At 37.8% G+C, this 60,948-nt stretch overlaps 4 protein-coding genes across 6 annotated transcripts; all 4 read right to left on the bottom strand.

Moving 5' to 3' along the window:
* Nucleotides 1-18,606: 18,606 nt before the first annotated feature.
* LOC140535342 (sodium/potassium-transporting ATPase subunit alpha-1-like) lies at nt 18,607-30,606 on the bottom strand. The gene is made up of 22 exons (XM_072656637.1): nt 30,406-30,606; nt 26,639-26,758; nt 26,473-26,532; nt 26,093-26,296; nt 25,888-26,001; nt 25,661-25,795; nt 25,401-25,518; nt 25,044-25,312; nt 24,630-24,938; nt 23,989-24,123; nt 23,708-23,900; nt 23,411-23,586; nt 23,187-23,323; nt 22,915-23,065; nt 22,657-22,825; nt 22,417-22,571; nt 22,194-22,317; nt 21,463-21,608; nt 21,255-21,385; nt 21,050-21,151; nt 20,864-20,955; nt 18,607-20,724 (listed from the first exon to the last, which is right to left on the bottom strand). Exons 1-22 carry the CDS (start codon nt 30,415-30,417, stop codon nt 20,696-20,698), a joined length of 3,081 nt encoding a protein of 1,026 aa, XP_072512738.1. The 5' UTR covers nt 30,418-30,606; the 3' UTR covers nt 18,607-20,695.
* Nucleotides 30,607-32,474: 1,868 nt separating this feature from the next.
* LOC140535844 (sodium/potassium-transporting ATPase subunit alpha-1-like) lies at nt 32,475-39,187 on the bottom strand. 2 transcript variants are annotated; one of them, XM_072657372.1, is made up of 22 exons: nt 39,176-39,187; nt 38,967-39,080; nt 38,674-38,733; nt 38,270-38,473; nt 37,849-37,962; nt 37,638-37,772; nt 37,435-37,552; nt 36,798-37,066; nt 36,226-36,534; nt 35,860-35,994; nt 35,570-35,762; nt 35,283-35,458; nt 35,049-35,185; nt 34,825-34,975; nt 34,572-34,740; nt 34,341-34,495; nt 34,120-34,243; nt 33,662-33,807; nt 33,409-33,539; nt 33,185-33,286; nt 32,736-32,827; nt 32,475-32,578 (listed from the first exon to the last, which is right to left on the bottom strand). In XM_072657372.1, the coding sequence occupies exons 1-22, from the start codon at nt 39,185-39,187 to the stop codon at nt 32,550-32,552; spliced, it is 3,075 nt and encodes a 1,024-aa protein (XP_072513473.1). In that variant the 3' UTR covers nt 32,475-32,549. The 2 variants fall into 2 exon arrangements, with proteins under 2 accessions (XP_072513473.1, XP_072513472.1); XM_072657371.1 differs by having other exon boundaries at nt 38,967-39,076; nt 39,172-39,187.
* A 2,931-nt stretch (nt 39,188-42,118) lies between these two features.
* Nucleotides 42,119-48,593, bottom strand: LOC140535635 (sodium/potassium-transporting ATPase subunit alpha-1-like). 2 transcript variants are annotated; one of them, XM_072657039.1, is made up of 22 exons: nt 48,582-48,593; nt 48,327-48,428; nt 48,091-48,150; nt 47,781-47,984; nt 47,544-47,657; nt 47,320-47,454; nt 46,985-47,102; nt 46,486-46,754; nt 46,054-46,362; nt 45,408-45,542; nt 45,128-45,320; nt 44,789-44,964; nt 44,571-44,707; nt 44,316-44,466; nt 44,029-44,197; nt 43,794-43,948; nt 43,580-43,703; nt 43,161-43,306; nt 42,947-43,077; nt 42,742-42,843; nt 42,376-42,467; nt 42,119-42,252 (listed from the first exon to the last, which is right to left on the bottom strand). In XM_072657039.1, the coding sequence occupies exons 1-22, from the start codon at nt 48,591-48,593 to the stop codon at nt 42,224-42,226; spliced, it is 3,063 nt and encodes a 1,020-aa protein (XP_072513140.1). In that variant the 3' UTR covers nt 42,119-42,223. The 2 variants fall into 2 exon arrangements, with proteins under 2 accessions (XP_072513140.1, XP_072513139.1); XM_072657038.1 differs by having other exon boundaries at nt 42,742-42,846.
* A 5,472-nt stretch (nt 48,594-54,065) lies between these two features.
* LOC140535641 (sodium/potassium-transporting ATPase subunit alpha-1-like) lies at nt 54,066-60,306 on the bottom strand. The gene is made up of 22 exons (XM_072657046.1): nt 60,295-60,306; nt 60,048-60,149; nt 59,808-59,867; nt 59,274-59,477; nt 59,073-59,186; nt 58,860-58,994; nt 58,614-58,731; nt 58,202-58,470; nt 57,470-57,778; nt 57,169-57,303; nt 56,872-57,064; nt 56,615-56,790; nt 56,400-56,536; nt 56,133-56,283; nt 55,866-56,034; nt 55,634-55,788; nt 55,422-55,545; nt 55,099-55,244; nt 54,872-55,002; nt 54,658-54,759; nt 54,366-54,457; nt 54,066-54,094 (listed from the first exon to the last, which is right to left on the bottom strand). Exons 1-22 carry the CDS (start codon nt 60,304-60,306, stop codon nt 54,066-54,068), a joined length of 3,063 nt encoding a protein of 1,020 aa, XP_072513147.1.
* Nucleotides 60,307-60,948: the final 642 nt, after the last annotated feature.

Consider the following 60,948-nt stretch of genomic DNA (forward strand, 5'->3'; position numbering starts at 1 on the left):
ATGCACTCTAAGATCTGGTGTAGTGATGCAGCAGGGAAAAATAACTCAAATTGATGTGTACTGCTGTAACTTTGGGCTGCTGTGCTGTGCCCTTTTGAACTGGTTTGTATCAAACTTATGAATACTTCTGAAACATGGTGAGAAACACCAGCACAAGTGCTCTAAACAATTATCAAAATAGTAACCAGCTGTAGATGATCCTAATTTTAATCTGAATTTATAACTCACACTATCAGCCCTTTGAGCAAGAAAAAATTGTGTGTATTTTCCCCTTACTTTCATTAATTTTTCTGATGTGTGTGCATCACTACTTGCGGAGTCTGATATGATAACCGTTCATTTTCACAGCATGGTGTACCAGTTACCGCTGTAACCCTGTATCACCCCACTAGCAGTAGAGCTGGACGGCAGCGAGTTAACATGCTATCACCACAGACTTTGACGCATTAAAGGTAAAGGTGCACGTATTTGTCACTGTACAGCGAAATGTGTCCTCCGCATTTAACCCATCTGTGGTAGTGAACACACACACATTAGTGCACTAGGGGCAGTGAGTACACACCCGCGGAGCGGTGGGCAACCAACTCCAGCGCCCAGGGAGCAGAGAGGGTAAAGGGCCTTGCTCAAGGGCCCAACAGTGGCAGCTTGCCAAGCCCGGGAATCGAACCCACAACCCTGTTATCGATAGCCCAGCTCTAACCACAGTCTTTGCATCACTCCTCTTTATAATAGTATTTCAAACAAGGAGACACTACTTCAACTATTCTAAGGTTATCTCCTCTTTGCAGCAGATTTCCTTGTTACTTTGTGGCGAGGTGCACTCCGTGTGCACGCAAGGATACCTTGCGTCTCTGCAGCGGGTAGCTAGGTGCAAGGTGCACTCCTTGTGCAGACGCCATGCATGCGTGTTTCAACAAATTGGCCAAGTAAGAGAAAATGCCTTTTCTAGGCCATCAATGAATTACATATTGCAATTATAACAATAACTACTCTGACAAATCTAATTACATAAATAATACAGATTAAGGTTTAATCTGTATAAAACACCAGTAAATGCTTGGTATTGATTAAATGAAGAAAAAGAAAGTGCAGTGAAGAGCAGAGAACATGTTGATGTGCACACTGCCACCTTGAGGTAACAGCACTACCTTTCAGTTCAGAGGATGTCCATGGCCAGTACATCAAGTGGGCCAGTATGCACCGGTACATTTGTATGCACTTTTACATTTTACTCTTTACTTAAAACAACAACAACAACAACAAAAATAAAAGGTCAGAGATTTCACGGGATTAAACACATCTGGTTAATTTCCGACTTCTCGCTGCTAGAGAGTCAAACTCAGGCAGAACCTGAGAATCTTCATCAGAATCTTCATTTTGGGAAGGGGCGGAATTTCTTCCAAGCCATGAAATGCCGTAGCTCGTTAATCTGGTAAATGTTTTAACGATGCACTAATATTAATACAATCTCAGTCACAGTTTTTTTATACCCCATTTACACCTGGTATTAATATGCGTCATTCCATTTCCACTGGAGGGGGCACGGTTCACAATAATACCATTATTGTTTTTATCTAAATCGTGCGTAGGGTGGATGATTTAGTCTCGCCGTTATTTTCCATTGAGACACTCAAAAATACAAAGACACTCAACACAACAAAAAGAATGTGGTCGTATGCGTTTTATACGAGTCTAACTAACATGGTTGTGATCTCAGATGTGTGTGGCATGCCACCATCACTGACTACAAAGGAGAAAGTAACTGTGATAGGGTTGTCTTGAACATGGGCATTACCACATGCTTTAGGAGAACCATAAACAGAGAATGGTGTCAGGACATCTTGTTGCTTGTTGAGAAAAATCCTCAAAATCAGTAGTCATGAAGCACACAATCGGTTATATTGTGGTCATCTGGCAGGCGCTACCACAATATTTAGTTTCTACCCACAGACTGTCAAATATGTCCTGGCATATTGTGCAATTGATTAATACAACCTTGCCTTCACTTGAGACAGAACTATAGGACCACATTCGCATTCTAATGGCAGCTTTGGAAGGCAAATGCTGGGGTCTGGTAGGATGATTTATGAACTCTTCATTTTGACAAAAAATAGTCTGTCTCCATCTAGTGGCAACATTTTGCACTAGCATTGTCAATCCATTATGGTTTCACAAATGCATGAAGGCAGAAAGAGCAGCTAATAAATGAAAATATAAAATAATGCAGTCAATGTACCTACCAGTAAGTAGTCTGGAGAATTTATAACTAAATTGCATAATAGAAAAAAAGCCATCTTCTTGTGCCTACAATCTATTTTTAAGGTAGTCTGGTTTACTCCAGTTATTTTGCATTGTGCTTTTGAACAAATTCAATGCTTTATTCAGTGTAGGTATTCCTCAAATAAATGTCAATAAAACTATAGATTAACACAAGCTGTAATAGCATGTGGTTAAAATCACATGTCTTAAATGTCCAGTCTTAGATTACGGTGGAGCAAAATTTAAACAGGAAGCACCTGAAACGCCCTGTAGGTGTACATTACTAAAGACGTTCAGTCCCATGCACCTGACCTAAAATCTTTTTTTTTTTTTTGCTTAATGTCTCCAGTCCCCAATAAAATATGATCTGAGGTAGGGGATGTTTATGTTTAATTTTTCTAAAACAATATTTGGCTTGATATTTGTTTTAGCCCTTTTGTTTCTTTTCTTTGTTCTGTGCTCTTTCCCTAGCAAAGTTTGCAATATTTGGTACATTCTGTCATGTTCATTTTAATTGTGTTTTTAGACTATTCTTGACTACTCCTACATGAAGAAGTTTCCAATGCTGAAAACCATCAGAAGGCCACCACCTCATCAGTGACATTTGTATACAGCAGAAGCCGCATCTCACCCACAAGAACATCACTTATCTTAACCACATCACCAGCTAACAGCAGTAAACTATAGTGAAAAAGAATATTTGCACTGCAACTTGCAAGCACATTTAGAAATGCACAACCTAAACAATACAAAAATAGATTCAAAAGAAACTCCATCTACTGATTTTGAGGATTTTTCTCAACAAGCAACAAGATGTCCTGACACCACTCTCTGAAGGCCTTGCGAACACATACTCTGTGTGCACTAGATCAATATAGTATTAATGCAGAGTCGCTTACAAAAGTAGCAACTCCATATCAACCACTTAGCAACATCTTATCCTCTATTTTCTTTAATAATATTATTTCAGAAATTGTAACAGTAATCCAAATTCTATAATCAACACATCAAAACATAAAAAGACAGGTCTTCTGTACCAAAGCTGTACTCTTCACAACAACAAAATACTGATAATTCCTAGTGCCAATCTGGCAGTGTTGCTAAGTAAATAGCATTTATCCTATTGTAATAATGTACAAAAAAAAAATTGGTTTAGTGTCCCTTGCCATTACCAAGCTTAATTCTGGTTGGATATATGACTTGGCCGAATTGGTTAAATTTATTTTGTTGGTTTCCTGACCTGGAGCCTGATGAATGATACTGACAAAACAGGGCAAACAACCAATTACTACCTGGTCTGTTAGTTATACCATAAGTATTAGAAGCATTGGATGGAGTAGTGTCATTCCAGAGAACAGCTCTACTGCTCCACATCTTAGCAAACTATGCTAACCTGCAAACCTTCCAGAACCAGATGTCCCCTGTCAGTGCCAGAATCTGACTCCTTCAAAGACCAGGGTTTGTTTCGGGGGTTTTACACACATATGCTAGGTGGTTCCATCACCCCAAATCCTCCAACTGCAGTCAGCGCTGAACTGGAAACTAAATTCAGCCCTGAACTTTTGTTTGGACGAGTCCACCACAGTCACAGGCTGTGTCAAGACAGCCTGTGTTTTTGCTACCTTCTTTTACAAGGAACGCAAAGGAGATGGAATGAAGTTATGGAGACCTGCTGTATTTACTTATTAAAGTTTGATGTCAAATTCTTCAGGAAGAGACTTCGAGAAATGTCGGAAGAGAAAAACTATAAATATACACTATAGGACCAAAAGTATTTGCTCGCCTGCCTTTGCACGCATATGACAGATGTGACATCCCATTCTTAATCCATAGGGTTTAATATGATGTCGGGACACCCTTTGCAGCTATCAGTTTCAAATCTTCTGGGAAGGCTTGCCACAAGATTTTTGATCATTCTCACTCACAGTCTCCTTCTATCAGGTTGGAGTCAGGTTCCCGCAAAGTTGGGAGCATGAAATTGAAAGAGTTCCTTTCACTGGAACTAAGGGAACTAACCCAACTCCTGAAAAACAACCCCACACCATAAATCCCCCTTCACCAAACTTTACACTTGGCACAATGCAGTATCGTTCTCCTGGAAACCACCAAACCCAGACTCATCCATCGGATTGCCAGACCGAGCCGCATGCCTAAGTACTTGGCTTTATACACCTGTGGCCATGGTATTGATTATAACACCTGAATTCAATGATTTGGATGGGTGAGTGAATACTTTTGAATGAGTTCAGCATCATCCAAAAACAAGGCAAAAGAGACTAACAAAAGTACATGTTTACAGAATTCTTTCTTTGGCAAACAAAACCCTCTTTACCATGGCGGTGTGGGGGGTTAGGTTTTTTGTCCCTAATGCTTGTAGCAGCAAAGGCCTGAATCGTTTTCATGTTTAGTTCATCATCGCATTATAACACATGCAAATTCTTAAGCTGCTTCTCACTTCTCACTGCAGTTCACATATTAGCGTTTGCTTGCTTATGTTCAAATTACACCCTACGCTCTGCGGTTGTCCTCAAGGTCCACTCTTCAGTGACATCAAGACGTGCAGCACTATAGGACAAAAGACCTACAAGTCTCATAGTTTTGAACACACATGAGCTGCTTTCTGCAGGGCCCTTGTATTCTGTACACACTAATCACATGATATTGGCTAAGGGAAGTTCAGTTGGTTAAATCCTTTCAGGCATAAATTGCTTGCACTAATAAGTGTTTAAGATAAATAAGAGAGTTTGTGTCTATCAAACATTGCTTACTGCATTATTTAGGGTTTACTTTAAGATGCAAAGCACACACGATTCATGCATTATTTTTGTTAAACAACTTGAATTAAAGCTGAAAGTCGTTTCTTATATTAGATTCAACTTTAATGTTGCTCAGTAAAACTGCAACAAAATGCAGTTAGCATTTCTTTCCAAAATACATATAATTGCACTGTGCAAAAAGTGTAATAAAGATGAATGCTCTACATATATATTACTCATATGTCAGGTGGTATGCACTCTACGATCTGGTGTAGTGATGCAGCAGGGAAAAATAACTCAAATTAATGTGTACTGCTGTAACTTTGGGCTGCTGTGCTGCTGCTCTGATTATGAGCTGTGCTGCTGCTGCAATGCTTCTGCTGTGGCTCTGGGCTGTGCAGCTTTTGCTTTTAGGTTTACTGCTGTTGTTTGTACACACAATATATCAGCAGATGTTACATAGGCTATCATAGCTGTCTTCCAACCCCTGGCCATAGTACAAAATTGGAATTGATACTAAAGATCATTGAATTAACACATAATGCGCCACAAGAGTTAGCTGAAGATGGGGCTATGACCAATAATGTGATCTTGCACAGCTGGTTTATTAGGCTACCTTTTTACACCCTATCACACTAAAATACAGAATTATCAAATAGTATACAATCAATGTGGTCTGGGAAACCCATTGCCAAAATAGGTTTTCTTGTAACAGGCCTTGTAATAATGCAAAATAGACTCACTGGTAATGTTTATTATTTGAAAGAAAAGATGCATGAGAATTGTTCAAGTTTAACTTCACTATTCTTTGAATTCATTTTCAATTGATAGCACAGTAAGTGCATTTAACCTCTGTTGCCCTGTGGTGTTATGTGGGAAGTACTGCCCAAGTTCAGTACTGGAAAGTGATTTAGTAAACTTGCTGAAGAGTATACAGTCAACAAGCTGTACTGCAATAAGGCTTTGGCAATGCTTTGGCAAAATATCTCTCCTACTTACACTATCACAGCGCTACAAGCTTCTTTCATGATAGTAGCAGTATTTTTTTCCTCTATTGTGTGTCTCTCCTGGGCTGTTACATCAGCTTCCTACTTCTATTGACCAGTGCTGTTTTTGCAAAGCTTTTCTTTGCAGTATGTTATACAGATTTGTAGATTTAGTCTGCATTAACTGCATTCGCAATATATCAACAGATGTTACATAGGCTACCATCCTAATGTAGCTGTCTTCCAGCCCCTTGTCATAAGATAACATTGGAATTTGGCAAGTGATAGTAAAGAGCATCATCAGCTTGAATTGACACTAATGACTGCTTGACCTAACCTAACCTTGACCATAAAAACCAGCACCAGCACCAGCACCAGCCCTGGATCAGGCCAAATTTCTCCATTACTCTAAACGTTACTACAATACTGAAGTCTAACCAGTTTCATAGCCTGCACTTGTTTAACCTGTCCAGTATTCCAACACAGCATTCAAATCACACAGAATTCTTTTTATTATTTTTTTGATTAATTTCTTAGTATAATTTAACGTATTAAGACATTTCACACAATAAATTAACCAGATATGTTCAACATCACATCATGTACATATCCACTGTCTGTCACCTGTCATCTTTCTTTTTTGTTCTCTCTTTCTTTTTCATCTTATAATGCCTAATGATGCCAGAAGTTGACATTCTAATGGTAATTCCCCAATGCATGGAGAGGCTGTAGGCTTCACATAAGGTAACACTGTCCCATTCGGGTTCTGATGTCATCTAGACAGTCTTTGATATCAACACGGTTCTCTCAAACAACGTACACTGTTAGGTGTGGAGGGTAGAGGGAGATATTTTGAATGTACAGGGAAGTACTTTGTCTTGTCTGAAATTGTTGTAGAATTCTGTTTCCTAGAGTGCTCTATATAGTGATCTGGATTTTCACACGTAGAAGATTTAAACACAGTTTTAAACACAGCTCATGTTAAACAGAATTACTGATTATGTTGTGCACTGCTCCACATCGACATCTGGTGGTGCCATTTATATATCAATATATATGTAGGTGTATGTGTGTGGACAAAAGTACAATCAGGCTAGAGTGGCTCAATCAAGCCCACCAGCGCTGAGCTGTGTAGCATAATTTCAATGTTTTCTGTAATTCCAGTTTTCACAGAGAATTTGCATGGCAGCTCATCCCAAAACACCCCAACTCATCCCAAAAGTTTTGGATGGAGCATAATCTATACACCATCTATACACACACCATCTATAATCTATCGGTTTCTTGGCATGCTTTGTTACTCCCCTTTCACCCTGTTATTCAGTGGTCTGGACCCTCCAAGACCACCACAGAACAGGTATAATTTGGGTGGTGGGTCATTCTCAGCACTGCAGTGACACCGACATGGTGGTGGCTTGTTAGTGTGTATTGTTGTGCTGGTACAAGATTTTACTAAAATCATTAGAGGTGCTGGGACTTAATTTGGGGGTGCCCCTGTCAGGCAGCTAGTCACACGCTGCTGTGTAGTGAATCTGTGAAAGCTTCAGTTCATGTGAAACTTAAACAGCTGAGCTTCGGTTCAGTAATCTGATGGAAATGTAAATTGTTTTCAGTTTAATATTCATGCAACTATTTAATTATTTAATTGGATGATTTAATGTTACAGATAACCCAGCTAACATGTCTATGTGTTACAAAATGTAATATGAAGTTTTTTTATTATTATTTTTCTTGTGCTTAAAAAAGGCTACATTATACAATCTGATGTCATTACAATACATATAATCATATGTATTATAAAGCTCCCTTCTATTAATGATCACATGTACTGAACTGTTTACAAACCTGATTTCATGGGGTAAACAAGTGTAAACATTTAAGTAACCTGCCATAATATGACACAAAGGCAGTTTTACACAATCAGTAATTAGTAAAAAGATAAGAAATCAACAACATAGACATAAAAACCTAAGACCACCAGTGAGGAAGCCAAAGGTGACAGTGGCAAGGAAAAACTGGCAGACGAAACCTTGGGAGGAAAATCATCATGGTGTAGTATAACTTAATATAGTCATGGCAGTGATGGTAAGAGTAATGAGAGTAATGATAGTTAATAGTGGTATTCTTAATAGTGGCAGATAGTTAAGGCTCCATTCTGGCATGGGTGGTGGGGGTGCCTGGTGGTCAGACTGGTGGGCGGTAGCTGGTCTGACGCAGGTAGAGGGGACCCCAGCGGTCAGTCTTCTAGCAGGTCGGGCTAGATGAGTGGGCAACCATTAACTCGGAGAAGGTAAAGAGAGAGAGTTAGGTCTGAATGGATTTAAAGAGAGCAAAGAATGTTAAGCAGTATCAGAGTGTGGCTGACGACTCCGGCAGGTCTGACTATAACAGCCTAATTAAAAGGAGAGAGCCAGAAGATAACACAGATGCGGTAGCACCCTGAAACGCTAGCGTCCATCTGCTCCATCATACACAAACCTGAGTGATCGCATGCATGCAGCGAGATGACCACTCCATCATCTCAGTATACTACAATTACCTGTGTCAATGAACCGCTGGACCTACAACCTTTATCCAAGGGGAGACATTAATTACCAGAAGCTAGAGAGTTTTCTAAACTAAACAGATGACTTTTCAGCCTAGATTAGAAGATCATCATCATGTCTGCTTATAACTGTGCCCAGTGGTAACGTATAATGTAAATAATAGCGATCCTAAAATGCGGTCCTTGAGGAACTCCATATCTTACTTTTGAACCACAGCAACAGAGAAACAGAGAAGATAAAGGATGAGTTGTGGGTCATAGTAAGATATGTGAATGGGTGAACCCAGTGTCAGTATAGAAAATGAACCTTTCGGCTGTTGTGTCTGCTTAATAGGCTGGTCGCTTTTTAGTTAAAATTATATCAATCCTATGGTGTGTTGGCCTGACGGACAAATTACTGGTGTGCTAGATGCTTGTAGACTACTTTTTTAATTGTACTAAAGGTTTCCCATAAGGCAGGCTTAATACTTAACAGTAGTTTACTAAATAGAATGGTAGATAGCTAGATGTCATTGTCCCCGTGCTTATGTAAGCACTAAATATGCTATAGTCAAAAACAAGGATTGGCTGCTCAAAGCAGCAATAGCACCATTCATTTTCAAATTGACAGGCCATGTCTAACTTTATAAGCTTGAAAATCATGGTAGCCTGCAGTGTGCTACTCTGTATGACTCCCAGGATATGGTGAGATCTTTTTTACTGCAGCAGACCAATCGACAAACCTTAACACCCTTCTCTGAGATGCTGTTGCAGTGCTGCACTGTTTGAGGAGCTATATGAGGATACCAGTTGGAAAACCAGTTTTTCTGTGAAATACATATTTTCTTTTCTTTAGATGTAGTACGCAATGCACATAAGCATTGCATTTAATATAGCTCCTTGTTTCTTAATAAAGTACTTTATTATTTTATGGCATGTGTATTGTTTCGAATTCAGGCACCACAACCATATGGACTGCCTAGGAAGAAGGGTAAAGTGTACTGCAGTGTTGACTAGAGATGAGTGAGGAGTGCAGTTCCTATCGAAGATCATGTCTTTACATATACTCCGATCAGCCATAACATGCCTAATATGGAGTGGATCCCCTTTGTTCTAACAAAATAGATTTGACCATCTGAGTCATGCACTTCACAAAACCTCTGAAAGCATCAAGATGTACATTTTAAACAGTGCAATAGTGTACACAGAGAATGTGCATAGTGTATGAATAGTGTACGTTAATGTGTATATATTCTGTCTTTACTACCGTTTTTCACTCATCTTTACACTTGTGTGATGTTATGTAAAATGATTTGTTGTGATTTGATGTTAACAGCAGTCCTCCTTTAAGTCCTCCAAGCTACAGTGAGCCTTAGGCACCCGTGACCCTGTTGGCAGTTCACCAGTTGTCCTTTCTTGGACCTTTCTTAAACCTTTCTATTTGTGTAAAAACTGTGTAATATTACTCTACTACTTCAGTCCACATGGTTCTTTCACTTTATATAGCAGTTCTGTACCTTTCAGCCCATGAACAACATGTTCTATAGGCTGACTGTAGGGAAGCCCAGGAGCAAGAAATGCCATCATTCTGCTTTAATTTAGTACCAGTCCTGTTTCCACTGCCTGGCACTACATCACAAATCCAGTACAGTAAGCTTTGTCTGCAGGCTGAAGCAACCAGCATTTTATTTTGCTTTAAGCAAATCCAACAGCTTACTGGAGAAGTTTGTGCGCTTGTGAAATGATTGTGTGCTTGTGAAATTGAAGATAGTCTTTCTTGTGCTTTAATGAGAGAGACAGAGAGTGCTAAACCTAATCCCTAGACTACCTGTATCTGTAATGATAGCCCAAACAGTGACATTTTTACTGTGTTGTCAAAACACCATTATAACAGTGTGTGCTTTCAGTAAACAGGTTATGACTGAGACTTTTTAGAATGTTAAACAACGCTTAGTATATAAACAATGCTTGATTAAACAGACATAATGTGGAGATCGGTTCTGTGTGAAAATGAATGTTCTGTAGATAGATAGATAGATAGATAGATCACTTTATTTATCCCACAGGGAAAGTCAGTTTTTACAGCAGCAAAATCAAACAAGAGAGCAGCATGATAGAGGCATAAAAGCGTAAAAAGTGATTGTAGTGCAATCTGTAGATTCTGCATGTGAAAATAAATTAGCAACATCCAAACAATTGATACACAGTCTGTATTTATGACAATAAATACAGACTGATCTGTTGTTGATGTTAATGCAAAGCTGCTTCATCTGAATCTTTTCACAGTGGGTATAGACAAGATTAAATAGATTGAACAGTTCAATAAAAGCACATTTGCTGGATGTGTTTATACTAGGTAGACAATAAGTATAATTGCCTCCTAATGATTACTGCTGAAGATGGTATGAGAGTAAAAGAGGGGAGAAAAAAGCATGAAATTTCAATTTTGCATACTAGGCTTCTGTGAAATGCAGGGGTGTGGGGGAGGGGGCTATTTATTAATTAGATGATTTTCCAAGCTCTTGTTATGAATACATTATTTAAAAAAAATGGCAAACATACACCACACATCATAGATGTATGGCAGTTAGTGCTGGGAAGCCCACTGTATGCTGCAATCAGCCTGTCCTGCTCCTGTTGTGATGCCAGATGTCATACTAATGTCTTCAGCCAAATGCTTACATGCAGCTTCAGTGCAAAGAACACCACCAGTGTCACATATGCTCTAGTCTGGCATACACCCAACTTATTTTTATCTAATGCTTCTCATTTCACCCTGCAGTGTGTGCAGCAAGTTAATATGTGTATATTTAATAACTGTCATTTTGTGTAAATATGGATTGAGTCTTTATGTTCAATACATGTTCCTTATGTGCCATACATCTCAGTACATGTGCACTAATTATTATTATTATTATTATTATCATCATTAATAATACTACTACTAATAATAAACATCAACACATTTCAGATGTACTGTATATGTATAAAGGAAAACATGATAGACAATGTTGTATTGATGTAAGTATTTTTAGAGGTCTTTTCAGGGAATTAGACTCCCCTGTTTGCATCATGTATAAGCATAAGCATGAGCCCATCAAGACTGTGGGGCAGTCTAAAAATAAACCAGCTCTGGAATGTGGAACTGTTTCTACACTACAGTCTCTTAGTCTGGCGTAGATGGTCCTGGCACCTTACTATAGCTTAGACAGCAGATGGTGTTGTAATAATTACTAAATACAAAGCCCAAGAAACCCAAGAAAGTGCCAGAATTTAAAATGGAAACCTCTTCTGGGTGGCAACATGAGTGGGTGAATGTATGTGTGTGTTTTATTAATAGAGTTCCATAGTAGTGCTAATTAAAGGGAGGTGTGCTGGCTGTTTAGCAGCCTGATGGCCTGGAAGACGTCTTTAAATCAGCTGGTTTTGGCCTTTATGATTCTGTACCTCCTGCCACTGGGTAGCTGTAAGAACAGGATTGGTTGGGTGAAGTCCTTTAGAATACTTCTGGTCTTCTTTAGACAGAGGCTGATGAAGAAGTCCAAAAAACTTGGGAGCTGAACCCTGCTTATGTGCTGGACTGGAATACAGCATATCTTGTATATTGCTGTTTACAATGAAAGTTGTCTCAAAGCTGCTTTATCCAGGTCTAAGCTTCTTTTAAGCAAGCCAGGGGGCACTGTGGCAAGGAAAAACTCCCTCAGAAGAAACCTGGAGAGGAACCAAGACTCAAAAGGGGAACACATCCTCTTGGTTGATATTGGATAATGGAACAAATAACAGAGAGAAGAATAACTGGGCAAACATAATAGGAAGGAGCTGTTGTGCCATTTGTGTGGTGTGTTCAGACCATGTAAGTTCCTCTGTGATGTGAACACAACGAAACTTGAAGCTGCTGACTCTCTCTCCCCCAGTTGAGATGTACACTCTCTCCTGGTTCCACTATCAGCTCTGTGGTCCTATTGATGTTTAGCCTCTTCTCTGTAGGCTGTCTCGGAGATCAGGCCCACGATTGTGTCCTCAGCTAATTTACATTTACATTTATGGTATTTAGCTGAATTTTGCAGGTGTTTGGCTGTGCAGTCATGGGTGTACATGAAGTGCAAAAGTGGACTGAGCACATGACCCTGAGAGACACCTGTGTTGAGGGTCAGTAAAGAGGCTGTGAAGCTGACCATCCTCACCGCCTGCCATCAGCCCATCAGGAAGTTCATGATCCAGCTGAGGGAAATAATGGTGTTAAGTGTAAGGGCTATTCCATTTACAGTTATATGATTCCTTATACTGTTTTTAATTACTTAACATAGAATTGGACACATTGACGTGTCTGAAATGGTCCACAAGTTTCACCCTTTACTAATCACAACATAAAACACTACGGGGGTAGTGTAGTATAGGGAGACAAATAAATAGCATTACAGAAATCGTACGTTTTTGATATTGCGTTCAGGTTTACAGTGGGGAAAAAAGTATTTAGTCAGTCACCAATTGTGCAAGTTCTCCCACTTAAAAAATGAGAGAGGCCTGTAATTGACATCATAGGTAGACCTCGACTATGAGAGACAAAATGAGAAAAACAATTGCAAAAATCACATTGTCTGATTTTTAAATAATTTATTTGCAAATAATGGTGGAAAATAAGTATTTGGTCACCTACAAACAAGCAAGATTTCTGGCTGTCACAGACCTGTAACAAGTTCAAGAGGCTTCTCTGTCCTCCACTCATTACCTGTATTAATGGCACCTGTTTGAACTTGTTAACAGTATAAAAGACACCTGCCCACAACCTCAAACAGTCACACTCCAAACTCCACTATGGTGAAGACCAAAGAGCTGTCGAAGGACACCAGAAGCACAATTGTAGACCTGCACCAGGCTGGGAAGACTGAATCTGCAATAGGCAAGCAGCTTGGTGTGAAGAAACCTACTGTGGGAGCAAAAATCAGAAAATGGGAGATCTACAAGACCACTGCTAATCTCCCTCGATCAGGGGCTCCACGCAAGATCTCAGCCCGTGAGGTCAAAATGATCACAAGAATGGTGAGCAAAAATCCCAGAACCACACGGGGGGACCTATAGAATGACCTGCAGAAAGCTGGGACCAACGTTACAAAGGCTACCGTCAGTGGGGCTGTTTCTCTGCAAAAGGACTAGGACGACTGGTCCGTGTACATGAAAGAATGAATGGGGCCATGTATTGTGAGATTTTGAGTACAAACCTCCTTCCATCAGCAAGGGCATTGAAGATGAAACGTGGCTGGGTCTTTCAGCATGACAATGATCCCAAGCACACTGCCAGGGCAACAAAGGAGTGGCTTCGTAAGAAGCAATTCAAGGTCCTGGAGTGGCCTTGCCAGTCTCCAGATCTCAACCCCATAGAAAACCTTTGGAGGAAATTGAAAGTCTGTGTTGCCCCGACAGCCCCAAAACATCCCTGCTCTAGAGGAGATCTGCATGGAGGAATGGGCCAACATACCAGCAACGGTGTGTGCCAACCTTGTGAAGACTTACAGAAAACGTTTGACCTCTGTCATTGCCAACAAAGGATATATAACAAAGTATTGAGATGAACTTTTGTTATTGACCAAATACTTATTTTCCACCATTATTTGCAAATAAATTCTTTAAAAATCAGACAATGTGTTTTTCTCATTTTGTCTCTCATAGTTGAGGTCTACCTATGATGTCAATTACAGGCCTCTCATCTTTTTAAGTGGGAGAACTTGCACAATTGGTGACTGACTAAATACTTTTTTCCCCACTGTATATTACTGGTGGCATTTTAGGCTACAATGACTTGCTGCAGTTTTCTTAAAGTGGAGCAGAGATTGGCGGAACACACAACAGCAGGCAGAAGAGAAATAGTAAAATTAACACTCTGAGGACTGTATGGAGCTCAGAAACTTGGAGAATGAAGCCAGTAGTTGGGTGGGTTATCTGAAACTGCCAGAATAGCATCACAGAGAACTCTTGAGAATATGTAGTGGTTTTTCGTCTGGCTACTATAACTGGCCAAAAGCAGGGATTTAACAATGAGCTTCCATATAGATTTACATTATATTTACATTTAAGATGTTCAGCAAACACTCCTTATACACTGTGTGCAGAATTATTTGGCAAATAAGTATTTTGATCACATCATCCTTTTTATACATGTTGTCCTACTCCAAGCTCTATAGGCTTGAAAGCCAACTACCAATCAAGTAAATCAGGTAATGTGCATCTCTGTAATGAGAAGGTGTGTGGTCTAATGACATCAACACCCTATATAAGGTGTGCTTAATTATTAGGCAACTTCCTTTCCTTTGGCAAAATGAGTCAGAAGAGAGATTTGACGGACTCTGAAAAGTCAAAAATTGTGAGATGTCTTGCAGAGGGATGCAGCAGTCTTAAAACTGCCAAACTTTTGAAGCGTGATCACCGAACAATCAAGCGTTTCATGGCAAATAGCCGACAGGGTCGCAACATGTTGGAAAAAAAGGCGCAAAATAACTGCCCATGAATTGAGGAAAATCAAGCGTGAAGCTGCCAAGATGCCATTTGCCACCAGTTTTGCCATATTTCAGAGCTGCAACGTTACTGGACTATCAAAAAGCACAAGGTGTGCGATACTCAGGGACATGGCCAAGGTAAGGAAGGCTGAAAAACGACCACCTTTGAACAAGAAACATAACATAAAACGTCAAGACTGGGCCATATCTTAAGACTGATTAAGACTGAAGGTTTTATGGACTGATGAAATGCGAGTGACTCTTGATGGGCCAGATGGATGGGCCCGAGGCTGGATCAGTAAAGGGCAGAGAGCTCCACTCCGACTCAGACGCTAGCAAGGTGGAGGTGGGGTACTGGGATGGGCTGGTATCATCAAAGATGAACTTGTGGGACCTTTTCGGGTTGGGAATGGAGTGAAGCTCAACTCCCAGACCTACTGCCAGTTTCTGGAAGACACCTTCAAGCAGTGGTACAGAAAGAAGTCGGTATTGTTCAAGAAAAACATGATTTTCATGCAGGACAATGCTCCATCACATGCATCCAAATACTCCACAGCGTGGCTGGCCAGTAAGGGTGATGACATGGCCCCCTTGTTTACCTGATCTGAACCCCATAGTGAACCTGTGGTCCCTCATGAAATGTGATATCTACAGGGAGGGAAAACAGTAGACCTCTCTGAACAGTGTCTGGGAAACTGTGGTGTCTGCTGCACGCAATGTTGATAAGATCAAGTAAACAGATCAAGCAACTGACAGAATCTATGGATGGAAGGCTTTTGAGTGTCATCGTAAAGAAAGGTGGCTATATTGGTCACTGATTTGTTTTTGGTTTTGTTTTTGAATGTCAGAAATGTTTATTTCTAAATTTTGTGTTATATTGGTTTACCTGGTGAAAATAAACAAGTGAGATGGGTATATATTTGTTTTTTATTAAGTTGCCTAATAATTCTGCACAGTAATAGTTACCTGCACAAACAGATATCCTCCTAAGATAGCCAAATCTAATTAAGTAATTGCTAAAGAGGCTGGCTGTTCACAGAGCTATGTGTCCAAGCACATTAATAGAGAGGCGAAGGCAAGGAAAAGATGTGGTAGAACAAAGTGCACAAGCAATAGGGATAACTGCACCCTGGAAAGGATTGTGAAACAAAATGTGGGGGAAATTTAGAAAGAGTGGACTGCAGCTGGAGTCAATGCTTCAAGAACCACCACACACAGACGTATGCAAGATGTGGGTTTCAGCTGTCGCATTCCTTGCATCAAGCCACTCTTAAACAAGAGACAGCATCAGACACGTCTCGCCTGGGCTAAAGACAAAAAGAACTGGACTGCTGCTGAGTGGTCCAAAGTTATATTCTCTGATGAAAGTTAATTTTGCATTTCCTTTGGAAATCAAGGTCCCAGAGTCTGGAGTAAAAGAGGAGATGCACAGAATCCACATTGCTTGAGGTCCAGTGTAAAGTTTCCACAGTCAGTGATAGTTTGGGGTGCCAAATAGTGATAGTTTGGTGTTTTCTGAGGTCCAAGGTCAACGCAGCCGTCTATCAGGAAGTTTTAGAGCACTTCATGCTTCCAGCTGCTGACCAACTTTATGGAGATGAAGATTTCATTTTCCAACAGGACTTGGCAGTACCTGATTTAAGGACCATGTTCTTAATTGGCCAGCAAACTCGCCTGACCATAACCCCATAGAAAATCTATGGGGTATTGTGAAGAGGAAGATGCGATACGCCAGACCCAACAATGCAGAAGAGCTGAGGGCCACTATCAGAGCAACCTGGGCTCTCATAACACCTGAGCAGTGCCACAGACTGATCGACTCCATGCCACTCCACATTGCTGCAGCAATCCAGGCTAAAGGAGCCCCAACTAAGTATAAAGTGCTGTACATGCTTATACTTTTCATGTTCATACTTTATTTGGCCAACATTTGGCAGGCATGTGAAATAATGGAAAGCAATTAAGAGCAAACTACAGTGGGGCAAAAAAATATTTAGTAAGCCACTGATTGTGCTCCTTCTTAGAAAGATGAGAGAGGTCTGTAATTTTCATCATAGGTACACTTCAACTATGAGAGACAAAATGAGAAAAAAGATCCAGGAAAATCACATTGTAGGATTTTTTAAGAATTTGTTTGTGAATTATGGTGAAAAAGAAGTATTTGGTCAATAACAAAAGTTCAACTCAATACTTAGAGGTCAAACGTTTCCTGTAGGTCTTTACCAGGTTTGCTAGTATTTTGGCCCAGACTTTCAACTCCCTCCACAAAACAAATTTTCTATTGGGTTGAGATCTGGAGACTGGCTAGGCCACTCCATGACCTTGAAATGCTTTTTACAGAGCCACTTCTTCGTTGCCTGAGCGGTGTGTTTGGAATTATTGTCATGCTGGAAGACCCACCCACGTTCCATCTTCAATGCTCTCACTGATGGACGAAAGTTCAGGCTTAAAATCTCACGATACATGGCCCCGTTCATTCTTCCCCTAACATGGATCAGTCGTCCTGTCCCCTTTGCAGAAAAACAGCCCCAAAGCATAATGTTTCCACCCCCATACTTCACAGTAGGTATGGTGTTCTTGGGATGCAACTCAGCATTCTTCTTCCTCCAAACACAAGTTGAGTTTTTACCAAAAAGTTATATTTTGGTTTCATCTGACCACGTGATACTCTCTCAATCCTCTTCTAGATCATCCGTATGCTCTCTGGCAAACTTCAGATGGGCCTGGACATATACTGGCTTAAGCAGGGGGACACACCTGGCACTGCAGGATTTGAGTCCCTCTCGGTGTAGTGTGTTACTGATGGTAGCCTTTGTTACTTTGGTCCCAGCTCTCTGCAGGTCATTCATTAGGTCCCATCGTGTAGTTCTGGGACTTTTGTTCACCATTCTCATGATCATTTTGACTCCACGGGATGAGATCTTGCGTGGGGCCCCAGATCGAGGAAGATTATTAAAGATCTTGTATGTCTTCCATTTTCTTACAATTGTTCTCACAGTTGATTTATTCACACCAACCTGCTTGCCTATTGTAGATTCCCTCTTCCCAGCCTGGTGCAGGTCTACAATTTTCTATCTGGTGTCCTTCAACAAGTTTGGAGTCTGACTGTTTGAGGCTGTGGACAGGTGTCTTTTATACAGATAACAAGGTCAAACAGGTGCCATTAATACAGGTGACGAGTGGAGGAAGAAGAGCTTCTTAAAGAAGTTACAGGTCTGTGAGAGACAGAAAACTTGCTTATTTGTGACTAAATACTTTTGGCCCCACTGTATATGCCTGAGGTTTAAATTAGACAGGCTCTTCCAAAATCCTAACATTTTAGAATAGTAATAAATGTGAGAGTGTCTCATGTGTCGTGTTTAAGTATACTACCTCCATCTCTCAATTTTGTGAAATGAAGATCTATTGTCCACACATTTTCAAATATGCTAAAAGCCAGAATCTCAGGAAAAGTTTATAGATTTGACCCTTTCTTGTGTCAATTCTTAGTTAGCAACATCAGTGTTGCACATTAATCACAAATTAAAAAGGGTTTACAAAACATGGGAAAACAAAAAAACGATCAACAGAACTTTCAAGAGCAAAAAAACTGTCTGTTTTGTTTTTTATTATTTTCATTAACAGTCTTCATTCACATAGGGAATGCATTTACGTGGTTTACATATCCAGTAGGTCAAACAGACAACAACAACTGGCAAGCTCATTATTCCTGCATTTTATGAAGGCTTCAAAAAGTGTTTTATTCCAAATCAGGCAGAGGTGATCACTGTACACATTTCTGGTTTTAGCGATCTCTCTGTTGACTATTGAGCTCTCCTAACATTGGAGCTGGTTTCTGTATCAAGGATAAAGTCTATTTGTAAATAAATGGTTCTGCATTCTCTCTCCACAATTTGAGTGCTGAGTCACCAGACCCCCATCAAAGGACCATGTCATACAGTAACAGCATCACTCAGCATTCAGCTGTATAGTTCTCTGAAAGTCATGCAAAATCATGCACACAAAATACATGGTTTTGTATACAAATTACACATATTTTCTTTTTCTTTGTCATACATCAGGCAAAAAGCTTACTCCAACTTCATGCACCATCTGCCAAATAACCAATTGTGAGCTGTAGTCTTCTTCCCAACCCCTTTAAATATTCAGGTGAAATAAATAAATAAATAAATATTACTTAATTGATGTCACCTTTTCCATTTGTGAGAATAGGTTTATAGTTCATTAACATACAGCATAGCTGAAACTTGTAATGGTACCCAATCCACAGTGTAACTCAATATTTCTTGATTTCCATGCACGGTTGTTATAAATTCTGGTATTAATGCATAATGCAATTATAGTTTTCATAATGGCTAAAGAGCCAGTTTGGCTATTTAAATCACTGGGCTATTTTGAAACGCTAGAAAAAAACGGCAGTTTTTTTTTGCCACAGATATTTAAAAAGGCAAATGGAAAATGATTCTCCTATAACGGTGCTTTAATGGCATGTCTTGCATAATTACATGAACCAAAACATTTTTTCAGAGTCATTTATTCAGACTCCAGGTTATTCTTATGGTGTAGAAATATGTAAAACTTTGGTACACAAAAATCATGTGACCTTTCAACAGCCTCAGCTTCAAAAATTATGAAGCAGTTTTGCTGGCAATGTAAACAAAAGTAACTCCTGGGGAGTTGATCCAGGCTTGAACTAACTGATTTCTCTCACCATTCCCTCATGGTTGGAGCTGGGCCTTTTGGCAGAACAGGAGGCATATAATCAGGTTTCCAGCTCCTCTGCCTCCAAAGAAGAAACCAAGTGAAATCTTGAGAGAGAAAAACAGAACTCAACCAAGAGGCAATCTACCTCTGATACAGGATGCGGTCAAGAAAGACAAAAAGGTTCAGACTAGACATTCTGCCATTTTTACTGTTGCTCTTCAAACATTCTCACATATTTGAATTTAAGTGTATTTATTTTTACCAAGGGCTTTCCTCCCCTTACCAATACATGTTTTTGAAATACTGATGTCTTGTTAGTTTTCCAGGCTTAATTAAAATGTTGCATAACTTGTGGAAGAGAAAGAAGCCCTGAGCTCTGCTCTCCTCCTTCAGGTATTATATTTTGCATACCAGAACTGCATAAAATGGAATGCAGTAACTACTGAAGAGCTGTAAGCCACTTCTTATTTTATAAATAACATTACCCTTCTTATGAAACTGAGGCTGTAGAAATGGAGACTCTAAAAAGGTCATTACAGTGTACCATGTGGGTGCAGTTAAAATAATTGATTTCCAAATGCAGTGGGCAGTAATCCTTATTTCCTGATTAACACAAAGTGGTCAGTGTACAGAACAATGGCAGCATTAAGATCAAAGTATGTCCAAAAAATAAAATAAAAATAAAACATTAAAAATCACTACAACTGTGGGACCTGACTGAGAGTTTATTAATAGTTCACTTTAAAAACATGTATAAAATTGGTCCGGCTTCAGAAACAAGGCACGCAATGTCTTGGTTCACGATCGCAGTTTTTGTGTCAATCATTCCCTAGAGAGATATGTGTTTGGGGAGGGAAAAAAAAAAAAAAAAAAAAAAAAAAAAAAAGACAAAACCAAAACTTTCAAATTACTGAGGTTAAATTTCCAAGCAGCAAGACAGCCATGCAAAGAGACTTGTGATGTTGACTGGATGCTTTAGTAGTAGGTCTCTCTCTCCACCCAACCTACAACAATACAAACACAACCCTTTAGTAAATCACATATCTAATATAATGAACAATACACATTACAAAGTAAAATGTAAAACAGCCATATTCTGTCCAAAGACAGAGCTTTTTAATTCAAAGACACCCCCCTCCTTACCTCCTGGACTACGTCGGATGATAAGCTTTCGGATTTCATCATAAATAAAGATGAGAAGGGAGTACGGAAATGCACAGAACCACCAATTCGGTCTGGAGAGCAAAGTAGTAAAAAAAAAAATGCATTTGATTAAAAATCCAAAACTTTTCTGAAAGGGAAAAAAAAGATGATTATGAAATAACTTACTTGAGCGGGTACATTCTGAGAGCAACATCCATTCCTGGGCAGTAGGACAAAAAGGCAGCAAGGGCAGTCTCTTCAAACAGGCCAAAGATGAGGATTTTGTTTCTGCATTGGCAAGAAATTACCATCTTAAAACTCCATACATTGTAACCAATAAATCCAGACAAGAATGGCATTTAACAGGAGTAATTATGGACCTCCTACTTACTTCATCCCTTGTTGGAAAACTGAATTCCTTCTGGTTTTACAGATGATCAAGTCAGCCCATTGCACAATTACAATACTGATGAAGAATGCAGTGTGACAAGTGAACTCCACAATCTTCCTCTGTTCATATGTCTGAAGAAACAATTACAGGTATAAGAAGTCATATGACATTCAGGGGTAATGTGAAAACATTGAAATTATATACATACCCACTGCTGGCCATAGCTGTCTTCCAGATCATTCATATACTTGTCATCCCAAAACACACGTATACCCAGCAACGTAGATGGCAGAAATCCATTCTCAGCCAGAATTACAAAGTAAGTAAAGAAGCCGGCAAGAGCCTGAATCATACCTGTGAATTGAAACAAAGACATGCTTATTGTGTCATGATCTGATGAGGTTTAATAGGAACTTTTGAAACAATTTATGGATATTATGGACCATTATAGCCAAAAGGTCCCTTGGTATCTTTTGAGAGTCTTATTCAATAATCCAAACTAGGTATCGGGACACAAACTTGGCCTTTATCTAGTCACTTATACATTTCTCTGACCTGATCTAACAAGCCAGGACTCCTCTATAACTGTTTCAAACCATCAAAACCTCTGCTACTACTTAGTGATGTGTTTTGATTGAACCAATCCTCTAGTTTCTTTTTATCGCCAATGTTTTTGGATCAATATCACTTCGACATTGGCATGTATATTTTTGTGCTAAAGCTATTCACTGGAATGCAATAAAGAATTCTGGATACTCATACACAGCATAATCCCCTGGTCTGCACTAGGCCAAGCTAAGATAAAGGTTTAGGAGCTGACCGGAAACAAAATAAACATATACGCATTCAACAGCACTGTAACCCCACACCCAAATTGTTTGCCCTGGTCCATTAAATCTTGCAAGGAAATGCTTCTCCACTGATCTTTCGATTTCTTACCAATCTGACCATAGGCCATGCTAATGAGCCTTTCATTCACCAACTTGTCTGTTTTGGGGTTTCTTGGCTGCCTCTTCATGATGTCACTTTCAGCTGCCTCATAAGCTAAGGAGATAGCAGGGACCTGTTGGTTTTAAAGAGCATGTTAGCAAAGTCTATTTGAATTTGAATTGAATTTACACTGTACCGTTAAAAAGAGAGTTCTAATTAAAATTATGCTTACCATGTCAGTACCAAGATCAATACAGAGGATAGTGACAGTGCCCAGAGGAAGAGGGATGTTTGCAATTATAAACAGGAGAAAAGGAGTAATCTCAGGAATGTTGCTTGTCAAAGTGTAAGCAATGGATTTCTTCAAGTTGTCAAAGATCAAGCGGCCTGGTAAGAAAAAACATTTTTATTAAAACTCACAACCAATGTTTGTAGCTGAATTTAGGATTATTTTTTGTTTAGTGCCATTTACCTTCCTCCACTCCTGTAACAATTGAGGCAAAGTTGTCATCTAGGAGGATCATGTCAGCAGCCTGTTTAGAGACATCTGATCCAGCAATACCCATAGCTACTCCAATGTCAGCTTTCTTCAGAGCAGGAGAATCATTGACACCATCCCCAGTTACAGCCACAATAGCACCCTGTTATAACAAAAAAAATGTTTTTCCTTCTAATGTCACTAATCAATTGTTGCACATTCGTTTACTGCATTTAAGATTACAGGTGGTACCTGGCGCTGACAGCCTTCGACAATAATCAATTTCTGTTGAGGAGATGTTCTGGCAAACACAATTTCAGTGTGATGTTTCAAGACATCATCCAATTGTTCAGGGGTCAGGTCTTTTAAATCTCCACCATGGACCACACAAGCCTTGGCATCTCTGGAAATAAAACAAAACAAGCATTAGTGCACGTGCACAAATTCTCAGATTCTAGGTCATATAAAAGCATTGTAAATAATGTACTGCATACCAATGACCAAATACCAGAGCAATATATTACCTGGGGTTGACTTCATTAATAGGTATGTTTAAACGAGCAGCAATGTCTTCCACAGTCTCATTGCCCTCGGAGATAATACCCACACCCTTGGCAATGGCTTTTGCTGTGATTGGATGATCACCAGTGACCATGATAACCTAGACGATTAAAAAGGATGTGAATTCTGTAGCCCTTATTAGGTTGCAAACACCACCCAAGAACAAACTTTTATCTAATGGTTATACCTTGATTCCAGCACTCCTGCACTTGCCAACAGCATCAGGCACAGCAGCACGTGGTGGATCAATCATAGACATAAGGCCAACAAAGCACAAGTTTTCTGTTGGAAAGTTCACATCTTCTGTGTCAAACTGAAAATCCTCAGGAAACTGGTCATCAGGAAGGTTGAAGTGGCAAAAACCTAAAAAGAAACAAGACAGATACACTTTAATGCAGCAAAGTTCACAGTTGGCCTCAAAGAACTCAACTTGAAGCTTTACATTATTAAATCAATATACAGCAGCATTTAGTAACAATCTCACCCAGCACTCGTTCTCCCAGACCACCCAATTCTAAATAAGCATTCTGGAAAGCATCCTTCATCTCATCATCCAGAGACTGTTCTTTTCCCTGAAGCATAATGGTTGAGCATCGGTCCAGGATCCTCTCGGGGGCTCCCTTCATTACTAGTAGGTGCTTACTCTCTCCCTCATTAGTGTTCTTGTGGATGGACAACTAACAGAGAGAAGTCATTGACAAGACCTCAGCAGAATTCACAAGAAGAGTAACATATATAGGGTATAAAACAAGTGCCATGTATTACCTGGTATTTGTTGGTGGAGTTAAAAGGGATCTCAGCAATTTTTGTATATTTGTCTCTCATTTCCTTCACTGAACCACAGCACAGTTCAATACACTTCAACAGGGCAGACTCTGAGGCATCACCAGCTGTATCCCTCTATGGAAAAGTTAACATATTTTGTAACACCAAAACTCTGGTTTTACATTAAAATGTACTTTGATATGTTTGTTAAAATACTACAAAGCACACTCCTCAGGAAAACACTTCATTAGTTAATTAGTTTTATGTTCCAGTTGTCAAAGAACAAATGTTTCTAATTCAGTTCAGTTGCACAAGTAAAACCTGGAGGGTTACCAACTACTACTTAAATGTGAATTTGACTATTAGTTAATCCACGGCAAGTAATTCACAAAACAACCAATGTTGGAAGGCAGAAAGGTTGTTTACTGGAAGACTAAGTACTACTAATAAGCTCTTGGGAGCAAGGGGCACAAATATTCCCTACAGGCAAAGAGCAAAATACTGGAACACAAGCAGAAAAACAAATCTCAAGTAAACAACTTGCAAAAGGTGCATGACTGGTAGATATGCCCAAAAAGCACATTAAAGAGATTTGATTTATCATGTTCGAAAGAGGCTGAGTGAATATTTATAATGTGAACCTTGAGGATTGCAACATTGTCTTGATCAGCAAGGAAGACAGCACGGTTGCACAAGCCAGCAATTCGAGCCAGGCCAGCCCAAGTAGCAGAGCTTCTATCAAAAGAGGTTCCACTCTGGTTCTCAGTGGTATCAGCTTCATGAATCTGGTTATCAAACCACATATGAGCCACAGTCATACGGTTCTGGGTCAGAGTTCCTGTTTTGTCTGAGCAGATTGTGGAGGTAGAGCCAAGGGTCTCCACAGCTTCAAGGTTCTTGACTAGACAGTTCTTCTTTGCCATACGTTTGGCAGTTAAAGTCAGACACACCTAAATACAGAAACAAGGATTAGTGATTATGCAAAAGTGGGCTTATACTTGTATACTGTATATTAACTGCAATATATCAGTATCACTCGTTATTGTGGCACTTACAGTTACAGTAGCCAAGAGACCTTCTGGCACATTAGCGACAATGATACCAATGAGGAAGATGACTGCCTCTAGCCAGCTGTATCCAAGAATCAGAGAAAGAATAAAGAAGGACACACCAAGGAAAACAGCCACTCCAGTGATAATGTGGATAAAGTGCTCAATCTCAATAGAAATGGGGGTTCTGCCAACTTCAAGACCAGAGGCAAGAGTAGCAATACGACCCATTACAGTGCGATCACCAGTGTTGATTACAATACCTCTAGCAGTACCTACAAAGAAAACCACAGAACAGAAGCATTGAGGAATGAACTGAGATTCCCTGAAAGATACTTGAACAGATCTATATAGAAATCATACCTTCAACACAATTGGTGGAAAAAAAAGCAATGTTTCTTGTCTCCAAGGGATTTTCATTGGAGAAGTCAGGAGTTCGTGTCTGAGGCTCAGATTCGCCAGTCAGGGAGGAGTTGTCCACCTGAATAAAAAAAAAAAAAAAAAAAAAAAAAAAAAAAAAACAAACAAACAAACAAACAAACAAACAAACAAACAACAACCTTTAGACAATGACATTTTGGTACCCACAGTGCTATCAAGGAAAATAATTAATACATGTTCACCTTGCACCCATGAGCAGAAATGATCCGCAGATCAGCTGGAATTCTGTCTCCTCCTTTAACCTCCACAAGATCTCCAACAACCACATCTTCAGCATTTATGCTCATCTTCTCACCATCACGGACAACCAGGGCTTGCTAAACAACAAATAATATAGATAAGTCACAGCAGGTTTAATTTGTAACATAAATAAAGAGTCTTATTATACAAATAGCATGTTTTCTACTACCTGAGGAACAAGATTCTTGAAGGAGTCCATGATCTTGGAGCTCTTAGCCTCTTGATAGTATGAGAAGCAACCAGTAATCATCACCACCGCAGACAGCACAATACCCAAGTACAACTGTATGACAAGGAGACAGCAGTTTGAAGGATCCCACTACTGAGGAGTGAAAGTTTAACAGGCCTCCAATCTATTGAAAACATTTTATTACATTATCATTTGCTGGTTCATCTTCTGAGGCTGCAAGAATTCCATAAGCCAGGAAGCAAAGTAAAGCGCCAATCCATAGTAGAGTGGAAAACCCCCCAAAGAGTTGTTTGCAGAACTTGACCCATTCTGGGGTCGTGGGAGGGGGCGTCAGGGCATTGGGTCCATCGCGTGCAAGGATCTCCTTTGCACGAGCAGCAGTCAGTCCCTAGTGGTAGAAAGTAAAAATGTTAATACAGAACACAAATCTATATTCTTGTAGTGATCTCACATATGTGTACAGGAACAAAGTTTAATAGAGAAGGCATGTTTGCTGGATTTTTAAAATGTTCAAAACAGTGAAAAAGATTTGGATTTAACATATTTGGAATTAGTAAGACTCACCCTTGTTAGGTCTGTGCCATATTTCCTGTTGAGTTCTTCCAGGCCCAGCTTGTGGTCATCCTAGAAGAATTTAAATGTTTGAAAACGAAATCTCTCTGAAACTAAATCTAGGATTTTTTCAGCTGCCGATCAGTAGTTTCACTTCATTTCTAAGAGGCTGACTCACCAAGTCCACTTCCTTTTTGAGTTCATCCATATCTTTGTCCTTGTCCTTCTTGCCCTTAGACTTAGATTTCTTGCCCCCCTGTTCTGAGGTGGCCGCCAGCTCATACTGTTCCCGACCTTCCTGTGATACACCAAACAAGCACGCTTAACTTTCCCATGATTAATTGTACCTTTTTCAAAACATGTACCACCCAAGATGATTCAAAAGATTTGTAATAAAACAACTGGAAATACTGAGGTAAATGTTATTGGTTTACCTTGCAAAATGTAGCATTTTTAATGTACACCACAAGCATATGGTTTTATAAGTGATATGTACAACAAACAAAAAAGTGGGTGGACTAGGAGGACCACTAAAAGAACATTAAACTCCTTGCCATGTTAATGTTTGCCATGTTTGAGATGCTTACTATTCCAGGATTACAATTTGAAGATGAGCAAACTCTGTGGCATTCAAGTGATGACTGGTAGGTACCAACGGGTCCAAAATGTGCAAAGAAAACATTTCCCATACCAATACACCACCTCCACCAGGCTGAAGTGTCGGTAGCTGAAGGTAGCTGGGCACATGATTTCAAGCTGTGGAAACCAAATTCTGACCAAATTCTGCATGCCTCACCAGAAAGATTTATCAGACCGGGCTGTCTTCAGCCTGCTTGGCAGACAGAAAGGGATCCCAACAGGCTCTTCTGCTGTTGTAGCCCAATGTTTGACACACACAAATACTGCCAATGGGCTTTACGCATGTGTGAGTGCGATATTATATATATGAACTGATATATATTTTCTTCCATTCTGTTAAAACTACCCAGACCATGTTAAATATCCAAAACTATTACAAATGGATAATTAGCATTTTGAAATCAAGCTCTTCATACACATCTTTAAGACACTTTAGACATACATTTCAGTTTGGGTTATTCGGAGTTGTCACAACTTTGATTTGTTTGTGTCGACATAATAATGAGCAATTAGGCCAGAATTACAGATAAAAAAAAGAAGTCATCAATTATTAGCAGAATAGCATGAATTATTAATAAACATTGTGCTCGGTGCACAAGAAGAATAGCCCATGGTGCATAAGAGTCACTATACAGTTACAACACAACAACAAATCATCTGCAAAGACACCTAAAAGACTAGATGAAGGTTTAAACCATGGAACTGATCGGACTACTGCTTCCCATCAGGGTTGTCACAAGTATCATCTAAAAATTCCTGACTGATATTACTATCTTTAGTTACTTCTGACATTATGGCATTCATGTTTGAGCGGATAGTAAAAGCTATTTGACCCATATATTCTCTTGTTCCAAAAGGGAAGGGGTGGTACCAGCTATGCAGTTAAACATTTAAGGCCTTATATGGTTTCTGTAGGGGACCAAATTATTTATATGTTGGAATGAGGACCAGGAAAGAACCAGAAAACATAAAAATATCCCATTTTCCCTATACTACTTTTGCAGTGCAATAGATTTGAACTGCACCACAATATCTTGTGTTACCCTCTCCCTTGAGACCTAAACATGGCATAAATAAGCATTGGAATTAAGGCATTTGAAAGAACAAATCGTGGGACAAATACTCAGAAGTAATCCAGAGGTGTTGTGTGATTTTTTTTTTGGCCCTTTTAAATCTTCTGTATGTCAAACTTACATTGTGCATGCAAGCAAATCACTTCTCTACACTGGGACTTTGCCCTGTTACCATGGGTGCTAGGGCCACACCTCTAGGTATTTGAAAAAGAGCAGTCACATGCAAAGTGTAACACCCTTTATTTTAATAGCTAGCCAGTCAGAAAGGGGGAAAACATGAATCTATGGGAGTTTTTTAGAATAATGTATTACTTTTATACAGCAAAATGCTACAGTCAAAACTGTTGCTAATAAATGTGAAGCATTTTGGAACGACTTAGTTTAGTCTCAAGCACTATGAATGGGGACATGCAAGATATGCCTCATATCTACTCCTTTAAACTGCGTACCAAAAAAGGAAAGGCATACTAAGTAGGGCCCTGCATAGAAAGGGGTGGGGGGCTGTCCTCTGCTCTAGGTTGAAGATGGAATCGCCAGTGACAAAAGGGCCTACTAACAAGTAGTGACCGCTGAATGGAAAGAATGTTAAATCCTTTGGAGGGGACATGATGGCCTTTACTTTGCATACACATTCAGGATGGGGGTGGGGGCACGGGCACAGCTGTGACCAACACCTGTTATCAACACTGAACTGTGTAGAATCATAAAATAAAAAGAACAATTAAGTGAATTACAACAAAGTACTATGCCATGGACAAGGAACAAAAAATCTTTAAATGAGCTTAAATTTCCGAGCTCCAGTTTATGTTTAATCATATTTCACTGTTCTTGCAGTAATCGAGCATTATTGCAGCCAAGCATTATCGTTGCTCCCCCTGCCGCAATAGCCCCCTCCCCAACAGATGCTTAAAACACCACATTATGTTCGCTGGTGAGGAACGGCATCTGTCTTATGGCAGTGGGGGTTGTAGCGGCAGGGTGGGGTGGGGCGTTGTTCAGTGCACCAAACCAGATGCAATCTCGGAATGCAAGGCTGATCCACATCACAAAGATAGCTTAAACTGGGAATGCATATTACATGCATGTGCTAAAGCCGCTCTCTTATAAGCAGCCGCTACTCCCTGCTGAGATTAGATGCTATGACACACAGGGACATAGTGTACATTAGTGTGGACCCACCCGCCTTTTACCAGCGGGTCAGCATAAAGTCCAGGACCCCAAAACCAAACACAAAAAACACAAATCCTACGCGAGAAAATAGTGGCTCACTTTCATCGTATAACGGCACAACAGTCATCAGAGCAATCCTACTACAGTAATACGATTTCTTAAGGATTTTACGACGCCAACCCGCTGGCAAATGATGTGTTAATGAAAGGGGGAGGGGTGGAATAGGGCGGCAGAAAGAGGAGGAGACAAGAAGGCCCCACATCTCCCACGCGAGTGTTCAAATATTGCAACAGACATGAGAAAATGACGTTCTTTCACGGTCTGCTTAAAATGGTAGGTTATGTTGACCAGCTCTACTAAGTGGCTTGTGTACAACGTTGCACAATCAGTCTATCACAATAGGGCGCCACTGGCTCTTAATTACACCGAGAAAACACAATGGCGCGATGACAGACTGAGGGCTGAAAAAAAGCCATCGTCTTTAGGAAATTTCCGCCCCCCTCGCCCTAAAACGTGCATGCTGCGGTGTACGAATGATTTAAACAAATTATATCGGGGGAATAGGATCAACATTCGTCAGCTTAGTGTTAATGGTGGACACATTTATCTGCCAAAAAAGATTTAGATCTCGAAAACAGGTCACGAATGTAGTCACAAGACTTTTTTTTCTTCCAACACACGACGAAATGGGCCATCATACATTGCGGCCATCTCAGAGGAAGTTTCACTGACTCCGACATTACTGCAATCTTCAGTAAACTCTTTTCGGACAAAATAACAATCGAATTTACCCACTTTTAGAAGACCAAACACTAGAACCTGTTGCTCCTAACCTCGAAATCTTGAAGTTTTATTTCCAAACGAGTAAAAGAACACGTCTAAACGATTCCACTGAAAGTACACATTTGCGGAAGTCATGTGCGTTGAAGGGATCTGGAGATGATCTGTTCCTACATTAATTTGACAAACAATGTAGCTAACATGTGCTCTCTTATTTTCGCGAGGTTAAGGAGTTAATCTGTATTTTAACAAGCCAAAGTAAAAATAGTAAGAGCACACTTACTCCTCGTCCCATTTTGCCTATTTTTATGTTGTAAAAGGAGAGATCTTGAGTGTCCAAATCCCAGTTTGTCTTAAAATAAATTAAAAGGCACAAAATAAAAATTCCCGCTGCTTCTTGAGTTCCCTCTGAATGTGTCCTGCCCACACGTGTCACTCCACCCGGACAACCATACAGGCTTCGTCGCTGTTTGAGGGTTCAACACTTATATACAGTGAAGATTTTTTTCTAGTGACGTCTACTCCTTTCGCCATGGTAACATGAAGGGGTGGAGTCAGCAGCATGGCGAGCTTTTGGTTATGATGTAGCACAGTTTATGAGCCCTTTGCTTTACTGACTTAATTTAGGCCAATACATTTCAGCTATGAACTGGACACGTTGACTATTTTAAATGGTCTACAGCTCTTCTAATCATTCGAATACATTACTTTTATGTGTCTTTTCAGGGCAGTACTTTTTTGTGAATTCTGCAATATGACTTAATTTTAGGAAAACGTACTTTAAAATGCATTGTAGCAATACAATGCAGTTAAAATCATAGTTGTAAAAAAATGATAAAATCACTCTTCAGACTGAAATCCATGTGATTTTAGTTAGTTTAGCTCTGTGATAAAAGCAAGATTCTGTGAATAGGGTGCTTAGTGTTTGCTGGATACAGAATTATTAAAACCCTCAATTAGATTCAGATCCTTGTGCGTTTGCAGAATTCATTCAGGAAATGGACCAGCTCAATACAATTTGCGTGTGTAGGAATGAACATCTTCAGAGTAAAAGCTAAAAATATCAAATGTTATTTACACACTGCAGGTTCTACCCTATACATGTGTTGCCATGGAAACTATCATGCCCCCCCCCCCATAAGAGCAGAATGATACCCCTTGTGGGAGGTACTAGGCTAATGTAATATTAAATAGGTCTTAAAGGCACATCACCTTTTTTGGGGCTGTTGGGATGATGGTCAATATGTTTGAGGATGACCCTTCTAATAACTGCATTTACTATTATAAGTTGCTATTTTGTTATCATGATACACATTATGCTTATCTAAGCATATTGAGGATATTGTTAGTGCTTAAAGTACATTGATCAGCTGCATGTTTCATTACCAACAGTGTAATTTGACTGGTTTAATTGAATGAAGTGCAGCCGATGTTGAATAAAAATCACTGTATTCACTGTACATCTGAATAGTAGTTTTTAAGAATCTGTCGCTACTGACATATTTAACCTGTGATTGCATGCATTGTGATACATATTGTGTATTGTGAAAATGTCTTTAAGTATCATGATGTAGTATTTTTACCCTATCGCTACCCAGTCCTATTGCTGACACAGATGTTCAAATGTACACCTACACAGCTTGTCTAGTCCCTGTAGAGCAGTACTGTGTTCTGAAGAAGCAATAAATGAGCAGGTGACCCAATACTTTTTTCTGTATAATGTATGTTAATGTTATGTCACAGCACATATTTACAGGTCCTTTTTGAACAAACTAGTAGCCAATGTACGCACTGCAGTGGCAGCAGGTACTGTGCTAGTATGTTAGTTACAATGCTAGAAGCCAAAATATAATCATTTTGTAGTTAAAGCTACTTTAATTGAGTTGGATCAGTCACAGCATTTTCTTATCTAGGAGTTGCTGAACTAGGTAGTCAAATCTTTACTTAATAGTAGTCAGTGCACTATACAGATATGATTGTAAGACCTGCTTCAGCTGGGTCTATTGCTTAGCCTATTACGCCTGTTAGTTTTTATTTGTTAACATCTGTTAACACTGACATCTTCTTTGTTCCTGATTTAGGCTTCAATGCATTATTCTTGTTTGGGGAGCATTCATTCTCACACATTCTGAGTTTAGCAAGCTTCAGAGTTTAGAGTTTTAAAGGCGTGCTTGTTTCTGTTGCTATTAAGATTAAGAAAATAGGTCTTTTGATATTTTGCTGTACTTTGCATGTTACCCTTTTAAAGCCAGTGAGTCAAGCTACCAGAGATTCATCCTAAAATCATGATTAGGTCCCCGCTGTCCACAAGAATGAACATAATACACACAAAATAGTTGCATTACACACATTTTTATTTTCAGCATTCAACATTAGCAATTAGGGATGTGACTGTGGACATATTTGGAGAAAAGAGATCACAGAAGTTTAATAATATGTCTCTTTTTCTATCCAACCTAAAAAGGGATTGGAAAAATATATTAGAGAATGTTTCTTTATGGTGCTTGTTCATAATCACACACTTGCATATAATTAATTTCACTATACTTATATGAAAACACAGAATTTTTAACATGCATAGCATATTGAAAAGCACAAAGCATCTGTTTTTACCTCCTGGGTTTCGCCGAAGGAGGTACTTTCTAACCTCATCATAGATGAAAATGAGAAGTGAATATGGTACAGGACACAACCACCACCAAGGTCTGGAGGGGATAAACAATAATTAAGGTTTTAATAACATGTAAATCTCACTGTATTATAATGTTAACACACAGGGATAAAACTAATTTCCCCATGTTTGGTCAGCATAGAGACAGTATTGTTTTGTAGTTCTACTACAAAAGTGTATGGGCCTTTGTCTTAAGACAGATTAGAGGCTAATAGGTGAATAACTACTATATATTAAATGTTCTGTGCTTCATACATCGTCATCACAATAATCAAATGACAAGACACTGTTAAACTACTTTTACACTTGCATTTGTTTAAAAAAAACAATTTGATCTTACTCTTTAGGGCATTGCACAAACAAGTGACTTTTTTTGGAAAACTGTACTTACTTCAGTGGATACATTCTTACAGCAACATCCGTGCCTGGACAGTAGGACAGGAAGGCCGCCAGTGCTGTCTCCTCTATTAGACCAAAGTTGAGGACTTTGTTTCTGTAAATAAAAAATACAGATGAAGTGTGCCTCTCAAGGCATTTTCTATTTATAACCAGTTCATTGCAGTTATACCCTTAGGTTACAGATAACTTTATATAGTTTGTCTTTGGTTTACGTACTTCATTCCCTGGTGTATGAGTGAATTTGTCCTTGTCTTACAGATGATCAAATCAGTCCACTGCACAATCACAATACTGACAAAGAATGCAGTATGACATGTGTACTCCACAATTTTTCTTCGTTCATAAGTCTGCAAAAAGAAAAATAGAGTCATATGGAATCATCTCAGCATTTAAATATCAATTTCTATCAGTGTTTTCATGTGAATGCATTTCAGTCAGTCTTGGTAGCCCTTGATTATGCATTACGTACCCACTGCTGGCCATAGCTGTCCTCCAAGTCATTACAATACTGATCATCCCAGTTTACACGCAGTCCAATCAGAAATAAGGGCAGGAATCCATTCTCAGCAAGGATTACAAAGTAGGTAAAGAAGCCTCCTACTGCCTGCATCATACCTATAATAAAAAAGCTAAATAAATTCCCTTTCTGTCTCATGCTATAATGTAGGATTTTAGTAATGCAATTCAATTCTGATGGCGATCTCAGCAGGTTTTGTAGGTTTATCCTTAATGTTCTGAACCACAGCAGAACACTTTGGAACAAAAATAATACCACTTGTTACTCTATTCTTTTCAAAATTCAGATACATCTCTATTGTATTGCACAAAAGAGCTTATTATCCTGGAAGTTAACAAAACTCGTTATTTGTTGTTCACCTCAGCACCCTTAAAAGAAAGAGAAAAAATCTTTGCAATCTGTTTGCTTACCAATTTGACCATAAGCCATACTGATGAGCCTTTCATTTACCAATTTGTCAGTTTTGGCATCTCTGGGCTGCCTCTTCATGATATCACTCTCAGGACCTTCATAGGCCAAAGAAATTGCAGGTACCTGTAAGATAAACAGAGCCACAGATTACATACTTACTTACCGATAGTTATCTATAGTGGTAGAATATATTGGTGAATATATAGGTTTTATTTCTTACCATGTCAGTTCCCAGATCAATACATAAGATGGTGACAGTTCCAAGAGCAAGAGGAATGCCAGCAATGACAAAGAAAAGGAAGGGTGACATCTCAGGGATTTTACTGGTCAGAGTGTAAGCGATGGATTTCTTCAAGTTGTCAAATATAAGACGGCCTGGTAAAAGAATTCCATTTTTAGACAAACAGTTACAAAAAAAAACGAAGGACATTTCACCTTTAGTATTTTCTACCTTCTTCCACTCCAGTAACAATGGACGCAAAGTTGTCATCTAGAAGAATCATGTCAGCAGCCTGTTTGGAGACATCTGATCCAGCAATACCCATAGCTACTCCAATGTCAGCTTTCTTTAAAGCAGGAGAATCATTTACACCGTCACCAGTCACAGCCACAATGGCACCCTGTTTATGAGAAGAGTAAAGTACAAATAAATACTACTACTACTAGTAAATAATATAATATTTTGGCTTCATTATGACAATTACCTGTCTCTGGCAACCCTCCACAATGATCAGTTTCTGCTGAGGAGATGTTCTTGCAAACACAATCTCAGTGTGGTGCTTCAGAATGTCATCCAACTGCTCAGGGGTAAAATTTTTTAGCTCTCCTCCATGGACAACACAAGCCTTTGCATCCCTGCAAAACATTCATTATTAGTCTGACTGACCCAATGAAATGTGGAAAAATCCTTAGAAAATGTCCAGTTTACCTGGGGTTCACTTCTTCAACAGTAATGTTTCGACGAGCAGCAATGTCTTCCACAGTCTCACTGCCCTCAGAGATAATGCCCACACCTTTTGCAATGGCTTTAGCTGTGATTGGGTGATCACCTGTGACCATGATAACCTAGAAAATTTCAAGAAGATTAAATAGACAATTATATAAAATTTGAGTGTATTGCACTACGTGGCATATGGTACTGAGTATGTGCTAAATAGTTTACCTTTATTCCAGCACTTCTGCACTTGGCTACTGCATCTGGTACAGCAGCACGCGGAGGATCAATCATGGACATGAGGCCAACAAAGCACAGGTTTTCAGTGGGGAAGTTCACCTCTTCAATTTCAAATGCATATCCCTCAGCGAACTGATCATCAGGCAAATTAAATTGGCAGAAACCTACAAAGAATGATTCCACTTTTACATTTGTGAACTTACAGCATGCACTGTCAAAAAAGTATAACATTTAAAGTGTGTATTAAACTACATTATCCTAACAGTTTTGCTTGCCTAGTACTCTTTCGCCAAGGCCACCTAGTTTTAGATACACGTTCTGGAAAGCATCCTTCATTTCATCATCCAAGGGCTGCTCTTTTCCCTGAATCATAATGGTTGAGCATCTGTCCAGGATTCTTTCAGGGGCTCCTTTCATTACCAGCAGGTGCTTGTTCTCTGAGGAGTTTGGGTTCTTGTGAATTGAGAGCTGGAGGGTAACAGATCAGCTGATGTTAGGGTACAGGTAAATTGGATTTTGCTTAGTCTTAGTTTTAGGGATATAAAAGTAAATAAAAAGAAAATACCTGGTATTTGTTGGTAGAGTTGAAGGGGATCTCAGCAAGTTTTGCATACTGTTCTCTCATGGTCTTCACTGAACCACAGCAGAGCTCAATGCACTTAAGCAGTGCAGATTCTGAAGCATCGCCAGTGGTGTCCCTCTGTAAAAGATGAAAACGTTTTTATATCTATATCTTAAATTCAAGATCCTAATCTATTTAATCTATTTTACCAGACTGTTTTAGAATATAACAATAGTTGGATTTTCATGTGATATAATATCAGAGATATATTTAATTTATTTATTCAATAACTGAAACAATTAAAATTTGCTTATAAAGGTTTGTTGTCTAAAATGGACCTTCAAGGGTTTCCTTTCTATGCAGACACACCTTAAGAACAGGGACATTGGCCTGATCAGCAAGAAAAACAGCACGGTTGCATAGACCAGCCACACGAGCAAGGGCCGCCCAAGTAGGAGAGCTTCTGTCAAAGGACGTTCCACTCTGGTTTTCTGTGGTGTCAGCTTCATGGATCTGGTTGTCAAACCACATGTGGGCCACAGTCATGCGATTCTGAGTCAAGGTTCCAGTTTTGTCTGAGCAAATGGTGGTGGTAGAGCCCAGAGTTTCCACAGCCTCAAGATTCTTCACAAGGCAGTTCTTCTTGGCCATTCGCTTGGCAGTTAGAGTTAGACATACCTAAGGGTTACAGATTTAAACCAAACATTATTCTTTGTGTGTTTTAGTTTTTTAAATAGAAGTGCCAAAGGTTTTTTTATCAATGCCATGGAAGAATAACTTTCCTAAAAATGTTTCAGTAGATAGTTCTGCAAAGAACTACTATCAGAGTTTCATTCTAAAATGATAAAATAGTTAAAATTGGTCTTTTAAACACTTTGTTTGTATACATACAAAGATTTAAAAGGGCTTCTAGATTGCAAATGTAGAAGAACTGTACTTACGGTGACTGTGGCAAGTAAACCTTCAGGCACATTGGCAACAATAAGTCCGATAAGGAAGATGACGGCTTCCAACCAGCCATATCCGAGAATAAGAGAAAGAACACAGAAGGTTCCACCCAGGAAAAAGGCCACACCAGTGATGATGTGGATAAAGTGCTCAATCTCGATGTTAATTGGGGTCTGTCCAACTTCAAGACTAGATGCAAGAATAGCAATTCGGCCCATCACAGTGCGATCACCAGTGTTGATGACAATACCTGTGGCAGACCCTGCAGAATAATTGTGTAATACATTAATAATAATAATAATAATAATAATAATAATAATAATAATAATAATAATAATTTCCCAAGCTTGCCAAAATTCCTTTTTTATGTATAAAATATGAACAAATAAATTTTGTTTAATGTGAAATATGCCATTCTTCAAAACTCTTTTCAGATAGAAACCTAACATTCAAACCATTGAAGACATTGTGACCTCTTCATTGTGATTCTTCATAACTTAACATAATTTCATATGAAACATTTTCAATAACTTTGTTTATATTTCAGCAATTGAATTATACAGCCTTTCTTAAAGTAATGTTGAATGTTCCTTCAAGATACTATTTCAGAGTATTGTATTTATTTTGTACCTTCGACACAATTTGTGGAAAGGAAAGCAATATTCTTTGTCTCCAGAGGGTTTTCATTGGAAAACTGAGGAGTACGAGTCTGGGGCTCAGATTCACCAGTAAGAGAAGAGTTGTCCACCTGTGAAGGCAGGACAAAACAGTTATCATGATAAATGCTAAATACATTTTGTTGTAGATGTTTGTAGAAGTGTTTATTAACCTACCTTGCATCCTTGTGCAGCAATAATACGCAGATCAGCTGGAATTCTGTCTCCACCCTTAACTTCCACAAGGTCACCAACAACCACATCTTCAGCATTGATGCTCTTTTTCTCACCATCTCGAATAACCAAGGCTTGCTATTTAAATCAAGGTACATCATGTTAATTCATGCCTGCATGCAGTGAATAAAAGTTCTATCTGCATAATACTTACCTGTGGAACAAGCTTCTTGAATGATTCCATAATCTTTGAGCTTTTAGCCTCTTGGTAGTATGAGAAACATCCTGTGATCATCACCACTGCAGCAAGTACAATACCAAGGTACAACTGAAGGAAAAAACATATATACATAGACACTTAGAAGGGTTTTCAGGGGTTATTTTTTAAAGGCAGTGGTTCTATTAAGAACAGTGAGAAATGGTTAATGCTTCTTCACAAAGTAATTCTATATAAAACATTATGTTCATTAAGTCAAGGAACCCATTTTCAGTACTATATTAAACACCTTTTGCTTATGGTGTAAGGAATTGTACTATGTAATTGCTATATACACATTGTACTAGTTAAGATGTTCCAACAAATGTACAGACTTCAAATCAACTTATTAATTTACAAATCCTTATGTACTTCTTACATTGTCTTTTACAGGCTCACTCTCTGTTGTAACCTGTATTGTGTAAGCCAGGAAACAAAGGAAAGCTCCAATCCAGAGTAGAGTGCAGAATCCACCAAAAAGCTGTTTACAAAACTTGACCCATTCTGGGGTTGTTGGAGGGGGGGTCAGAGCATTGGGTCCATCACGTTCAAAAATCTCCTTTGCACGATAATTGGATAAACCCTTAAAGAAATTATCAAATCAGGTATTAGATATTTGCTAATGTATAATAAAGCAAGTTGTCTGACAGAACTATTGTGATTTATTAGAATGCTTATTAATTTCTAGCTTTAAATTAATATAATATTCTCTTTAGTTCCATTAAAACAAATGCACAGTTATAATGCAATGCTTAAAACAGATTTGTCTTAAAATCTTCTTACCCTACTAAGATCGGTGCCATATTTACGTTGAAGCTCATCTAAGGTCAGCTTATGATCATCCTGTATGGGAGAAAGTTAATGTAACCACTGTTTTTAAATGACTTTTCATAGCACATAATCATAGCACTAAAAAGTTCATTTTACTTGATTTAGATGTGTGCAATGGTTCCACCCAAAATAATTATGTTATATCAAAACACATTATTACATAAATTACAAAGATATTTTAGTTTTCATGTCATTTTCTTTTTCTTTCTTTAAGTTTTTTTTTTTATGTATTTGAGATTCCTTACCAGGTCCACTTCTTTCTTCAGTTCATCCAGGTCTTTTTGGTCTCTCTTTCCTTTTTTCTTCTTTTTAGCCTCATTTTCAGAGGTTGCTGCCAACTTGTATCTTTCATTACCTGACTATTTAAATAATTTATAAATAACAATTTAGGGCTTTGAAAAAAGAGCAGAAATGAGTTAATATATGAAAAACACTGTAAAAGTAATACACTTACTCCGAACCCCATTCTTTTCCAAAGCCAGGTGGAAGCCTCCCTCTGTCCTGCTGTTACTGTCTCTAGAGACACATTACAGTCTCTGCATCTTAAAGTCTGACCCAACGGCATTTATACTGCACCATCTTACCTGTAAAAGGAGGAGGAGATTCAGTTACAAATCAGACAGATATGTAGGTCACCTGAACTTCTCAATGACAACCAATCAAAGATCTTCCCTAAACATTTAGTAAGTGGGTAAGTTTGTGGACATGCTTTTAGAAATATTTTAGATACACAACATGTCCATACAGGTAGGTCATTTGAAGTACTCAATGACAGTCAACTGAATTGTTAATTGTTAATAATAGTAATAATAATAATAATAATAATAATAATAGTAATAGCAAAGGCAGAATATTATTTGTCTGTAAGAATTGAAAGGATAATTGGTATGCATGAAATTCATGTTTATTTGATTGGTTTATTATTACACATAACCCTCTGAAGTGAACCTAAACCTAGGACCTTAAAAAGTTTATTTTACTTATATGTGGAATGTAATTAGAGAATAAATTAGAGATTAAAATATACACACATGACCAGCATTATTATTTATACTAATGTTTATTTCTAAACATTATGTATATGTGTAATAAACATATGTTTAATTCTATTCTACTGACTTTTGTAACTGTGAGGAAGCAGAAATTGTAACAGCAAGCTAACCATAGCTTAAAGGATGTGTTAACAGCTAAATGTACTTGTACAATTTTGTAGAAGGTTTACTATAAACTAGTCCTTGCTTTTATTCAAGAGCAACCACATACAAAACCATATTCATGGTGTCATCTTCTGGTGGATGACACAGAGTTGTGAACAATGAAGTGTTTATACCCTAAACGTCTAGGATGTGGACAAGCTGTTTGTGGACAAATGTGTATGTACTTTTGTTCTTGTCATTGAGAAGCTCAAATGACCTACCTGTATGAATAAGGGATGGATAAATTACACTTCTAATTTGCACTGAACACATCCTATGCCAAACTCCTCCCCTTCAGGAGTTGATGTTATGTCTCTGAGGTGGTTAACAAGCTAGAGTTTTATCACAATGATGGCATAGGACTTGGTGAGTACCTGTTATGTCTCTTTTAAGAACAAAATGTAATTTCTTTAATTTTGTAGGATAAATGTTACATTTTTATAGTCATGTACATAAGTCTCAGGCAGCCATGTATATTCTTTGTGCCTGTAAAACACTTTTTTATATTATAAGAAATTCAAAATATATTTTTCTTTTTATCATTTGTTATAAATAGTTTTATTCAAATAAACTATGCATTGGTAACTCTAAATAATCTAAGTTAGTATCCAATTAAATTGCTCTATTCCATTATAATTGCTCAAGTTCCACTACTTACAGTAGATTACATATGTTTACAGATGTTTTAGATATGTTTTTTGCACCGGTTATATTGGCAATCATGCCATACATTTATCAAGAAAATACAAGAATCATTCTGGACCATGGGCCATATACACAATTTATAGACAAAAGTATTGGTATTACAAAACTAAGGGTATTATAAAGAGTTTCTCGTGTTGCAGTACCTGTCAAAGAAAGGCATTCTTATAGATTTTGGAGCATTGCTGTGAGGATTTGATTGCATTCAGCAACAAAGGTGTTAGTGAGATTAGGATGTTGGATGATTACCATTTCAACTACCCATCTCATCCCAATATTAGATAGAGCACTATCATTCCAGAAAACACAGTTTCATTGCACTAGACATGCACTAGATATGGTGCCAGCCTCTGTATGTGCTGACCACATTTTTTCCATAACAGCTGAATTTCACTGGGAAAGAGATCTTTTCCATACACTTGAAAAATAACAGATTGGCACTTATTTTAGTCTTGGTACACACCTTGACAAAGACTTCTGCTAACTAGAAATGTTGAACCAAGAGTAATTACATTTGTTTCTTTGTCATGGCCTTCAGTCATTACCTGTACATAAAACATCTATTATCAAAGAATAGCCCCACCAGTTTGTGCATAATCCCTGTAGTTTCTTAGTGTGTAATAAGCCTTTCTGCGTTAGGGGGTTAATATTTTCTTTTTGCATTTTTGGGAAGGGCTGATCTGTTAGGAATGGTTTATTTTTATATGTGGTTGCAATTCATTAGAAAAAGACCTAACTAACCATAACCACATCAATTCACCCACACAAGTTTTTATTTGATTCTAGTTAACCTTTAGATTTTGGTATGTTTTAGTTACCTTTTAAAATTTCAGTTATCTTTATCTTCATTTATCTTCATTTCATCTGCATTAAAAGTTATAATTATTATCTAAATATTATTATCTAAATATTTATTTTCATTAATTATTTCTTCAATCCATACATTATATATTGGCTTAGCTGCATTTTAAAAAAATGTCAACCTCAATGTACTCTGAGCTTAAATAAAGCTTGATTGATTGATCATTTTAAAGTACTGCCGTGATGTGTGATTAGTCACTGCACCATACCACTGCAACACAGTCCACAAAAAAATTATATTTAAATTTATTTGTTAAAAATACTTTTAACTTTCCCATTACTTTTTTTCATCCAGCTTACTTTTTTATATACCTCATAGTTTGCTGTGAGTCTGTTGGCAAAAAAATAAAAAGGTTGTTTTTCATTGTGATGTGGAAGATAATGAGATCATCCAGAATATAATACTGTTTTAAGTAAAACATCTGGTAAAAAACAGTAAAACAATTAGCGTTCATATTTTGCTGTGTGACAATATGCATGCATGAACTATAATTCAATTTTAAATTACTAAATTAATAATTTTTAAGACACAAACATTAGATAGCTCAAACATTTCAGTTTGAGTAATATATTTAATTTATTTGGATACTAAACACATTACATACAAATAAGAATATATTGGTGATGCATTTATGGATACAATGATGAACTGTAAGGTTTTTGAGAATGGCACACATGTGTAAGGACAAGGATGCTTGCATGGAGCAGTGTAAAGTTGCTGATGGAGAACAGGGGTTTCTTTTTTAATAATAAGTCTCCTTTTCCACCCAGCCTAGGAAGAGAAAATAGAAGTACAATGTCATTAATAAGAACCACATCATACGCTTGCATATGCACAATATTTCTGAGTACACCTGGGGGAGAGATGTATATGATATACTCATAACCGCCTTACCTCCTGGGTTTCGCCTTAGAAGGTATCTTCTTGCCTCATCATAGAAGAAGATGAGGAGTGCATATGGTACGGCACATAATAACCACCAAGCTCTGAATGAAATTAATTAGAATAAACAGTGTAAATTTTTGGCATAACATCTTTTTAAATTAAGAGAATTCAATGAAATGAATAATTCAATGTACTGTAATAATATGCAGTAGCACTTTATATCCAGTGTTTATTAAAATCTACACACAAAAGTTTTTATTATTATTTTTTTTTATTGTTTTATTATGATTAAATAGGATCTATGCACAGCACTGTTATATTTTTCGAGCAAACAAAGATGTTCACAACATTTTGTCATCAACAGAGTACACTTACTTGAGTGGATACATTCTAAGGGCAACATCCATGCCTGGGCAGTAAGACAGGAAGAGTGCAAGCCCTGCCTCTTCAAAAATGCCAAACATAAGGACTTTGTTCCTGCTACATGGGACACAAGTGGTGACATTTCATTTTTTTTCTAACAGCATGTCAAAGTGCCCTATTGCTTTGTTTTTGTAAAATTAGATGTTTGTTTACATACCGCATTCCCTGTTGAACAATGGAATTAACCCTGGTCTTACAGATGACCGTGTCAGCCACCTGCACTATCACAATACTGACAAAGTATGCAGTGTGGCATGTGTACTCCAGTATTTTTCTGCTTTCATATGTCTGCAACAGAGTTATAGCATTATTTGTGATGTGAACATTGTTTCTGTCATTTTGCTTGATCTACTTTGCTTTGTGATATGTACCCATTGCTGGCCATAGCTGTCCTCCAAGTCATTGCAATTCTTATCATCCCAGCTTATGCGTAGTCCTATCAGAAATAATGGCATGAATCCATTCTCAGAAAGGACTACAAAGTAGGTGAAGAACCCTGCAGCTGCTTGCATCATTCCTGAAAAGGTCATGAAAAGGTCATGAAATACTACTACTACTACTACTACTATTAGTAGTAGCTTATCACTCACACTAGTGATAAACATTCTTAAAAAGCTTTTATAACTTTAGAAATTTAGGGAAAAGGCAAATAAAAAACATTATAAGACAAGAACTGAACTAAAAGTAAAAAGAAAAATAATAAAAATATATAAAAATTCATAAAAACAAACAAACAAACAAAATATATATATATATATTTACATTCTGTTATAATTATAAATGCACATACCAATCTGGCCATACGCCATACTGATTAGCCTTTCGTTCACAAGTTTGTCTGTTTGGGCATTTCTGGGCTGTCTCTTCATGATATCACTCTCAGCAGGCTCATATGCAAAAGAAATAGCAGGCACCTTCGGAGGCCAGAGACACATTCATTCACATTCAGTTACTACAATTTGTGTAAAATACCTTCATAATGAATTTTGGTTATATATTCTTACCATGTCAGTTCCCAGATCAATGCATAGAATAGTTACAGTGCCCAGAGCAAGAGGAATGCCAGCAATGACAAAGAAGAGGAAGGGTGACATCTCAGGGATTTTACTGGTCAAGGTGTATGCAATGGATTTCTTCAAGTTGTCAAATATAAGACGGCCTGATAAGAGAATTCTATTTTTAGCAAAATAGCTCAAATACTCAGTGGATCATACAATTTCACATTGAGCATTTTTGTACCTTCTTCTACACCAGTCACAATTGAGGCAAAGTTGTCATCCAGGAGAATCATATCAGCAGCCTGTTTGGAGACATCAGATCCAGCAATACCCATAGCTACCCCAATATCAGCCTTCTTCAGAGCAGGGGAATCATTTACACCATCACCAGTCACAGCCACTATGGCACCCTGTTGGTACAAAAATATGGGTGTACAATTTTTTTTTTTTTTTTTTTTACAAATTTTTGCTCAGCAATAATTAATGTATGGCAAATAATATGTAATAGGAATGAACAATGTATTGTACCTGTCGCTGGCAACCTTCCACAATGATGAGTTTTTGCTGTGGAGAAGTTCTTGCAAACACAATCTCAGTGTGGTGCTTTAAAATGTCATCCAGCTGCTCTGGGGTCATATCTTTTAGCTCTCCTCCATGAACAACACAGGCTTTTGCTTCCCTGGAAAGAAATTTATAACGACTTTGGCTGTCTTAACTACTTTTTGCATGGCATCTGCATCATAAAGAATGGTGAAATCTGTTCCACAGGCTATTCTTCTTTACCTAGGGTCAACATCTCCAATAGGAATGTTCAGACGAGCCGCAATGTCTTCCACCGTCTCATTGCCCTCAGAGATGATACCCACACCCTTAGCAATGGCCTTGGCTGTGATTGGATGATCACCAGTGACCATGATTACCTGAAAATATCAGACAACATTAAGATTAGGATAATTTTCTATAACTTTCTATATAAAACACACATAAATCAAGTGACTTACCTTGATTCCAGCGCTTCTACACTTGGCAACTGCATCTGGTACAGCAGCACGAGGAGGATCAATCATAGACATGAGGCCAACAAAGCACAAGTTCTCTGTGGGAAAGTTCACCTCCTCTGTGTCAAATGCAAAGCCCTCAGGAAACTGGTCATCAGAGAGATTGTAATGGCAGAAACCTACAAAATAAATATCACATTTTTCATAGGTCCAACATGTATATATATATATATGTGTATATACATTATATAAAAGATATAGAACTAAATGGGATATATGTATGATTTTTAGTGGGTACACCAATTTGAACCAAATTTGAATCTATTTCACAGCAAATCTCACCCAGTACTCTTTCTCCAAGGCCTCCTAGTTTCATGTATGCATTCTGGAAAGCGTCCTTCATTTCATCATCCAAGGGCTCTTCTTTTCCTTGAAGCAAAATGGTTGAACATCTGTCCAGAATCCTCTCAGGTGCTCCTTTCATTAATAGCAGATGTTTGGTTTCTGAAGAATTTGGGTTCTTGTGGATTGAGAGCTAGCACAGAACATAGCAGGTGATATTAGAGCTAAGCCTTAATAAGCTTTAAGACTCAAAAATATATTATGTTTGAAAAACAGATACCTGATATTTGTTGGTGGAGTTGAAAGGGATCTCAGCCACCTTTACATGTTTATCTCTCATATCCTTCACAGAACCACAGCAAAGCTCAATACACTTCAGCAGAGCAGATTCTGAGGCATCTCCTGCAGTATTTCTCTATGAAGAGAAAATAGAGCTCTGTTATATAATTACATTTGCTTATTAGCAAATGCAATTTCATATTAAAAATGATGTGTGTCCTATGAGGCTCAGAGGAAGTGTACTAGCCTTCCTAATCCCAGGGGACTAGTTTTGCAGTCCATTAAGTAATGTTATCATAGAACACCTGTACAGTTTACAATCAATTTGCATTTATTAAGAGATCTCTAAAATGACAGAAAATAGAGTGCCTGCTTGATTTACACACTACAAAAATAAGTTCAATGTATAGGATATTCCATGTTCAAACATTTGGTTTTATCATTATTTTTTAGTGCCAACCAATTGAATGCATGTGCACCATGTCCAAATCTACATTAATTCTGAATTTTTTTTACCCACATAACTGTAATCTTTCCATATAAAAAGATTTTATAATACCTGCTGCCGTCATTTAGTTTGTATTACCAAAAAGTCAATTAAATGATGGAGCTACTGTACATAACAAAATGTGATAATGAAGATATACCTTGAGAATTGGAACATTGGTCTGATCAGCAAGAAAAACAGAACGGTTGCACAGACCAGCCACACGAGCAAGGGCAGCCCAAGTAGGAGAGCTTCTGTCAAAGGATGTTCCACTCTGGTTTTCTGTGGTATCGGCTTCATGGATCTGGTTGTCAAACCACATGTGAGCCACAGTCATACGGTTCTGTGTTAAGGTTCCAGTTTTGTCTGAGCAAATTGTGGAAGTAGAACCAAGAGTTTCCACAGCTTCAAGATTCTTCACAAGGCAGTTTTTCTTGGCCATTCGCTTAGCGGTCAGAGTCAGACACACCTGTAATGAGCAGCAGATGAATTAATAATAATAATGATAATGCTATCTTGACTTTAGTAATGACTTTTTCCAGTGTAAATTTCAGTCTGTGTTCAGTTTTAAAAATAAGAGTAAGAGACTTACAGTAACTGTAGCAAGTAGACCCTCTGGCACATTGGCAACAATGATACCAATCAAGAAAATAACAGCCTCCAGCCAGCCATACCCAAGGATGAGGGATAAGGTGCAGAATGTGACACCCAGAAAAACAGCTACAGTAGTAATAATGTGGATAAAGTGCTCAATCTCTATGGCAATCGGGGTCTTTCCAACTTCAAGGCTTGATGCAAGGGTTGCAATTCGACCCATCACAGTGCGATCACCAGTGTTGATAACAATGCCTGTAGCAGAACCTAAGGGAGAAAGTGCAATCATTTGTAATTAACAATTCATCTTTGGTTTCTTTGGTTGAGAAGGGGAACTTCTCATCTTCCCCTCACCCCAACCAAAAAGTCTTCTCTTCCCATTTTGTGTACATGAGTTTTATTAGAACAATGTCCAAAGGCACCCAGTTTAACACACATTGTCTTGGTGAATCAACTAGCAATTTTAATTGCAAATATTATATTTATTTATATGGTACCTTCGACACAGTTGGTTGAAAAGAACACAATATTCCTTGTCTCCAGTGGATTGTCATTGGAAAATTCAGGAGTACGAGGTTGGGGCTCTGATTCACCAGTAAGGGAAGAGTTATCCACCTAAAATAAATTAATTGTTTATTACATTATTTTTGCTAGAAACATTCAGTTTTTTCAGAGAGTTTCAAAATTAGTTTTAAAATGAATTTTCAGCAGATTTTAAGTTAGATGCATGATGAATTATGGTGAGTCAGCATTTATTTTACAAAAGGCTGAAATAAATAAATTATTAATGAATAAATTGTAATTATTTTTTGATAAATGTTTAAAATCTAACCTTGCATCCATGTGCAGAAATGATGCGCAGATCAGCAGGAATGCGGTCACCGCCTTTAATATCCACAAGGTCACCAACAACCACTTCTTCAGCTCTAATGCTCTTCTTTTCACCATCACGAATGACCAGTGCATGCTATATTACCAAAACAAATTAGAAAAAATGATGGAATAGACAAGGGTATCATTTTGAGTATCCTCAACATTTCTTTTCCTTTGTTATACCTGTGGAACAAGGTTCTTGAAGGATTCCATGATCTTTGAACTCTTGGCCTCTTGATAGTATGAGAAGCAACCCGTGATTAACACCACAGAAGCAAGAACAACACCCAGGTACAACTGATGAAAAAAGCATATAAGATATAAGAAAATTGTATTAACCAACAGTGAGGCTCCATGTATCCCTCATGTAATAAAAAAAAAAAAAAAAAAAAAAAAAAATTAAACACCTGTACTTCTTACATTGTCATTTGTTGGATCAATTTCTGTAGTAATTTGTACTGTGTAGGCTAAAAAACAAAGGAAAGATCCAATCCACAGTAGTGTACAGAATCCACCAAAGAGCTGTTTGCAGAACTTGACCCATTCTGAAGTAGTAGGTGGAGGGGTCAGAGCATTGGGTCCATCTCGGTCCAAGATTTCCTTTGCACGGGAACTTGACAAACCCTTTCAGGAAAAATATGTTTTTGTAAACTCATCAGTACTACTTTAAAAGTATCAATATGTTTTCCAGTGTATTTTGCTGTGCTTTTTGACTGTGTCTTCAACTTACCCTGATGAGGTCAGTACCATATTTTCGCTGGATCTCGTCCACAGTCAACTTGTGATCATCCTGTAACAATAAACATGTGCATATATGTTATAATAATTGATTTGAATATATTTGTAATAATATAGATTTTCCAAATACAATGACAATTAGAGTAGCCTAATTGTAGCATTTGTCTGAATAACTATTTATTTTTATCTATTTATGTCTGTTGTGTTACCATGCTAATAAAGACTCACCAGATCCAGTTCTTTCTTCAGATTATCCATGTTCTTTTCTTTTGCTTCATTTTTACCCCTTTCCTCTGTGGTAGCCGCCACAGTGTACTTGTCAGTTCCTTTCTAGAAAAAACAAAAGATGAAAAACACATGAAAATATGAACACAGCTCTTCAAAGATCAAGAACCACATATTATACATTATAAAAGAAGTTAAGCTGAACAAAATAATGATTAAATGTAAAAAATCAGTTAAGACTGGCCACAGTCAACTCACTCCCCGTCCCATTTTTCCTCCACTTTCTTCTCAGCTCTCCTGTCTGTGTCTCTTCAGACACGTCAGAGACTTTCCAAAGTATGTTGGCAAATTTTTATACCCCATCAGTTCACCTATCTGAAAGGGAGGGTGTTTGCGTAAAACTGGACATACAGGTAGGTAATTTGTTCTAAATGGCCACCTAGAAAAGGCCTTCCCAAAACATCTGAGATGTTTGTGGAAACGTTCAATTATTTTTCAGTACACAACACACTTATACAGGTATGACATGCATCTGCTGCTACTCGGAAGACAGTATTCCAAGAAAGGCATTTCATCATTTTCTTGTTATTCTACTTTCAAAAGACATTAGTATGAATTAGAACACAAGAACTCACAGCTCAGTTTATCAATTTAGTCACAGTGCAATAAGTCTTACAGAGCAAGCTAATCAGTCTGGGATGTCAACAAATGTAACAAATCTAGTATCTAGTATCTAGTTTGGTATTTTTTATCAATAATGTTTAAATAGTTCTGACCAGAGGAGGATGGGTCCCCCTTGTGAGTCTTGGTTCCTCCCAAGGTTTCTTCCTCCAGCTCTGAGGGAGTTTTTCTTTGCCACTGTCGGCGTTGGCTTGCTCACTGGGGGTCTTTGATCCTTCATGTCTTACGTTATTTCTCTTTTTGTCTCTGTCTTTTACTAATTACTAATTTCTAATTATGTTAAGCTGCTTTGTGATGACAACAGTTGTAAAAAGCGCTATACAAATAAATCTGACTTGACTTGACTTGACTCCCTAAAGCCTGACTGAATCAGTTGTGTTTAATGAAGATTCAAATTTACCACTGTTATTCCATAGTATTGCACCAAAGAAGCATTTATGACACCTACATATGGCACCCATATCTGTCAAGGGTAGAGATGTTTAACTTTAAATGTTAGTCGTAATCTGTTAATTTGATTGCCAATATACTAATTATTTCTTTGAATCTTCTATGTGTTAGGCACCTTAATCTTAATAGTCTCTCTGTTTCTGTTTCACAGTTTTTTGTTCATTGTGAACAGTGAGGTTAAGAATCATGTTTGGGTGAGAGGAAGGGGTAAGCATTAAATAAATAAAAACTCTTACACAGTTGGAATGTATTTACTTTAAAGCCATTGTGTAGGAGTGATGAAAACAGAACTATACAGGAGTAAGCCTTAAGGCTTTGGACACATAGCTTTGGACACATAGCAGATTTATTTCCCGATCTCTGTGAAAATTATTTTACAAAATACATATTAAAGTGTTCAGGACTGGCAATGTTTTCCAAATGGAAAATACACCACTTTAAAGCATAGCGTTTACCATAAACATATGAGATACGGGCAAATATTTTTGGTAAAATTGTGGTCACAAATTTCTTTCAGAGTAATTGCCCTTCCCTGAAATTCCTGGAATTTTCTTTGTCATTGAGGATTTTTCAATTCTGCCAACTACAAACCATAAACATTGCAATCGTTTTGCTTTCTTTTTGTGTTAAAAAAACTCACACATAATATGTTACTTCTCTCTAGTCACCAGAGGGTTTCTGTTAGCCTGAATGTTAAACTTCTACAAAATAGTCTACTGAATGAGAAATTGGTAGAGACAGCTTTTCTGAATGTTTTGATGTCTATGGAATACTGCATGAACATTGACTATATGCTTCTTGGAAAATGCTTATTTCAGTGAAACACTGTATGATTTAAGTAACCAGATAGAATAATTAAAGAAACAGTAAAGGAAAGGATTACTTTAGTCATTTATATCATTTATGGCTTAGTAGGAAAGCTGAAAGAATGGTGTTTTTTATGTATTTGTATATATTTTTTAACAACTGATTATTGCAAACCAGTTTCACAAAATGTCAGTACTGAGACAAAAGCTTAACAAAAAAACTTCCTCCAAGCTCAAAGTCATTGTTTCAGGTGTACTGATCAAAGTAATGATGATGGATAATAGAGTGGGTAGCTGATCTGAGGTGGATGGCAGGACAGTCCAATGGTCAAACTTCCATTGGGTGCAGGAGACTCTGAAGGTCAAACTTCCATCTGTGTCAGGTCATACAGATTGGCAGTTAATAAATCAGAAAAGGTACATTGGCTTAGTATCATGGGGGCACTTCTATGCCTCAATATTACAATTTCAAGACATGTGCAAATGCATACACACACATTTAAAATGAGTTGGGAAGTTGGGGTCACTGGAAGCCTGAGGTAGGGGGAGCAGGGAATCCATCAAATACCACAACTTATACTTGTACAGTGCTAGTAATTAGTTATTCAGTCACACTAAAAATGCTTACAAATAAAACACAATTCATTCATTATGCAAAATATTGTTACATTCTTTCTAGTGTGTACATAACAATTAAGAATAATTTAAAACCAGTCAGCACAGGGTACACCATGAAATGAATTAGTCTTAATTCTCAGTTGACATTATTGGGGGCTGCTCTGCTTGGCTGCTTTGCATTGATGCTCAAGTGTAAAAAAAACATATACTCTGAATTAAGAAGGTATCAGGGGCCTTGTTTGGGAAAAAAGGAACAAATCTGCAAAAAATAAAGTATGAACAGTATAAAATGGTCACACACAATTAACAGGCTAACCACTTGTCATTTGTGAGCTTGCAATACTTTTATGAATAGTATATTTGTGACAACATTCCATATTTGTATAACAAGCATTTGAATGTAATTTCACACATTTTCATCATTGCTTGTGATTATTTTTAGTCAGTGTATTGTACGCTTTTATTTTATTCACTTTGTGGCTGACCTGCGATCCATTGTACCCAAGCCAAACATGCTTAATGTTTAATAAACATTCTGTCTGGTTACCTTATATTTGAAGTCAAAATAAATGGGAAATTATGACACAATTTTTAGACAAAGTTGAATGTGGTCAATTTTGATTATTATGCATCCATCTACTTATCTGCTTCTTCTTGATCAGGGTCACAGTGGGTCCAGAGCCCACCTGACATCATTGGGCACAAGGCAGGAATACCCCCCCTTGACAGGGGATCAATCTTTTGCAGGGTACCACACGCAATCGTTTAGTTACACCTAGAGGCAATTTTACAGCCAATTCACCTGCTGTGTGTTTTCGTGAGGTGGGAGGACACCTGAGCGGATACACAAAGAATGCAATCTTCACAGACAGTGACTGGAGAGAGGATCGCAACTCCAGGATCTTGGCCATTGGAGCTGTACAACACATGCACAACACAACACAATTTATTTTCTACACCTCAAAAACTCAGATCAAAAATTTAATTCAGTGACATGTGCACTTGGCAAAATTACTAAGCTAGCTAAGCTTTAGCTAACTTAGCTAAGAGTTTGTGACCCTTTTCTGTGATGTTCTTAAATCATATATTATATACAATATATTTATAATTTTACATATTTTAGTGATAATCATATGATATTGAGGGCCTTTTAAAATGGATCATTTATCCAACCAAAAACAAAATCCTAGCAACTAGATTAACACTGACAAAACAGAAGTTCTCCTTTTAGGTTCAAAAGTTGCAAGAAATATATTACCAGACTAAATGTTACACTTAACTTAACTTAACTTAGACAGCTTTTCTACATCTTCAGAACATTGCCAAACTAAGAAATTCCTTATCTCTACAGGACACAGAAAACTAGTACATGCTTTTATTACCTCAAGGTTAGATTATTGCAATGCACTAATGTCAGGTAATGTAATTCAAAATGCAGTCAGAGTCCTTACTAAAACTAGAAAATTTGACCATATCACTCCAGTTCTATCAGCACTGCATTGGCTTTCAGTTAAATGCTATATTTACTATAAAATTGTTTTATTGACATACAAAGCCCTACATGGCCTCGCTCCTGAGTACCTGCAAGATCTTATTATTATGACTATGAACCATCGTGATTACTTAGATCACAGGGTGCTTCTTAATAGTTCAGAAAGCCTCAGGACTCAGATGCAGTCTTAATCTTCAAGTCTAAGCTGAAAACTCATCTGTTTAGCTTTGCTTTTGGTAATTAATGGACATAGGGAATTTTAGTATACTGAGATGCTGGAGCTGTCACCCTGCCCCTTGCACACAAGCACAGAGGTTGGTGGCTTGACGGACACCAGTGTTTCAGGGTGCTCCCATAGGTCTGCTAGCCTCTGGCTCTCTCCTTTTAATTAAGTTATTATAGTCAGAACTGCCAGAGTTGTCAGCCACACTGCTCAACATTCTCTGCTCTCCATAAACTGATACTGCTCAACATTCTCTGTTACAATTTACATGGACTCTTAACTATCTGCCATTCTTATTACCACCATTAACCATCCTTACTATAATTACTATAACCATCACATATGATTATATTACATTTTATTAGGTTATATTATTATATTAGGATATTATAATTATGTTGCACACCTGAGCAGTAAAACAGTCTTATGTGGTGGTTCGGTAACTTTTATCAATCATTTATAAATAGTTTTGACCAGAGGAGGATGGGTCCACCTTGTGAGTTCCTCCCAAGGTTTTTTCCTCCAGCTCTGAGGAAGTTTTTCTTTGCCACTGTTGCCTTTGACTTACTCACTGGGGGTCCTCGGTTTTCATGTCATTTTATGATTTCTTATTCTTCTTATTGATTCTCTAAAGCTGCTTTGTGACAACGCAAGTATTTGTACAAATATATTGTACAAATCAATTTGATTTGATTTTGATTGAATAAATGTACATGTTTACAATATATGAACCATTAATGAAAAAAAAAACTATTTATTTACATTTTTGTGTATGTCAGAGGATGACTTCGGACATTTCCTTCTGATGAGATCAGGTTTGTGCAAGTAAGACTGCAAAAGGGTGTACCACCATTAAGTGTCATCTTAACCCTCTTTCAAATCATTAAGGCCATATGGGGATTTATCTTTGCCTTTCTGTCCAGCAATGAGCAGAACTATCTGAGAGTGTTCTTGGATTTCCAGATGACTTCATCACCTTTGGGATGAATTAGAGCAAAGACTGGGAGCCAAGCCTTCTTATTCAACATCTGTGACTTCACAAATGCACTTCTTGAAGAATGGTAAAAAAATTCAATAAACACACTCCTAAACCTTGTGGAAAGCGAGGCAGGCGAGTGAATACTTTTGGTAATATAGTGTTTGTGGAAGAGTAGCCAAAATAGTAGGCTAGGTGAGGTTAAGGGTGTTTTCATCATATGGCCACTGCCAATAAATAAACACAGTTTTTAAATAAACACAAAAAAGTTGCAGGATGGTTTTATTCATCATTAGTTTATACTGTAGTTTATATCTTTGTACATCATCTGTTTATACCATAAGTGCTATTGACAGTCAGTAATAGTGTGTCTGCTATTTCACAGTTAACAGCAAAAGGTACATTTTTCAATCAGTGTTACTTCACATATTTTGTCTATAAATTATGTACAAACAATGTGTCCAATGATGTGTTTGGCGCAGGAGTTCCCCTTGAATTAATAATATGTTTCTTTTTCCACCCATCCTGGAAAAAGGGACAAGCAATGATTAATTCAAAAGCATTTTTGAACTTACAGATTTTGATCTGTACAGATGTACAGATTGACTAATCGCTAATTTTCTAATATTTGTTTAATTGTGTCTATATTTTGGTTATAAGAATATCAGTATTCAAACAATTAAGTAAATCATATTTTAGAATGTATTGTTAATGAGAATGGTTAAAACTAAATAAAATTTAATTTTGTTTATTATAGACTTCATTGCACTACAATAAATTCCATAACATTTCTTACCTCCTGGGTTCCGCCTAAGGATATATCTTCTAATCTCATCATAGATAAATATGAGGAATGCATACGGTAGGGCACATAACCACCACCAAGGTCTAAAAAAGGAGGGAAATGACAGTAGTTACACTAGAAACACATTTTACCACCACAGTAACTGCTTACTCAAAAAATAATCTAAAGAAATCTGCAGGTGACAGAACCATACATGACTTTTAACCCCTCAGGAGTGTATTGCTTTACTATGTTAATGTAAAGCGCTTAATTTCTTTGTACACAATTTTGGAGGCAGACTTACTTGAGGGGATACATTCTGATGGCAACATCCATGCCTGGACAGTAAGACAGGAAAGAAGCCAAAGCTGTCTCCTCAAACAGACCAAAGATAAGAATTTTGTTTCTGAAGAAAAAAAAAGCAGAGGATGATTAAAACAATACTTAATTTCATAGTTTAATATTGGAAGGCTGAAATGTGACAATGTTTACAACAGTTAAAAATGTTATCTACATACTTCATTTTTTGTTGTACAATGGAATTCATCCTGGTCTTACAGATGATCAAGTCAGCCCACTGCACAATCACAATACTGACAAAGAATGCAGTGTGGCATGTATACTCTACAATTTTTCTGCTTTCATAGGTCTGCAAAACAATCATGCTTTGTAAGATACATTGGATAGAAAAATAATTTTACAGCTTAAATGTGAACTTATATCTTGGCTGATTTGCCAAACATACCCATTCCTGGCCATAGCTGTCCTCCAGGTCATTGAGATATTTATCATCCCAATCAATACGCACCCCTATAAGGTACGAAGGCAGGAATCCATTCTCAGCAAGAATTACAAAATAGGTGAAGAAACCTGCAGCTGCTTGCATCATTCCTAAAAAAGAAAGAATTAAATCATCCAGAATGTTTTAATGGAATTTTTATAATGCACTTCTGAGCAATAAATCTGTCTTGTCTGAATTAAACTCTGCATGTTTTGAGACCTCCAAGTGGAGATTGCAATTACAAAACCATTGCCAGAATGGCAATGACAGAATCTATGTAGCCTCACCAATCTGTCCATAGGCCATACTGATGAGCCTTTCATTCACCAGCTTATCTGTTTTGGGGTTTCTGGGCTGCCTCTTCATGATGTCACTCTCAGCACTTTCATATGCCAATGAAATTGCAGGTACCTACAAAAAAAGCACATTTGATATATGAATAATTATGATAGGGAACACTGGAACTTGTCATTATGCAATCTAACTGGAGATCTCTCACCATGTCAGTTCCAAGGTCAATGCAAAGTATAGTGACAGTGCCAAGAGGGAGAGGAATGCCAGCAATGATGAAGAGCAGAAAGGGTGAGATCTCAGGTATGTTACTTGTCAAAGTGTAGGCAATTGATTTCTTCAAGTTGTCAAAGATAAGGCGCCCTACAAAGTCAGGTTTCATTAAAATATCCTTCTCAGTTTAAACATGATGATAAGCAATTTAAGTGTTTTTTTTGTACCTTCTTCCACACCAGTCACAATGGAAGCAAAGTTGTCATCCAGTAGGATCATGTCAGCAGCCTGTTTAGAAACATCAGATCCAGCGATACCCATAGCTACCCCAATATCAGCCTTCTTCAGAGCTGGAGAATCGTTCACACCATCACCAGTCACAGCCACAATGGCACCCTTGCACAAATAGTGTACAAATAATAGATTGAAAAACATGATAAAATATTTAACATAATTTTTTCGCAATAAACCGACTAAAAGAAGACTTACGATACCTGCCGCTGGCAACCTTCCACAATGATGAGCTTTTGTTGTGGAGAGGTTCTTGCAAACACAATCTCAGTGTGATATCTCAGGATATCATCCAACTTTTCTGGACTCATTTCCTTTAGTTCTGCACCATGGACCACACAGGCTTTTGCTTGTCTGGAAATATGTTTAATATCAGTCCGAAATGTGTTTCTGCATTAGACATTTCAAACATGTTTCATTCTTTTATGGTACAACAAAATAGCATTTGTGGAAGTAAATAAAAAAAAAACCTGGGATCAACATCTCCAACAGGAATGTTCAGACGAGCTGCAATGTCTTCCACAGTCTCATTGCCTTCAGAAATAATACCCACGCCTTTAGCAATAGCCTGTGCTGTGATTGGATGGTCTCCAGTAACCATTATCACCTGGAAACAAAGGAAACTACATGAATGTCTTTCTATTGTGCAATGTGTTACTCAGTTATATGAACTTTACTGCTGTACCTTGATTCCCGCACTTCTACACTTGGCTACTGCATCTGGTACAGCAGCACGAGGGGGATCAATCATGGACATGAGGCCAACAAAACACAGATTTTCAGTAGGGAAGTTCACCTCCTCTGTGTCAAATGTGAAACCCTCAGGGAACTGATCATCTGGGAGTTTGTAATGGCAGAAACCTGTAATGTAAAGCATAAATATTTGTGACTACAGTTTGCCTACTATTGCAAATTGTGCAAACAGTTTCAAGATTATCTTACCCAACACTCTTTCTCCTAGTCCTCCAAGTTTTACATAAGCATGTTGAAAAGTATCCTTTATTTCATCGTCCAAACGTTGCTCTATTCCTTGAATCATAATGGTTGAGCATCTGTCCAGGATTCTCTCAGGGGCTCCCTTCATTACCAGTAAGTGTTTAGTTTCTAAGGGGCTGGGGTTCTTGTGAATTGAGACCTTATAAACAAAAATTAGATTTTTTGTGGAGGGAGGGTCCAGTGAATATAGTCAACATTTACTAAAAAGCTAAAGTCAATTCTTAAAATGCTAAGTCAAAGTACCTGGTATTTGTTGGTAGAGTTAAAGGGGATCTCAGCAAGCTTTGGGTACTTGTCTCTCATGTCTATTACTGGGCCGCAGCAAAGTTCAATACATTTAAGTAGTGCAGATTCTGATGCATCACCTGCTGTATCTCTCTACAAAAACAAACACAAACACACACACATTCAGTAAAAGTCTGGAGGAATTACAGGGACTAAGGTTACTTTATGCATGGCTACATGAAAGGAAGAGGTAAGAAAAAGACCCAATAAATAGATCTAAGATTAGGAAAATATATAACAGTATAACAGTTTTAATGACCTTAAGGATGGGAACTTTGCTCTGATCCCCAAGAAAGACAGCACAGTTGCATAGGCCAGCCACACGAGCAAGAGCTGACCATGTGGGAGAGCTTCGGTCAAATGAAGTTCCACTTTGGTTCTCTGTGGTGTCAGCTTCATGGATCTGGTTGTCAAACCACATGTGGGCCACAGTCATGCGATTCTGAGTAAGCGTTCCAGTCTTATCAGAGCAAATGGTGGATGTGGAGCCAAGTGTCTCCACAGCTTCAAGGTTTTTCACCAGACAATTCTTTTTGGCCATTCGTTTGGCAGTTAGAGTTAGACATACCTTAAAAATAAAGTAACAACAGCTTGTTTGTTGATGATTCAATTAATTTACTTCAGCTTTTATATAAGATTGTAGTTGTTTTTTTAAGCACCCTGTATCTTTTTGAGAGATAGTCACAGTGTGTTGTTTAACATGATTGAAGATGATTAAAAATTATTAAAATGATTGAGGTTGGCACCTTTGCCCTTTTAAATATTTTAAATGGTGACATTATTTACTGCACTCTTTTAAAATGTCTGCACTGGAAAAACATTTCAGACTTGCAGGCAATTAGAAAGACAATATGGATAAATTTTATTTTTGTATGTAGATAACGTTAATTAAAATGACCAACTCCTAAATTCATTCTTTTACATATAAAATAAGGTACACTTTAAGAATAAAATGCAAAAAAAGTTTTGCATCACCAGTTTCAGTACTTACTGTGACTGTGGCAAGTAGACCTTCTGGCACATTGGCAACAATGATTCCAATAAGGAAAATGACCGCTTCCAGCCAGCCATATCCAAGGATGAGAGACAAGATGAAGAAAGACACACCCAGGAAAACAGCAACACCAGTGATAATGTGGATGAAATGTTCAATCTCTTTGGCAATTGGGGTTTTTCCGCCCTCAAGGCTTGAAGCTAGTATAGCAATACGGCCCATGACAGTGTGATCACCAGTGTTGATAACAACACCTCTGGCAGTACCTGAGAAAAAAATATTACTATTCATATTGCTAAATTCATGATTTACTATTATTATTATTATTATTATTATTATTATTATCATCACATTAAAATTAGCAATACTGCTTTATTAGTTATTTTAGTGTTCATGTGTATATTTCTACCTTCTAGGCAGTTTGTGGAAAAAAATACAATATTCCTTGTCTCCAAAGGATTTTCATTGGAAAAGTCAGGAGTACGACTTTGTGGCTCAGATTCACCAGTAAGAGATGAGTTGTCCACCTGAAAAAGAAGATTTTTGTTGTTTAATGCAGTCAGGTTAAAACCTTCAAAAGTAACATTTTGTTTTTTGGACAGTCAGCTAGTATTTTGAATCATTTAGCATTAAATTTGAAGGGGTTTTGTCTTACCTTACATCCATGTGCAGAGATGATGCGCAGATCAGATGGAATTCTGTCACCCGCTTTAATCTCCACAAGGTCACCAACTACTACTTCCTCAGCATTAATGCTCCTTTTCTCACCATCACGAATAACAAGAGCTTGCTATATAAGACAAAAGTAATCAGTTAAGGACATAGATGCACAAAGTTATATTTCTTTTACAGATTGTTGGCTTTTTACATGTGGGACAAGGTTCTTGAAGGAGTCCATGATCTTTGAGCTTTTAGCCTCTTGATAATATGAGAAGCAACCAGTAATCATTACCACAGCAGCAAGAACAATACCCAGGTACAACTGTGAAAAAACAAACAAACAGTGATAAGCACTTCAGGTATATTAAAGTTTAAAATACAGAATTTTCAAGCAATGTGCATATCTTACATTATCTTTTTCTGGTTCATTCTCTGTAGTAATCTGGATTGTGAAAGCCAGGAAACAAAGGAAAGATCCAATCCACAATAATGTACAAAATCCACCAAAGAGCTGTTTGCAGAACTTGACCCATTCTGGGGTAGTTGGAGGTGGGGTAAGGGCATTGGGACCATCACGTTCAAAGATCTCCTTTGCACGGGAACTGGACAAACCCTTTATTAAAAAAATCATTTCACATCATTTACTACTATTTGACTATTGTCAATTTTAGATTTAAAAAACTCAAAAGACATTTTGTTTTTCTGGTCATTCTGTAGAGTAAATACAATGACTACATAAGCATTGTAGACATCACAACCATTATTTCCTACCATTAGTATTGCACATAAATTGCAAGTTGTTAAGTTTCTCTACAATGCACCATATCATTTCAGACCACTCTAAACAATATTGTTTGCATCTGAATAGTTTGATTATGCAACAATTTTAAAAAAGTAAATGGAATTATCCAGTAGTTTCCATTACAATAAACTTTCTACTCACTTTGTTAAGGTCAGTTCCATATTTGCGATGCAACTCATCTAAAGTTAGCTTGTGATCATCCTGCATAGGAGAGAATATGATAAATGCCTGAGGTTCAGTTAAACCTCAGGCACATTTATTTTATTTTAGTCAGTCTACAATTCTGTTTTTCAAACAATTTTGTACATTGTTCTTTTTTATGTAAATGTAATGTTTGACATTATTTATAAAATGATACGTGAGTGGGTAGATTTTCCTCACCAGATCCACTTCTTTCTTGAGTTCATCCATGTCCTTCTTCTTTTTCTTCTTTTTGTCATCATCTTCTGAAGTTGCTGCCAACTTGTATTTATCATTTCCAGTCTACAAAATGCATAAGAGTTAAAATGTGCACACAATATATGAAGAATGTATTATTACAAAATAATTTAAAAATATAAACAAAAAGTCATTGTTTGTTTGAGTAGCCTGATGTGCAATGCAATAAAGAGACACATAATACACTCACTCCTAACCCCATCTTTTATTCTTTATTTTTTCTTAGCTTACTCACTAGTTACACATCAAAGTACATGCTTGTCCAAGCTCACTTTACATGCCTTTATAGCTTACCAATTCACTTGTCCAAAGGGGAGGTGATTTGGGCAAAACTGGACATAGTGGCAAGTCATTTGAATTTCTCCATGGCAACCAGGACAGGTTATTTAAATTTCTTCATGGCAGCCAAGACATCTGGGAAGTGTTTGTGGAAAAGTATTGAAGATACACATGGCATTCATACAGGCAGGTCACTTAAACTTCTTAACCTTTATGTTTACACAGTAATTTTCCAATATTACCCATATGGCAATATTCTGGGAAAGTCATTTGAGACGTAAACAACTTACTCTATATTGGTGCAAATAAGCCATAGATTAAGTAAGCAAATTCCAAAAATTTGATATGTGAATCTTTTGAATAGTTTTTGCTTTTTATCTGTTATGTCTACTCGGGCTACTGTAACTGTAAAATATTATTTAAGGAACTTTTTTTGTAACTTTTGCAAATAATAATTTAATTAAAAAGTAGTCTACCCAATGTAGCCAAGGTAGTCATTAAAGTTTTTATTAGGTTGGAGTTAACTGTACCAGCTGTTGGGGGTGGGGAACAATAGTTGCTAGCA

Source organism: Salminus brasiliensis, chromosome 15 (genome assembly GCF_030463535.1).
Source record: "Salminus brasiliensis chromosome 15, fSalBra1.hap2, whole genome shotgun sequence".
NCBI lineage: Eukaryota > Metazoa > Chordata > Actinopteri > Characiformes > Bryconidae > Salminus > Salminus brasiliensis.

Excerpts from the sequence above, each read along its gene's own strand:
- LOC140535342 (XM_072656637.1), bottom strand. Across the intron at positions 26,533-26,638 it reads TCAAAAAGGAAGTGGACTTG|GATGACCACAAGCTGGGCCT; the intron begins GTGAGTCAGCCT and ends AAATTCTTCTAG. Across the intron at positions 25,519-25,660 it reads TTTCTGCTCATGGGTGCAAG|GTGGACAACTCCTCCCTGAC; the intron begins GTGAACATGTAT and ends TTTTTTATTCAG.
- LOC140535844 (XM_072657372.1), bottom strand. Across the intron at positions 38,734-38,966 it reads TGAAGAAAGAAGTGGACCTG|GATGATCATAAGCTGACCTT; the intron begins GTAAGGAATCTC and ends TCTCCCATACAG. Across the intron at positions 33,540-33,661 it reads ACAGCTATGGCCAGCAGTGG|ACTTATGAACGAAGAAAAAT; the intron begins GTACGTAATGCA and ends TTCTTTTTGCAG.
- LOC140535635 (XM_072657038.1), bottom strand. Across the intron at positions 48,151-48,326 it reads TGAAGAAAGAACTGGATCTG|GATGATCACAAGTTGACTGT; the intron begins GTGAGTCTTTAT and ends TTATTGTTACAG. Across the intron at positions 47,658-47,780 it reads TTGATCCAACAAATGACAAT|TTGTACCTGGGTGTTGTTCT; the intron begins GTAAGAAGTACA and ends TTTTTTCATCAG.
- LOC140535641 (XM_072657046.1), bottom strand. Across the intron at positions 59,478-59,807 it reads ATGGAACTGACCTTAACAAA|GGTTTGTCCAGTTCCCGTGC; the intron begins GTGAGTAGAAAG and ends TTTTTAATAAAG. Across the intron at positions 54,458-54,657 it reads ATCAGAATGTATCCCCTCAA|ACCTTGGTGGTGGTTATGTG; the intron begins GTAAGTCTGCCT and ends CTCCTTTTTTAG.